The sequence below is a fragment of the Centrocercus urophasianus genome, unplaced genomic scaffold (assembly GCF_019232065.1).
Source record: "Centrocercus urophasianus isolate 14NV4802_14NV808 unplaced genomic scaffold, USGS_Curo_1.0 seq_10, whole genome shotgun sequence".
Classification (NCBI taxonomy): domain Eukaryota; kingdom Metazoa; phylum Chordata; class Aves; order Galliformes; family Phasianidae; genus Centrocercus; species Centrocercus urophasianus.
Window position 1 is genome coordinate 26,504,384 of NW_024884142.1, and position 72,089 is coordinate 26,576,472.

The 72,089-nt window shown below is 37.6% G+C and overlaps 1 protein-coding gene across 5 annotated transcripts; it reads right to left on the minus strand.

Moving 5' to 3' along the window:
- Positions 1-3,380: 3,380 nt before the first annotated feature.
- On the minus strand, positions 3,381-59,408 carry IBTK (inhibitor of Bruton tyrosine kinase). Of its 5 annotated transcripts, none has more exons than XM_042813065.1 (30): positions 59,239-59,408; positions 53,021-53,093; positions 52,422-52,549; positions 48,254-48,350; positions 46,724-46,848; positions 44,435-44,545; positions 43,393-43,563; positions 42,065-42,182; positions 40,321-40,501; positions 39,235-39,358; positions 37,291-37,468; positions 36,369-36,546; positions 34,955-35,551; positions 34,025-34,111; positions 33,006-33,088; positions 32,871-32,908; positions 31,043-31,139; positions 30,621-30,722; positions 29,666-29,783; positions 28,039-28,099; positions 27,103-27,230; positions 24,787-24,899; positions 24,059-24,207; positions 23,408-23,571; positions 21,549-21,641; positions 20,120-20,278; positions 15,679-15,831; positions 7,525-7,593; positions 7,295-7,427; positions 3,381-4,769 (listed from the first exon to the last, which is right to left on the minus strand). In XM_042813065.1, exons 4-30 carry the CDS (start codon positions 48,291-48,293, stop codon positions 4,644-4,646), a joined length of 3,696 nt encoding a protein of 1,231 aa, XP_042668999.1. In that variant the 5' UTR covers positions 48,294-48,350; positions 52,422-52,549; positions 53,021-53,093; positions 59,239-59,408; the 3' UTR covers positions 3,381-4,643. The 5 variants fall into 5 exon arrangements, with proteins under 5 accessions (XP_042668999.1, XP_042668975.1, XP_042668982.1 ...); XM_042813041.1 differs by having other exon boundaries at positions 52,422-52,770; XM_042813048.1 differs by having other exon boundaries at positions 36,369-36,543; positions 52,422-53,093.
- Positions 59,409-72,089: the final 12,681 nt, after the last annotated feature.

Here is a 72,089-nt window from a genome sequence, read left to right on the forward strand (position 1 = left end):
AATCTTCATTGACTGTAACAGGAGCTCAGCCAACAAGCACCTACTCCAAGCCCTAATTTCAGCTTCCAGCTGAAATCTACGTACATGACTCCCTTCTAAGAAGAACTCACGGCCCAATATACTGGCCTGCCCCAACCCTTAGGGAGGTGTGCTGCCTCCCTGAGGCCTGGTCAGGGATATCTGTACTTTATAATAAAACAGAGATGTCTGCATTTCTGTCACACAAATTAAGAGGAAACAAAACACATTTTAAGCAACATCTTAACAAAGTTAGGTATATTTTTGAAAGGTGACCAAATGACCACGCTCGATCTGTCAAAAGTTTTAGCTCCAGTTAACCCTTATCTGAAGTCCTCACAAAATTTTGCTCCAATTCTTTCCTCATTTTTTTAAACTGACAAGAAGGAAAAAATAAAAGACAAGCAATGTTAACAAAATAGCATTCAGTATGTGCTTCTAGAGGGGGATGGGAAGAAAAATCAGGAGTCTTTACTGGAAGAATGAAGATAGCGAACCTGAGAAATGGCTTAATCTCCATGAGATTCTGGCTTTTTCACACCTAACCCAAAACAAGGTCTTTGAAGCTCCTGGAGCTGAAACAGTAGGGCAACACAAGTCCCTGAAGGTATCCAGGAGCTGGTTGGTTTTTTTTTTGTTTTGTGTGTGCGTGTCTTAGAATACAGTACAGTGCAGAAAACCATTGCATGGAAAGCAAGAACTTTTTTAGTTAGCCTGTCTGATGCTTATCTCCTACACAAGAAAAATCTCACACAAGCCATCTGAGGCACCCCCTGACCTCAGGGAACTGCTTTGCTGTATTGTTACTAAAAACATTTTCATACAGAACATACTATTACAGTCATGCAAATTTGTTGGTCTTCTACAGTTAAGTACTTCCAAAGTTAAATACCTAAAATAACATTCCAAGAATAAAACCAGGAGTGTAAGTATTCCAGGCTAGGTTAACCTAGAAAGCAGGTAATGAGTAAGAAAAAAAGAAACAAAACAAAGTTTCAAGTTTGAGTCTAAAAACTTGAATGTATCTTCAGATCCTTCCCATAACGTTCCTCCAAGAACATTCATAGAAATACTTACTATATTGCTCCCACTGGGTTTAGAAATTAGCAGACATATGACTAATCTCAATGAAGTTTCAGGTTTCATAGTACTAGTCAGTGGTCACAAAGATTTCTGTATTCAAGCAAGCTCTGCTGGGTTCCTCCCCTCTGAGCATTTTTGAGGTTTGTCACAGCTATAACCTCAACAAGGGACACTCACCTTTTGGTACCTCATCCACATGTCACCAGGGTGAAGGGCACTGTGCTTTGTAGATGAAATAATTCAATTAACAGGCTCTTTAATGGAGTTCTACAGATTTGTGGCGGATTACAATGCATGGTATCCAATCTGAGACCATTTGATACCTTTGTAAACCAGTTTCCTGCTACCGCAAAGGTCGTCTTAATGCTAGCACGTCAACCTTGCTCATTCTCTGATGTTATCATAAAAGTTACATGCTTAGAGGCAACGTTGCTTCATTTTAAAATCAATCTTTTACCTTCGTATTCTGAAGATGATCTAATAATCCGGTAGCTGTTCTGACTTAAATCGTGTACATCAGAATAAGCATCTCTTTCAGCAACAAATAAGTTCATATTGTTAAGCAGCTGAAGAACGCTACTCTAATACTGGAATAGACAGTGAACTTTTTCAGCTGAGCACTGTTGAGAGAACATGAAGTTTCTCTATTCCAACTATTTAAAATGAGGGAGAAAGAACAGCCATTTAAACTTCAGAACTTTAAAGGCATAGCATTACTTCCCTGTAGCACAAAACTTCGCTGAAGCCTTTGTAAATAAATTTTGACATTTTATTTATCTTTCAATTCTTTCGAAAGTATCTGATGTTTGAGAGATAAATAATGGAAGAGAAAAGAAAAAAGTGCTTATGTGCAAAAATCTGTTGCGAAGTTTTGATTTTGAAATATATTTCAGTATGAGGAAAGACTAAAAGAGTGGAGATTGTTCAGTCAGGAGAAGAGAAGGTTCAGGGTTAATAAAGTGTACAAATAGTCAAACGGGCAAAGGGGAAGAAAATAGAGACAGACTTCTCAGTTGAGCCGGTTTGGGCTGGACAGGTTGGACCAGGTAATCTTCAGAGGTTTACTTCAGTCTCAATGATGACGCAGTTAAGACTGACATGACATTAATCTCAGGAAGTGATACTGTTTTAGATCAAAGCAAAGTATGTAACTGAAGAAAATTTCAAGTCCTACCACTTCCATCAAAAAGATATTTACATCTGTTGAAACAACTGCCTTGTTCTGCATTTTTGTTCGGGCTGTCATGTATGCAAAAGCACATACAGTGAGTTAGAAAATCCCGTTTCTGTTTCTAGAACTTTGACAGATTTAACTAAATTCCAGGCATTTTACACTCTTCAATTCAAAGTTTTGACGAAATAAAAATAGAAACTAAGCTTACTCAGCCTAGAATCAGTGACAAAGAATAAACAAACTACTGCAATAAACCCAGGCTTTAAAAGCAGTCAAGCTCATCAGCATGTGGGAACAGGAATTCTCTGATAACAACTTAAGAATGACATTTAAAACCACATATCCTAAACAATTTTGAATGAAAGAATTGAAGTGCATATAAGCAACATCCAAGTGATTTAACAAATGGGGTTCAGACTTGGAAAAGCCTAGTGCTTTTATAGCTGTTTATCAAAATACATAAGCTTTCTTTCAATCTCAAAGGATTGATGCAGCAGACTAAGGCCCTGCGCATTGAATCGTACAAAGCACTTTGCAGAATCATAGAAAGGCCTGGGTTGAAAAGGACCACAACAATGATCAAGTTTCAAACCCCCTGCTATGTGCAGGGTTGCCAACCAGCAGACCAGGCTGCCCAGAGCCACGTCCAGCCTGGCCTTGAATGCCTCCAGGGATGGGGCATCCACAACCTCCTTGGGCAACCTGTTCCAGTGCATCACCACCATCTATGTGAAAAACTTCCTCCTAATATCTAACCTAAACCTGCCCTGTCTCAGTTTAAAACCACTCCCCCTTGTCCTATCACTATCCATCTTCGTAAACAGTCATTCCTCCTCCTGTTTATACATTCCTTTCAAATACTGGAAGGCCACAATGAGGTCTCCTTGGAGCCTTCTCCAAAGATAATTTCACTTAATGAAATTATCAGTATATTGAAAGAATCACCAGTAGAATTTAAAATATAATTAAAATCCACATCTTCTTTTTTCCTGTGTAGCTCCAAAATGGCTACAGTTTTTTCATACATAGCACAAGTACTTTCGTATTACTCTGTACTTACCTAAAGTATTGATTTTATCTGAACAGCATGTAAAAGTATACTAACTTTGGGTAAATCAAGGTTTTATGGTTTATTGCATTTGTTTACAACTTTTGTGGAGGATTTTTTTGGTGTAGCTTAACCTGAAACCATTAGACATATCTACACAGCGTTTTTTCAAGACTCAACTCTTATCACACAGTGATCAATTCTCTACATTCATCATCTGCAGCTCTCTCAATTCCAGTTTTCCAGAGTTTGTGAGTATTGACACTATTGAAAAAGTAGAAGTTCAAACACACCTATGCAAACAGACAAACTAAACAGAATATTGTAGATAAGGCTATCCTTTTTTCTTTTCTTTTACATACATATACAAATTTTTTAAACCAGGCACAGAGAACTTCAGGAAACACAATACTGAAAGCCACCTATGATAATCTTTGCAAGGTTAGGCATTTACAAATTCCACAAAATCAAGCATTCATCCTTGTAGCTCTAGCTTTAACAATGAATGTACAGATCTTGCATTTCCTCACCACTTCAAGTGAATCGTACCTTAAACACAGTGGTTTTAAAACTGTACCATATTTACCAGAATAAGACTACAGATGAGCTAATTAAGTGCCACCATGTTGTATTCAACTGTGTACTTCACTTCACAATGGAGCTGACTGCTCAAAGGCCAGTCTCACAACAGTGAAAAGAACATGCATAACCAAACTGATAGCAGGCAATGGTTGGGCACTTAGGTACAGCACAGAGGTTCATTGTGGAGCATGACAGTAAGACGTACTGGTCACAGCAGTCAGAAAACCAGCACATACTTACACTAGTTAAGGAAAACTGCATTATCAAACTGTACTTTTACATCAAGTTCAAGCACGAACTTTTTGCTATACTCCAATTTGCCAGAAAGCTCTGAAGAACGTAACCCCCCAAATAAACTTTAAAGATGTATAATTCTGCACAATCAATTCCACATTAAATCACAAAATAAGCACTCGCTTTTCAGCCACCTGTAAGTTCAACAAAATACCTTCAATATTTAAATTAGCAAACGCATTTCCAATCTACAGCTTCATGTGACACTACTAATTAAACAGGACTTGTTGAAGAAATTCTCTCAAACCATATATACAAAACATGTTGTTGGTGAAAGACACAGTGAACAAATTACTTCCATTATTTTTACCAAATACCTACTGATTATGTGCAATTTTTAATGCTGATGTTAAAAGTTACATGATTTATGTTTTACCAGTCTCATTCTGATTGTAATGAGGATTTCAGAAGTGCATGTATAATATGTGCTGTTAACAGTACGAATTAGTGCTTGTTCCACATAGGTGTGGCCATAGGTCCCTGTGGAGCCCTTTCAACAGTCACAAATTCTTCAGGGTTGTCAAAAGCTTCATAGTGGATTAACAAATCTTGAATAGCACACTCCTCAATCTGGAACAAAAAAAGAACATGTATTTCAGTATTAGACTGGCATATACGCCACAAATAGTTATGAACAGGCTGTGGTGGCCCTGAGTATGTCTGCTATAGACCTCATCAGCAAGTAGTAGTAGCTGAGGTCTCCTTCAAACCACTGAAGGAAGCGTCACGCTTGCAGACTCTGGCCCTCATCAGAGACCCTGATATCTGCTGGAAGGGCAACGCAGAAGGGCACAAGTGCTCCAGAAGTTTTGCTCTGGTGACTTCCTCACACAGATGATCAAGAAACTGACAAAGGGAGACACTGTCAGATGTCAAGGATGATAAGGTCAAGGGCAGCTTTGGCCACTCTGACCTTGAGATCTTGCACCATCTCATGAGAGGGGAACAAGACGTATCAGAATCACAACCCCAGACCTTCGGAAGAACAGATTATGATTTGTTCAGGGATCTGCTTGGAAATTTCAGAGAACGTGGTCCTTGAAAGAAAAGGGATCCAGAAGACCTGCTTGATTTTAAGATCAGTGCTTCCAAGCTTAGTAACAGTCCGGTGACCAGGAAGTCTAACAAATATGGCAGGAGGCCTGCATGGATAACAAAAAGCTCTTTACAAAACTCTAACACAAGAAGGAAGTGCATATAAGGTGGAAGCCAAGACAGATGACCCAGAAGAAAAATACAACCATTGTCTAAGCATGCAGGAACAGAATTAGTAAAGTCAGAGCCCAGCCAGAGTTGAATCCTGCAAGTGACATGAAAGGCAGTAAAAAAGTTGCAAAAAGAATACTAGAGAAAATGTAAGCTCATAGCTGAAAGAGAAAGGAGATGGACAAGGCTGAGGAACAATTAGTCTTCTTCATTTTCATCTGCAGTAGTAAGACCAGCTTTCAGTAATCCCTGGCCCCTGAGACCAGAGGGAAAGTCTGGGGAGAAAAAAAAAAAAGATCTACCCTCAGCAGAGGATAACAAAGTTAGGAAACATTTTAATAAACTAGACCTACATATACCTATGACACTGACGGAATGAACTCATACTTTTAAAGATTGTTATGGCAGCTGGCCAGTCAAGGCCACTGTAAAAAATACTTTGAAAGATCATGGTGGTAGAAGGAGATTCCTGAGGACTAGAAGGAAGCAAAAATGTCATCTTCAAGAGGACCAAGAAGAAGCATCTGGGAACTAATTGCCAGTCACCTTCACCTTTATCCCCGGAGACATGATAAAACAAATCTTCCTGGAGGTTATTTCTAAATGCATGCAGGACAGGAAGGCTACCTGGTAGCATACACATTACAAGGGAGAAATCATGTCTAATGAACCCAACAGCGTGCTCATCATAGAAGGGTGGCTTGGTGGACGAAGAGAAAGTGGTGGACATTGTTTACTTCTTCAAGTCTTTCAACATTGTCTCCCACATCCTCACAGACAAATTGAAGCATGGACTTGATGAATTTAAGTAAAATGCACTGAAAACTACCTGAATTGGTAGTCTTAGACAATTATGAACTATGTCCCAAAGAACATGTTAGTGCACAACTGCTAGTATTAATACCAAGATCAAGACAAGGGTCAGTACTGCTTAGCATCTACATTAATGACCTGTGTAATATGACATAACACACCCTCAGCAAGGTTGTAGATGACAAAATCAGGGGGAGTGGTTGGCACACTAGTGAGTTGTGCTGCCATTCTGAAGGTATTCAGCATGCCTGGGGCGTTATCTGAGAGGAATCCCATCAAGTTCACGAAAGGAAAATGTAAAGTCCTGCTTATAAGAAGAGTGAAGCACAAGAATATACACCAGCCAAGTGTATGGAAAGTAGCTTGGCAGAAAAGGACTTGGGGTCCTGGTAGGCAAGTTGACTCTAAGTCACCAATGTGCTCTTGCATCAGAGTCCCTCTATTAGGGACAGCACTGTCAGAAGATTGAGAGAGATGATTCTTCCCCTCTACTGGCGAGAAACATCTAGAGTTTTGGGCCCAGTTATGACTCCGCAGTATTACAAGAGAGAGGGTCCAGTGAAAAGACACAAAAAGGATTAAAAGCCTGAAGTCACTGATGTGCAAGGAGAAGCTAAGAGAGCTGCAGCTGCTTAGCAAGGAAAAGATTCAGGGACATCTTATCAATATGTATGAACAGCTGATCAGAGAAAGTAAAAGCAGCAACAGAACAAGAGGCAATGAACAGAGACTGAAATACAGAAAATTTCATTTCAACATAAAAATCTTTTTTTCACTGTGGGTGGTTGGACACTGAAACAGGCTTTCCAAAAAGGCCTCTGTTAGTCTAGACTATTTACAGATTCCAACCTCAACTATTTTGTGATTCTGAAAATCTATCAGCCATGGATTCAATAGTCAATCTAACATAGATCTACCTTATCAAACTGCAAGATGTTATTATTAAATGATATTTAACTCCATTTTACAAGTGATGCTAAGTATAATGATACATAATTAACACTAAAAACTGATCTCTAAACAGCCAGTGGAAACTCCAGGTGATAATACCCAGCTGCAGAAACTTAGCACTTTACCTGGATCAAAGCCAAGGGTTTTTCTCTGCTCCTAATAAGAGCAGCTTCTTGCTGGCGCTCTTCCTCTACAATAGATGCAAACATGACAGGTGCCATGACAGGAGAGTTAGTTGGTGGTGCTGCCAACCAAGGACTGCAAAAAAGCAGAAGACATTATGAGGCAACATCGAAAACAAGGTCAGCATGACAGAGAGAAAATAAATTCTGGAATTTAAGTGAGTCAAACTTACTTATGGCTCTCCAGCTGAGGAGAATCCAAAACGTGGCCTTCTGGACCTGGGCTACTTCGAGCCACACATCTGGAAAAAGGAAAGAAAGGGGGGTGGAAGTCACTAACAATGGATTTTACTTAATCGTAATTGATCACAAATTCAAAGTAGCTAATTACAAATTTGTACCCCCCCCCCTCCTCCCCCCCAGAGGTTAGGCATTATAAAGTAATCCTGAGTTTGTCTTTAAATGTGATACTGTAACATGAGGAGACACTGATACTCCTTTCTGAACGCCAGAACTTACTGCATTTTCAGTTGGAGCACTAACTGGCATTTCCTAACATTCGAGCATTTGAAGAAAAGCACTTAAAAAATAACATATATATATAGATAGATAGATAGAGATAGATATATTTAAACCTGTAAAAATCAAGTTATGCACTGACAACATGCACTGTAAATGTGTTTGGAGTTCACATGGAAAGAGCACGGCTTCAAGACAGAAAAATCTTCCATTCATATTAAATATTCTATGTAAAAAGAGCCAGTACAGTACTACAATAGCACTAGCAAATTATTTCCTCAAGTATAAGCCTGGAAAACATGGACTTCCAGTGTATGTTCTGCAACCACCTCATATTCATACAAGCAGCATGTAACTAGAATTAACTGGATCAGAAAAAAATCCTGAAATAACAATAAAGAATTGCCAAGAAGGAAGACATTTTATTCCATTCTACAATGTTAACCTGTCTACAAAAATAAGCCAGAATAGGTATATTCTACACCTTAAGACACAGTGTATTTGACAAAATAATCCTACATCAGTAAGATGAGAGAGACCTACTTTTGTTATTTTATCTCTCTCTTTGGCAACTTCTGCAATTTCCACAACTCTAAAAAAGTTTTATAACATACTATGAAATGCTAACAGACTTTTTTGAATTATTCTATGGCATTGAAAAAATTCTAATGGTGTTGGTATTTCAATAAATCAGTCTCAATTTTCTTTATGGCTTTGGTAATCCTCTGTAAGTGGCCACAAACTCTTGGAAAGGGAGAAACATCTACAGAAAGCTATCTAATAAGAGAATTCCAGTAACTACTAAGTTCCCTGCCTGGAATTTTTTCCCCACTACACAACTCCAAGGACAACAAGAACCATGATTCGTACTGCTAAGCAATGAAGGCAAGATCTCAAAAAACCTGAAAGGAACAACCATTACCAAAAACAACATTTCTGTGAACCATGCCCAGCTTTCTGTCACAAAACATAATCTTGTCCACCAAACAGCCATCTATACAAAGAACAAACAAATGTTAACATCTGCCAAGGCATAACAGTGGACTTTCAAAATAAGCTCTCTGCAGTGTCACTCCCATGAATCAAGCCCAGTAGATTCACCTTCTGCCAGCTCATAATGCTTTTCTGTTTCCACTGGAAAAATACACTTCATATGAGTCAAGATGAGACTTTGCCTCCATTTTAAGTAATGGTGATCATATCAGACACTAACAAGAAAGTCAGTGCAACAACGTATGGAGAAAAAGCCAAGAAGGTAGGTTCTTTCCAAATTGGCTGTTTCTGGGTAACCTTTATTCCAGAACTGACCCATGAATCAACAGCTCCATGACAAGAGTGATCAAATCTGCTTTACCATTCTCCACACTGATCATCCATCCATAGGGCTGCCAGTTTCCTTTCACTTAACATTACTAATTTGCAGTGCTTTTTCCATGAGGATCAAAGAATACTCGAGGAAAAAGGGTAGAAAAAAAGTTGGTTTTTTGTTTGTTTGTTTTTAATCTTTGGTCAGAAAAAAAAAAAGAAAAAAAAAAGGCAGCTTAGAAATTCCTGCTTTACTGAACAAAAGTATCAGGTCATAACGGGTAAGTATGATAAATACAGAAATTCTGTAAGGAGCTAAGCACCACAAAACTTTTTTTTTTTTTTAATGAATTTCCCATACCTCTCATTCCTAGCTTACTCATATTGCAGCCACGTTATTCACAATTTTAGAGAGTAAGTTAGCTAAAAGAAATACCATCATAAGTTAATGTTAATGGATGTAATAAGCAGTGATGCTTAAACTAACAAACAAAATTAGGAAATTCTATTAACTTCTTAAAGAATAAACAGCATGACTGTGGTACAAAGCAAAGGGCAAGAAAATTCAGTACAAATAAAAAGGCTGAAGGGCAACTAGTTAAGCTAAGAATTTTTCAGCTTGAAAAGAAAAAGTAGAATCCAAGGTGTATTGATCATGACAATCAATCAGAAGTACATTACTGGAAAAAAAAATAATAATAAAAGAATGTTGAGCAACTTGGTTCAATTTGGAACAACCAATTCTGTCACCATATACCACACTGGATGAAGCTTATTTTGAAGACCTTTCATTTTCATCTGTTACATTCAAGAAAGATGAATCTAAATTTTCATGCATGCAGAGAAGAACAATTTCTCATGACACCTAGAGAAAGCTAAACATTATACCCATCTTCAGGAAGAACATGGGGAACCTGTCTGATCAGTGTCACTTCAAACCTTATAAAGGTTGTGGAACAAATCCTTCTCTAAGTCATTTCTGGATTTATCAACTACCGGCAAATTTATTCTGAACAACATAACTACCTTCTAGGATAGGATGACTGGCTCTGCAGACAAACAGAGAGCAAAGAAGATCACTTTATTTGCCTTTCACTCGCCAAGTCTTTATACTCAGCCTGCACATACAGTGTATCCTTACAATCAGTCTGAAAAGCATGGACAAGGTACACAGACTACAAGATGGATGGTTCTGGATGAACTGTATAAAGCTCAACTGGAAACCAACTACCAGTGATGGTCCTTAAGAACTGATATAATATTTAATGTATTCACCAATTATTTGGTGGTCAGATGAAGTGTACTCTCAGCAGGGTCACAGATAGATGGGGACAGGCTGGGAGTGCACATGCTGGATGCTGGGTTGCCATTCAGAAGGACCTCAAGAAGCTGGAAGAATGGGAAAACAAGGCAAATGTGAAGTCACATATTTGAAGGAAAGTATCCACAGGCAGCAGCACGGGACAGAGGATAACTGGCTAGAAGGCAGCCTTGCAGAAAAGGACTCATGTAGTCCTGGTAGGCAGTAAGTCTAAAATGAATCAGTATGTGTCCTTGCAGCAAAGGCCAAAAGCATACTAGTCTGTACTAGCAAAAGCACAGCCATACAGTCAAAAGAAATTACTCTTCCCTTCTGTGTTGTATTTATAAGACTACATACAGAGTATATTGTATTTGTGCCCCTCAATACAAGAAGGATGTTGGCATGCTGGAAGACATCCTTTATAGGGCCACCAAAACTAGGGACAAGTGACAGAAAGAGCTGAAAACAACTGTATGCTTGCAAAGAGGAAGTTTCATTGTTGCCTTTAACTATATAACTGGAAGTTTGAAAAAAGATGCAGTAACCATGTGCTTAGTGGTGCACATGGAGTAAGAAGTGATAGGCACAAACTGCTAAATGGGAAATCCCAGTTAGATATAGAAAAAAAATCTACCGTAAAGATGATCAGACCCTTGAACGTGTTGCCTAGAAAGGCTGAGGTATCTAAACCCTTGGAAATACCACAAGTCAATTGGGCCAGGCCCTGAGCAACATGATCTAGCCAGAGCTATGTTGAACAGGAGGCCAGCTGACAGCATCTAAATTATTCTACAGTTTCAACAACGGCATCACTTCTGTCGGAAGCCTAGATAAACCAGCTTCCAGTCTTTATTTCAGATAGTGAAGACCATAAGAGAATAAAAAACAGGAAAGAATCAGAAAAGGAAGGACAGACAACAGGAAAAGGCATCAGTTTTCTGCTTGCTGGTTCATTTAACTAAGAGCATGTCTGTACATCTTAGTGAATGCCTTTATTCTGACGTCACTTCTCTACTTCAGCTCTTTCTTCATCTCCTCTTGCAATGCTCACCTAACTGCACATTTGACAATAACCTGCACCCCTCCACACATTTGAAAGAAACTCTCTCCTCCTCACCCACAATCCAAAGAGCTTACAGCACCACTAGAAACTAATCCAAATAGACTGTTTCATTTAACCAACCTGTTTGAGTATAGACAAAAAGATTGTTTTCCAGAGCAAGAAGAAAAAACAAAAAAATAGTACACTCACAGGCTTTCCCTAACTGCAATGAACAGTTCCAGTGTCACAGCACACTCTAGCGTTCAAAAGACAAGTTTAAGTACCTGTGTCATCTACCTCAATTTAAGTGAGGCTTTAAAATGTAGGAAACAACACTTATCTTGAACCTGCTTGTGCATATGTATATTTGTGTTTCTTGCTAGCAAGATATTTATTCCAGATGCTAAATCAATTGCAGATATTTCAACATGCTATTCCTCAGCAGGCATCAAAATAAATAGGAGAAATAGAACAGAGGGGAAATGAGAAACAAAGATATACAGAAAAATGGGAGAAAAAAAGCCTAAAAAACACAGAACTTGGAAAGATAGAAGTCTAGAAAATTAAAGACTGATGTAGAGAAGTAAGTGCATGGAAACAAACAAGCCAAATATAATCAGTTCTGAACTAGACTGATTAACTCAGTTGGCTGAACTTGCCATGACTCCTGCCCAGACACTGTGATGTCCTAGCACTTCCCAATGTTTCTTGAGAATTTCTTCATTTGAAGCCAGTTCAGGTCTACTGCCTCAAAGATCTGATAACTGCTCTATGAAAAAAAACGCTGGTCTCCTGCAGAACCTCTTGGGTTTTGCTGTGCCATCTGACTCATGTACTAGCTATTAGCTCAGTATTAGCCATGCCAAAACCAGGCCTTTCCCATGCAAAGCCAGAGAGATGCATTTCCACTAAGGCTCTTTACTGCTCCCTAGAGTAATGCAATAAAGACAATCTGGGCAGCCACAAAAAGAGTCAAGTCACGTCAGGCCTATGTTTTTAGCTTGAACTGTGAGCTATACACACACAGCTGTGCAGCGTAACTCCCAAGACTAAGTTGTCCCTGGAAACAATGCAGCCACATCCACTTGGCTCAGCATTTGAGCTGATGTGCTTCTGGACCCAATCCTGTTCACATCTCCACATTCATGACATTTTTCATCTGCAGAAACTGGAAGATGACAATGTATGGAAGCATGTTTATGCACCCCTTCCAATGTGGAAAAAAAAAAAAAAAAAAAAAAAAAAAATTCCCATTTTATCCAAAAGAAAAAAAGAAAGCTGACATAGTAGTTGTGCAAGTTTCTTCAGTGTCCCATCAGTAGGCCTGACATTCGGAGACAAGGATTGCTTACGCTTTATGAACATTCAATTTCCTTTCCTTAAAAAGGAAGAGGAACGAGTGTGGACAATGAATCTTTACTGAAACAGCTCTTGATGTCTGCTGGCAAAAGTCAGAAACTGCTGTGACAAAAGCTGTCAGTCAAAGAATAAAACTAGCTCAAAGTAGAAACCTTAATCCTAACTCCAGGTAGATGAACCTTGATTCTTTATACCTAACAGAAAGAAATCAGCATCTTTAGAGACAGTTCAAAACAACCTGAAATAGCTCTGGAAGTGCCCTTTTTTTCCTGACTGATGATAGACAATCTAGTCATGTAGCCTCCCACTAGTTTAATATATCATTTTCAGGCAGCTAACATATTATGCCTGGAATCAGCTCAAAGAATCCAGTTCAGAGCCTGCAGACAGGCCAGACTGAACAGACTAGACAGAGCAAAGCAAAAGGAAATTAAGTGACTTTATGAAGATCAGAGACCACGTGACAAAACTAGTAAAAGCATCCAGTGCATGTTCCTCTGTCACCAGCCCATACTCTCTCTCATGTGATCAAAAGTTTTGCTATTTTGCTAGAAATGAGATTAATAATACCTGTTATGTCTGCACATGTGTAATTGCATCTCCACTCACCACAGCTGCCTCAGCTTTATTTCTGTTGCTGAAGGATACTTCTGTTACACTTGCCAAATCCCTCTTCTCTCCTGTAACATCATTTCCCACACATATTTCTTTAATTCTCCATTCTTTTTTGCTGTGTAACTACCAATATGGCACATACTACTTCCGTTACAGAGAATCATCACTTTCTGTACAATTGAACAACCTAGAGGGAGGCCCAACAGAACCACCTTCTCCTTCTTGAACAGCCAATTTTTGGAGTGGGACAGAACAGAGTTTCTTTTAAAATTAAAAAAAAAAAAAAAGAAAAAAGGGAGAGAGTTAAAATGTGTACCTGGGACCAGCATGCACCAAAAGGCTCTGCAAACTCTTCTCCCTTTAGTCAAGTTGTCGGTGACACAGTTAATTTGTAAGAAAGAGCCATGAGAAGGTGCAGGGGGACTGCCCCTCCTCATTGATTCTAATCCTGACTTTTAGATCATAGAATCATAGAATGGCGTGGGTTGAAAAGGACCACAATGGTCATCTAGTTTCATATCTGCTGCTACGTGCATGGTCGTCAACCACTGGACCAGGCTGCCCAGAGCCACATCCAGCCTGGCCTTGAATGCCTCCAGGGATGGGGCATCCACAGCCTCCTTGGGCAGCCTGTTCCAGTGCATCACCACCATCTATGAGAAAAACTTCCTCCTAATATCTAACCCAAACCTCCCCTGTCTCAGTTTAAAACCATTCCCCCTTGTCCTATCACTATCCATCTTCATAAACAGCTGTCCCCCCTCTCCCGTTTATATGCTCAAGTACTGGAAAGCCACAATGAGGTCTCCCCAGAGCCTTCTCTTTTCCAAGCTAAAGAAGCCCAGCTCCCTCAACCTTTCCTCACAGGGGAGGTGCTCCAGCACTCTATCACCTTAGTTGGCCCTTCTGTGGACCCGCTCCAAGAGCTCCATGTCCTTCCTGTACTGGGGCCCCCAGCCTGGACACAGCACTACAGATGGGCCTCACAAGAGCTGAGTAGAGGGAGACAATCACCTCCCTCTCCCTGCTGGCCACCCCTTTTTTAATGCAGCCCTGAACACAGCTGGCCTTCTGAGCTGCATCTGAGCTCATTGCTCTCTCACCCTTACAATTTGTCTGCAGTCACTGACTGTGGCTCATGCTGGTCGGTCACCAGCAGAGAGCCTGCCGTGCTCACCTCACTCTGGCGCAGTGGGAGTGTGCCCTGCCAGCCTTGCTGCCACCTGACCCCACCAGTATGATAGAGCATTCAGACTTTGTGTCTTCTAGATGGCAGGTAGGAAAGTCAGTAAGAATTTCAAGCCCTCTGTTTCTTAAATATATTTTAAATGCCTAGTCTTTAAAACTACTGATGATAGAGCAAAGAGATGCATGTAGATGACAACTTGGTCCTAAATACTTTCAGAAATTAGGCTGAAATTTATTTCCTCTCAGCTTAGTAATTCTAATTCCAACACACAGATTTTACTGGAGATAGCAGAATGCAGGGACAAAACAGTTCAACAGAAGAACAATGTACATCTAGTTATTATACAGCAATTCACACAGACTTCAAAACAGGTCATTTTTGTCCCTAGAATTATAGTACCTCACTAGTTATAATATACAAACATATTTCAATATATACATAATAATAATAATAATACTAATATTAATAATAATAATAATATACAATAATAATAATAATAATAATAATAATATACAAACAATATTTCAGCAAGCCTTTTAGATTGTTTAGGTGAAATTTTTCATGGAGCGAATCAGCTTGTAAAACAACTCAGATTAGGGAATGCTCTTTGTTTGAATCAATGGATTTCATTCACCCACTGGTTACAGAAAAATACTCTTAAGCAAAACTCATTCATGCCATATCTGAATCCTAGAAGATACTTTCTAACTTATGCAGAAATTAGATGTTTTCTATGTTTATACATATGTATATACATACAGATACACAAGCATTTTGTTAGTAGTCAGAAGTGTTTGTGTTCATGTGTGCATATATATATGCCCACATATACAAATACTTCAAACTATAAACATGATATTAGCAGTGGCATTATATTCCTTAAGTCTACTTTACTTCCTATTCGTAATAGTATTCCATTCATGAAATCCTATTGATATTAAAACACCATTAGAAGAATACTTTAAGGACTTAAAAAGGAAAAAAAGGCAATTTCATCCTTCCTGGTTCTGGCATACAAATTATTATTCACGATTAGGAAAAGACTGCTCTCCTACCTTGTAGTGCTTTGGACTGGTGAATCCTCAGCTCCTTTACATACAGCTCTCTTGGTAGCAGTACCAGGCAAATTATTTGCACTCATGTATTTTTCTTCCTCCATTACAAGATCACGGAATGATTTCGGCAAAGCAGAATGCAATGAAGATGACCTTTTGAATAAAGAAGCAATTAAAAACATAGATATATACACATATAAATCCCCTTTACACCTCATCCCTTCAAATACATTACTTTGATACAAAAAGGTAAACACCAGATACATTTCAGACTTTGACAGAAATTGACAGACAGCTGCTAAGCAGAACCAAAACAGTGAATGAGTCACTTGTAGCTACTTGAGGTTCTGAAAATCCCCTAATCCACAGTGAAATTCACAAAACTGATATGCTTGGTTTTCTTTTACTTGCTTAAGTATAATGTACACTGGTACTGAACTAGAGCCTGCATATTACCTTTCAAAAACAAAACAGAATGAAAATATATCAATTTAGAATAATAAATGGTGTGAACATTTTCCGATACAAAAACCTTCATTTACAGAAATCAAGGTAGTTGCCCCTCACATTCCTGCCCATCGTAACTTTAGATTTAATTCTCCATAAATTTACCTACATTTAACTTTACTAACCATCTATTTACAGTATGCCAAATATTAGAAATACATGCTAAATAACAGTTCTGTTTGTCATCCACTCAGAAGGTAACAGATCAATTATAAAAACTACTGAAGTAGAATAAGCTACCTATACAATGTTTACTAACTGCACAGCTACCACAAGGAGAGGTGCATTTGAAGTCAAAGACGCCCAAACTGCATCAGTGCAGTATAAAAATTAAAAAGTATTAGGGAAATGAAATGTTACAACAAAAGTATCTGAATGCTATATAATCTGAATCATACACTAGAATACCCAGCATTAAGGGCTTTTTTTTTTTTTTTTTTTTTTTTTTTGTATGTTTTTCTTACTGCTTGAGCAGCGCTGTAGGCACATAAAGCAGAATGGAAACCACTAGATGGAACTTGGAGTCATTCTATGCTTCCTCCATTCCAACCATCAGCTGACTTAACAGAACCATGGAAATTGTTTTACCAGAACTTCCCCAAGCTTCTTACACTAAGCAGGCAAACAGCTCTCTTGGGATCTGCCATGACAGAAGCCTCCTGCTGCTAACAGTTTGAATAACCTATCTGTCTTCATGAAAATTCTGTACTGAAATCAGATTCACCAGCAACCCAGAACCAAAACATAAATAAACCCACACCATCAACAACAACAACAAAAACCAATGCAATCTTGCCATTCTTAAAGACTGATCCTATTCAAAACAACAGGAATAGCATAAAATGGTTTAGCTTAAACCATTACAAATTTTCTTAAGAGTAACAACTCTCAGCTTGCCTAACACTGTCATACTTACTTAATATGTAACATTATGTATAATTTAAACATTATACATTAAAAAAATGAAAGAGGAGGAAGTTGTTCTAATCTGTAACTGCAAAATATCCAAGTGTCAAGTTCCAAAACAGCTGTTGGTGTTTCACAATAAGCTAAAATATCAACAAACTGAATACCTAAACATTTAAAAAAACACATCATATATATGAATTCTCAAGAAAGGCTTTAAATTTATACTTCCATTCTTGAAAAGCCATAGGCTCTCTGGAGTTTAGGAAACAAAAACAAAACACAACAAAAACAAAAAGCCCTACCACTCATGATCAAAGTCTGGAGAACTAATAAAGTCAATACATACCAAATACCTAGCTTCTCATACCTCATACTCTCCAAGTATTACTTTTTGTTTGCTTGTCTCGTTTTTATTTGTTTTTTTTTTTCTTCCTCCCTTATTTCCACCATTCTTCACAGGAGGTAGCACTGCTTCAGACCACTCCCCAGCTATGAAACTGGAGGATGCTCTTGGTGGAAAAGTTGGGCATGGTGTACAATATACTGTGCATTAGTCAACCAAGAGTCGGAAGGTCCCTCACCCTTCTGGCAAGTGTTCTCACTGCACATCCAAGATGAATATCATTTCATTGGAACGCAAGTTCTATAGCTTGGACTGTACTGCATGCATGGAAACCTCCATCTATTGCCAGAAGCACTCTTAACAGTCTTTTGTGAATGTACAGACTAGATCTTTGCAAATACGATATTAGGAGTAACACTCTTCTATTTTACATAGAAAAACTGCTTTGAACAACTGATGGCTTGCCTTCTAAAGCTTAAAATCTCTTCAACAAAAGCTCTTTTACAGAAGCTGGGCATAATTTAAAATATTTATTTACCTCCCACTTTTCTAGAATTCTAGAGCTAATGGCAGTTTCCAGATCAGCAGCCAGAACATTGCTGAGGAACATACAGAATCGTGCACAGTGACCACACAAGCAACAGCCTGGATTCCATCCTCCTGATGGAACCTCTGGCACTTCCACTTAAGATTGTGTAACACAGTAAAGCTCAGCCACTTTCAAGAACTGTTTAATGAAAAGCTCAAGAATACAATATATTTTCTAGACAGACTTATCCAAGTATACTCAAAAAAAAATAAAAAATAAAAAAATAAAAATCAGTCTATATTTGCTTTTTAACTGTAAGGAAAAGTTCACAGGTATTTGGTAGCTTAAAAATAAATAACACCCAATAGGTAAAGAATTAGCCGTAACAGAATAGATCTATAGTCTGAATAGTCAGCACAGCCTAACGAGATGCCCAACTAAGGAAATCACACTCCTTTATCAGCTTCTCTTACTATCTTATTTTCTGTATTCAGAAGAAAATAGTCTAGAGGCATCTATCAACATGATTAAGTTAATCAGCACAAATATGTCTAATGAGTCATCTATCTTATACCACAAATTAGGACTCAAGGAACAAAAAACACTTCTGAAGATATTCAGATAACTAGATTAACTCTTCAAAACATCCTCGAAAACCTACTTCAGGTTTTGTTGTATCTATCAGTTGTGTACGAAGGAGAGAACAGAAATACAGACAACCAAATAGATACCATTCTGTGTTATCTCACAGCCCCTTTCCTTGGCACCCAAAATATTGTAAAGCTTTATGCTTCATTTTGTTTATGCAACAAAAATTAAAAGTGACTGATGATATTTAAGACGACTTGTTGAAACTGCCCTTGAAACACCTACAGCAGCAATCACTAACGTTAGAGCAAGCCATGGCAAGGGATGTTTGGTGAAGTTCCTTTGAGGACTTCAGGCAAGAGCCAGCGATATAGAGGAAAGGTCCCTGCCCTTGCTGGATGCATGAGGAGAAGAACTGACTCATGCAGATCCCAGTCCATATAATTAACAGCCACACTGATCTCATACATCAGCATGGATGTCCCCAATGCCATCCACCAGGTGGTGTGCAAGTGGATGACTTTCCTTCCGTACCAACCGCTGATGGGTATAAAGGCAGTGGGTTTGTAAGGACACACAAAGTGGTACGTAAATGAGCATGAGTGACCTGTGTGCACTGTCACTGCAGATGTTAGGTTATACATTGTTTACTCATAATTATAATGTTCGCAGTAAGATTAAAACCAGTGGCTAAATTATTGCCATAGCGACATACCCCTGTAACTATATGTTGGACACAAGAAGTACACAGAGTATAATTTCTTTCTAATAATCAACTCATGATAAATAGATGCCTACAAAGATTTCTTGCCCCTGCTTTCATAAATCCTTGGTGGAATCCTAGCCATCATAGATATTTATTCTTTAAGTGAATAAATATAATAAATTCACATGGCTCATTGCTATTTGCTCAGTTGTGCTTCTAAGATTTCACCCTGTACCAACTCAAACTGTGAAAAAGAAATTTAAATGAGGCAAGTTGCAATCTTTCAGTGCTGTAAACCCAGATTATAAATAATTGTTTTATTTGATACAGTGATATTTACTTAAACATTTTAATTTTGTGAAATCTGCACTAAATATCATTTTAAAAACATTACACTCCAAAAGAATCCTTAACACTAGTATTCATCACTTACCCTATAACAAAACCATTTTAGCTCTTCCCTCCAGGAAGGGCTTTTTTTTTTTTTTCTTTCTGACAAAGAAAAGCAGCATTCCTAATGGTTATCAATAATCTCCTCCTGACTGTTCCAAACATCGTGTTCTACCTTCTTTTTCTATATATCACTTGGATACCACCTGCAAATACCACATCACACACAAGCAAAAGCCAGAGGGGACAGTGCCTACTGACTTACCTGTAGTAGAACTTCAAACAACAGCTAAGCTGCAACCACTGCATGCCCCCATCCCCTATGGGCTTACTACCAAATATAGATACAAACATCATTATTCTTTTTAATGAGCAGAAGCTAGGTCACTTACGGAAGTAATTGCTTCTAAGAAATTATTTAAGGAAAAAACATCCAAAACTGAGAAGTGATTTTTAAAATGTAACATACCATGCATTTCCTAGCTTCACAACTTTTGTAGGTGTGGGTGGTATGGTTATTAGTGGAGTAGGCTCTGTGCTGGTAGTTACTGACCCACTATCCTTTGCTGCCAGTGCAATCAGTTTCCTTTGCTTCTGAGACAGCTTAATTCCATGAGAAGCCATTCTGCTGTGAATTGATATTGCAAAGAGACATGTGAGATCAGAGTCCTTTCAGATGACTTGCCTTTAACCCTGCACACTAAACAGACAGATATTCCTTTCTTAGACCAAAATACTATTTTAAATGCAGTGATTATGGGCCAAGGGTGGGCTGGGTGGCTGGGGAGCAAAAAGAAGGATCAAAAAGAATCAAGTGACAGAAAGAAACTGTCCCTTATTGATTCCTACAAATGAAAATATGCAGAGTATAAAAAAGTTTCTAAGAGAAGTCTACCACCTTTTTTTTTTTTAAAGAGACTATATGAAACTTGCTTCCTGAAGCCAAAAATATTCTTGCCTGAAGATGTATACAACAAAATATAGTCATTATTTTCTATTTAGTGATTTGTTTTTTAAGCTATTTTGATTCCTCATTCTCAGCTATTTGGTTTACAGCTTCACAATCTACCTGAAGAACAACCCTTTACAAAGAAAATAAAACAAACAAGCCAAATTTTTTCTTCAAATTTACCGTAAGCATTTATTACTAACTAAACAACATATTTCTCTCTTATGAAATACAGAAATTGATCAAAGCACTCCAGGACTATTTTCCTGGCTCTCTTTTACAAGAACATTACACTGTAAAGGTGCTGAAGTTCTGCTGAAGTTATCTCCAGTTCTCTTCCGTATGTCACCACTTAATAAGCATCTGCTTTAATTCACTGCCTCCTAAGAATGTCTATTTCTTTCACTATATTTTAGAGGTAATTTTCAAAGCAAGGACCACCCTTGCTTCTGACTGAGCAAGAATTATGAATATCAACTATGAATATCAGGTGTCAGGGGAGGTCAGAGAATATAAGACAAGAAACAAACTTCAGAATTGAGTATACTATGGTCAAGAAGTAATTTCTTAAGCTATAGACAAGCAAGAATTAATTCTTTTTGGTTGAAAATAATGCAGTTCAGAAAGCAGACCAATTATTTAACATACTAGTTTCTAGTGTGCTAGACATGCTTTTGCAGTAGTTGACTAAAGAAGACTACAGTAAAATAAAGGGAAAAATTTTGAATTCCTGAAGAAAAAGCACTATAATGAAGTAAACAAAGTTGCTCAAGAACAAACATGACATCTTTTCTCCTGTTCCTTTTCAAGTATGAAATGCCAGAACCACTGAGTAAATTCATAATGGCCTGATCACACTTTCCTTTTATAAGTTTTGTTGAATTTTTGCTGTTTTTTTGTTTTTTTTTTTTTTTTTTGTTTTTTTGTGTTTGTTTTTTTTTTTACTAACCTTGAATTTGTCTTTGGCATAGTTCCACATTTCTGCATATTTTCTTCTATTTCCATGATAGTTCTTAGATCCATAGCAGGAGGGCTGGCAGGGCTAAATAAAAAATAACAAGTTACCTCCCGAGGCACTCATTTTCACTTACATTCCATACTTCCAACCTTCTCTGAAACTCTCTAGATCATACATAAGATCAGTAATGGGATGCATAATTTATGTCTGTTTGCTCCATTATGGCAAACGACAAATACGACGTTTATGACAAAAATATATTCATATATTCAATATGTATTCATGAATATATATCTATTTAAGAAGAATATGCTATGAAAAAAATGTGAACTACGATTGCTTAAAAAAAAAAAAAAAAAAAAAAAAAAAAATCAGATATCTATATCCAGGATTCTTATTTAGTAGTGAACTATCCATTTTTTAAGTATTAGAAAGGCACTGCTCACAGTTCTTTCACGAAGACCGAATTAATCTTTCTTTCAAGAGCCTGTTTAACACTAGTTCACACTGCAATGAAATTTGAAAGCTCTCCCCAAACACCAGCAACATTCTCAAACATTAGAAATCAGTTTCCTTTTTGTAAATGATCTTTTTTTTAACTTCTGTAGAAAATAAGGCAAATTAAATTTTAGAAATGCCTGGATTTACGTAAAACTATAAATTAAAACCTGGGCATTTGAAGACATATATAAACAAAGAAAAAAAACATATATAAACAAACCTAGTGTTACAACTAGGTTACAAAGACAAACTGAAATTAGATGTAAGCAGTACTTTGTCATTCCCTACAGAAAACCAGATGAAATAGACTAAGTAGTGAATAAATCAGTGTGAATTCACACCAATACCTGTCATCACTGCTTTTCAATAGTACTTCAATCAAATGTACTACTAATCTTTAAAACACTATACAACAGTGCTGCCTGATTATTATTATTTTTTTTTTATATCATGTGCTAGCATTACTAGAAAAAGCAAAGAAAAAGTATAAGGAAAATCCATAAAGGTACTGGGGTATTACAACAAACACCTGTGGTTTTGTTTGTTCCTTTTCACTGTAATCTTCTAAAAAACGTTCTGTAAGAATTGTAAGATGACAGATGAAGGTAGAACTTCCTTCAACCACGTCTAAAGACCAAAAAGTCTTTGCACAAATATGTGGGAAGACAAAACAGTCTTAATGGATTCTGCTGTCTAAACTACACATTTCAGAGCTGGGACTTCTAAATTCTATAAATTAACTGTATTCACAAAGCACATCAGCCACAAAGCCATAGAGGATAAGAAAACTCTGGAAAACTATCACCGTGTGATTCCTTAAGAACTTGACTTCTTCTCCATTCAACTTTTACTGGCAATGAGGCAAGACAAATCTTCAGATTATTATGGTACTATTATTCTGCTTTCACATGCAAATACTGCTACAGATAAAAACTAATAGGCAATTATTACTGCATCAGTTAAAGCTGCAGTGCTGATTTTTCATAATCCACTGTAATCTAAAAGAATGGCTTAAAAATGTCAAAGCACAATGGTGCTTCCAATGGCTTCAAGCATCATCTGATTCCACAGAAAACTTTATAAAAGGACAATAAAAGCTGGCCTCTAAAAAAGGCAGCAGAAGTCCAGACTGATAGCACTTAAAAAAAAGAAAAGCATCTATCAATAGCATCTCAAAGAATAATTTTTAAAAGAACTAATTCAATAAAATTAACAAAATTTTTAATTAGTGAGTCAAATGTGAGAAGCAGTGAACTCTGAAGTCTGAACAGAATGTTACTGGCACTCACTACCACATGAGGAAGAAATAATGACTGTAAGCTAGGTAGGCACCACAATATTTACTCCACCTGAAGCTGCTTGCTACCCAATTGGGAGAGGTTGCAGAGCTGGTTTTGGTACTGGGAATGGACTGTGGAACAGACTGTGTCAGTGCTGACAATCCCTTGTTTGACTTCATCTCCTTGTTCTGCTGAGAGGCTTTCATAACCAGACTGCATGCTTTATCTTTCATCTGGAAATAAATAAATACATACATACATAAAAATAAAACACAAAGCCAGAAAACTCTGTATAAATATTTTTATGTTCTTCCCCGCAGAAGAAAAAATACAAGGCTATAAGCAACTTGGATGACATGCATATGACAAAAAAAATTTAAAAAAACACTTTAAAAAATGCTATAAAAACAGGCAAAATATTAGTGAATCTCTGCTCAGTTTTATTTGTATCTTCTTTTTTTTTTTTAATTCATACTTCACTCTGAATGATCTAAGTCCAAATATGTATCTTGATAATAGAAAATTTACTCCAAGATGTTCGTTTCTAAAGCTGTAAGGCAGAATTATTTCAAAATTATACTTTGCCTGTTATACCAAAGTCTCTCAATTTTAAGGACAACAGTTTCTCCAAACTGTCCAAAACACTCCAAAAATACAAACTGTCATTTGATGGATTAGATAAATAACAAAAAAAAGTTGCTAGAAACAAAGAGATCCAACCTCAGTCCTCTCTGGATGAAAAACTTTTGTGAAGTCAGGGGACTGCAAGTCTCTAGGGCTACTCACTCCTGCGTAACTACCTTCTGAGTCAGATGTTAGGAGTTCTGGAAGCGATTCTACTGAGTTGGTTTTATCCAGTTTTATGGAGCCTACAAAATAAGAACAGAGTAAAACTAATATATCATCAAAGCAGGACTAATTTTTTTTTATAAACCAAAGCAAAAATTAACCTCATATTATAGGTATAAAATAACCAGATTACCTATCCCAGTATATTAGACAAGAATAAGTTCAAGCAGACTTTCTTTAAAAAAATGGGATTGGTATTGTTTCTAGTTTTCTCCTTCTGTCCTGTGACATACATTCTCAGGAAAAATAAAATACACACTTTTCTGTTAAAAAAAAAGTCTTCCTTAATATTTTCAACAAACAGTGAGTAAACTATTTGATATTCCAGAGAAAGGTATGTAAGTAGAAATGTTCCACTATATGGGGTAGTGCCTTTTACAAAAAAAACATGCTTCTACTGAAAGCTTTGGGCACAAGCTTAAGGTGACAACCACTCTTTCAAACAACTCAGTCTTCAGAATTCCCTGCTCAAATTCAGCAGCAATTCAACTTGCAAAATTTTGCAAGTTTTAATTACTGAAGAATAAAAATTGCACTGTATTTCAAATTAACTTTTATGTTCTGTCTTTATAACTGAAAGGAACATCTTTCCCACTGACCTGTAGAGGCTGGACTCTGAATAATGTCGGAGAGATTATATCCACCAGAGCTGTCAGAGCGTTTCCGTGGCTTCTTTTTTGCTTTAGTTTTTGCCCTTTTGAAAAGAGCTTCCCTATTAAAAGCAAAAACAGTACAAGATAGACTAAAGCATCAAGGAAATTGAGTTTCAGAACTATCAGTGTCAAGTTTTTCAGCCGCAGCTGTAGTTACACTTTAAATAGCAATAACTACTCGCACCAACTGTCAATAGCTTGCTTGTTCCTTCTCTGACACTTCACTGCTTACCAAAAACACTTTGTAAGTGTAAGTGGGGTAAGTAACATCACTGCTTCAATAGAGCAAGCATACGGTCATGTTACTAAAACTTCACTTGTTCCTACTACCTGTGATATCAGGGACAGTGGAATCAAAGAGTATCTTTATTTCAACACAACTAATAGAAATTCAGAATCAAGTTAATAACATCTCCAACTTCAGTCCTGCATTAATACTGTAACTTCAAATACATATTTCTTTAGTTTTGCATTCCTATCACAGTCCACACAAAGACTGCAACACTGAATGGCTTGAGGTCTAATACAAGACAGTCTCTCAGTTCCCTTGGCCTACTATTTCTTAACTAAAGTAGCTGACTTTAGTACAATTTTATATTACTAAGTCATCATATCAAATTCATTTTTCCAGTTGTGCAGACTTTACAGTCAATTTCCCCAGTTAAAAAGCTGTACTAAAAAAAAAAAAATAGTAGTGTAAACTTCCTCATCAGAAAAGCAGCATGTTGTTAGCCTGACAAGTCTCCTCAAACCTTATTGGTGTCACTTCCCCACCTTTAGAGAAATGTTGAAAAAAAGAATAACAGAACTCCAGAAAACTACCAAGGCCAAATTACCTGACCAACAGTTGCTTGGATTACGTTTTCTAACAATTCTTAACCATAGGAAATTTGCTTTCTTATTCCCCAGCCAGAAAGCATCCACTATAAACTGACAGATTAAAATCCTTGCACTAAAAGGTTGTTGTTTCTCATGACATACTGATAAGATTAAAAAAAATGCAGATAAAAAGTATTTCTCAGACAGACCAATAGTACAGTAAAAACTGCAAGTTTATCTCCCAGTTTCTAATTCAGTGAAGTTCAATGAACTTCATAGTTGGTTGCATAAATACAGAGGTGCTGTCACATACACACAACACCTAAACATTACTTTCAATGCCCATTTTGCTACCTTTGCTCACATTCTTATAGGAATAGGATGGGATAGTTCTGTTCATAGCTGAAAGAGCCCTATCAGTATTCATTCCAACTGTCCGATTTCTTCAGGGCTAACCCAAAGTTAAAGCACATCAATGATGGTGTTATCCAAATGCCTCATGAAGACTGAGGAGTGTGGGACATCGATTACCTCCATAGGAAGCCTGTCTCAATACTTGATCACCTATATAGTAAAGAAATGCTTCCTGATTCCCAGTCTAACCCTCTTCTGGCACAGCACTAAGCTGTTTCCATTCTGTTATCAGTTCCCAGGAGCAGAGCCCAGCACCCTCCTCTTGCTTCCTGCTTCCCCTCCTCACACAGCTGCAGTGAGCAGTGGGATTGTTTCTCAGCCTTTTCTTCTCTATTTTGAACAATCCAATGTCCTTAGCCTCTCCTCAAAGCACATGCTTTCTAGCCCAATCTACTAGCTTTGTTGCCTCCTTTTGGGCGCTTTCAAGAATCTTCACATATATATACAAGTTGTGTATATGTATATATATATATATATATATATATAATGTATATGCATGCACTATATACACATATACATACACACACACACATATATATATATATATATTTTTTTTTTTGACAGCGTGGAGTCCAGAACCACACACTTATTCAAACTGAGGCTACACCAACACTAAAGGTAGCAGGAGAATCACCTCTTCTGACTGGCTGTGTTGCTTTAATGCATTGTAAATTGCAGTTTGCCACCCCGGCAGCCAGGTGACACTGCTGGCTCATGCTGAGAAGCTGCTGTCACCAGCACTCCTCCCAGGTCCCTTTGGGCTGCGCTGCCCTCCAGCCACTCTTCACCCAGAAGAGAGCATCTCTCTGTGCATCCAGCATTACTCTGTCAGTAAGTTGGAGGTAAAGGGAGGAGTTTTTCACTGCAGCGTACAATACTTCAGGGAACTGAGAGCAGTCCTTGAAATCATCATTTATCCTGCTTTTTAATATTTCAGTTCTGATCCCAAAGAGAACCAGGTACCATTCAAAGGCAAATAAACACTACATATAGCTCACTTAGAAATGTTGATGAAAAACAGATACTTACTGAGAATTCTGTTCTGTATTCGTTTCTTCCCTTATAAAAACAAAGTTCTCTCCCTCTTCAGGCTCAAAACAACTTAAGTCAGGTCCATCTGGATATGGCGTAATTACTCTCCTGACCATAGCAGGAATCTGTAGTTGCAAAAGTTATTACATCATTGCTCTTATATTGTTTGCTAGCAAATATTTAATCTCTCATGAAAGGGTCAAAATGATAGTTATTGAAAATACTTTTACAAATTAAGTAATTAATTATTTAAACAGCTTATAAACTTCAGTTACATTACTAAGTAGGCTAAGGCTAATGGTAGCGACTGTGTTGAAGAATAGTTTTTTGTAGTTGAGAATCTGCTCTACCAACTCATGTTATTGTATTCATTGTGGCTGCTACAGTTTCCACAGAAAAAAACAGGAGGCAGTAGCTTTAGAGTGACCTACATATGCTCCCAGCTGCTTAGAACTACTGACAGAAAATACTTCAGGGTTACACAAACTCACATCCTTTATTCTTTAACTATGTAACAGTGTAAATGTGTTCTTGGTTTTCTCTTTATGCACGGAATTTCAACTTCCACATTATTTTTCTCATTGTTTTTAAGATTTCTTGAGAACACTTCATTTTTCACAGGCAAGTCTCCTTTGCTTTCTTTTCCTTCTAAGTCACAGGTGCACTTTTCCACATATTTTGCTTGTTTTTTTTTCCTTCCACACACAAAAACTGTTAATTAACAAGTACATTTAATATATTAAATGTGCAATTTAACTACTATTAACTATTGTAATAAGAAAATAAGAGCTCAATGGAAGTGGTAATAGCAGGAAATAGGTTCTTTGAGTCAGATGTTCTCCTTTCAGCCTGTCATCTAAAATCCCTGCAGGTATATACATCTTACTTGATCTCATTTTAAACCTAACCTTACACTGAGGTTGTATGACTCACCATTTTCCTGTAATAAACAGAAAGATCCTTCACAACTTCATCGCTTAAGACATCCAGAGTCCTAAAAATAAATAAAATATAAGTCATGTTAACGAAAAAAACAAATGAATGTTCCAAACAAATCTCATTTTGAGGCATGTATAGTCCCAGAAATAGAAGGAAGAAAATGAACTCAAGCCATAAATGAGTTAATGCATTCATTGTAAGGCAGAATTAAAAATATAAACTTTCTAAATAGACCACTTTTACTTAATAATCAGTTCATGACCGTGGCTTTATCTTCTCTATTTCTGCATACTTTCAAGTCTTCCTGACAGGTACCTAACACTCCCAGTCCATGTAAATTCTTCTGTAAAAATCAGCCACAATAACTTTTGACACTTATGCCAAAAAAATAATACAAGATTTTACTCAACTAAATTCTGCCTTATCTGCATGAACAGCTTTCCTTGCACAATGCTGTCATGGCTCATTTTCATCTGTCTCAAGCCTTTCAAATCAGAAGTCTTGCCACCCACTGATGGTACTTTCATTAAAACGGAGATGCACTCTTATTTCTAAGTAAGAATGCTGCATGTCCTTTCTGGGCTTAAAATCCAACAAATCTTAATTAAGAACAACACTGAAAGCAACATTAATACATTTTTACTCTCCTCTGCAAAATCGAAAGTTAAAATGTATATAGATATGAAGATGTGAAGAAGAAAAGTGACACTATCAACAAATTCTTTATCTGTGACACACATAGGACATCTTTTTGACATGGAACTGAAGTGCTGGCTTTCTGAACTGGTTAACGAAGATCTCCAAAAACTCTATTGATAAAAGGCTAGGAAAACAGATAAGAGTGGTGATAGAAATTAATTTATTTATAAGTCTTTGCTAGGAAAGAAGATCAGTGAGCTTGCTCTGAAAACATGTTACCTACTCTGGAAGTAACCCAAAGCCCTGTATGAAAGCAGTGACAGAGAACACCTTTAACCTCACAGGGGTCTAGCTGAATTTTTGTGGAAAGTGAGAGTAAATCATTTGCTCAGCCTTCACTGCAGACAGTTAAAGCATATACACTACCAGAAGGCAGGCCCATCCTTTTCAACATGATCTAGTGAGAGGCAGGGGAGTTGGACACAGACAATTTTGAAGTCCCTTTCAACTCAAGCCATTCTATGACTCACTCTTGGAAGACACACCAGCTATAATTAACCTACTCAACATAAATTCAGATAGCACAGTAAATATTACATGTATAAAAACAACAACAAAAACAAAAAAAACAAACAAACAAAAAAAAAAAAACCCCACACAATTTTATGCATATTTAAAAACAATGAAAAACACTGAACAAGTTCAGGCCTAATGTCAAAGTCCATTAAATTCAAGAAAAGTTTAACCCTTAATTTAAGCTTTTCATGCCAGATGGGAAAACAGTTTTTTGTAGTATGGAACTTGTATAGTATGTACATGTATGCAACTACTTTCTCTCTCCATGTTTGGCAAAAATGATCCTCTCTTTAAGATAGCAGCACTCAGTTGCACTTTAGCTGTTCCTATTACTTCCAACAAATTGGCCTTTCTGGAATATTTGACTTTAACAGTTGTACATAAGCTCATCTGCATCCCTTCTTACCTTGTTTCAAGCAAAGCTGCCATATTGAGTCCTATGAACTGCAGGCAAGATAGTTTTAACTGTTCAGCATTATACATTGCTGAGAACTCCAGCAACTCAGCAGCATTCTTTAAAGTAACTGTGGAGAGAAGACACAACAAACTAGTAACACAGTGCAATCTCATGTAGTCATTTTTAAGACTTACTGCATAGCATTAACTACAGCAAGCTCCACATAACTACACGACAGCACGAATACAAGTGCTCCTTCACAAAAATAGGAAGGTCCTATCTACAGTTACTGCAATTTCAGTTTATTGAAATTCAGCAGATCAAAACAAAGAGGAAAAATAAAGTTAATAATTGCAAGTTTCATAAACAGCATACATGTCTTCTTAAATCTTCAAACCTTTCTATAGCCAGAAGAAAGAAAAACTGGGGGGGAAAAAAATCTAGAAATGACAAGTAAAATTTGTATGCCTACTTTGCATATGAAGCTGAGCAACAGTATACACTGTTTTCTAGAATAGGCAGACCTTTGTATCCATGTAGAAACAGCACTATGTCAAACAAACAACAGAATTACTAGCAGAACTCAGTACAAGGACAGAAATGAAAACACTGAATTATTTTGTCCTATTTTAATAGCAGGAAGTTTGAATTTAATGAACAGAAAACAAATATTGGTAGAAATGAAGGTTTGATGAAATTTTGGTTCATTTTTCTTTTTTATTAAAGAGGAGGCAATGAAGAAAAGCAAGCATAATGAAAGATAGATCATGCTAATCTAGAACCTCACCCTGACTAAAAAAAGTAATTGTAAACAGCTGTGCAGTTAACAGCAGAAGGTAACCAGTGCAAAGGAATGAACAAGTAATTGTGTGCAGAGATACAGAAGAAAAGGCAATAACATTAACATCTAAAAAAAAGTATATTTTAATATCTAAAACACTGTAATAGAAATCGCAGAACTCACGTTTTTCTGCAATGGCTACTTCACATATCTCTTTGAGCCTGGATATAAGAAGTTGGTCTGCTACCACAAGAACATTGCATATGAATTCCACATTTTGAGAATCTGGAAACAAAGCATCACATAAGCACCATGGGCAAACCATATAAGCAACTGTTACACAAGGAATAGCTTACAAAAGAGTGTAAAAAGTGATTTTCTATATTTATTTTCAAGAAGGAGAAGGAAAACTGAGCTCGACAAGCAGGAAAGAGGTACAAAAAAGCATGGGGCAAACAGCCCAGAATCTAAAGTCACGCCAATTTGGATTTTCTAGATGAAGACATAACACAAGCATGCTAACTGTGGAATTACTTTTAAAAATATATCTAAAACTTGCAGGAACTACTGAAAATACAAATGAGCTGAAAATACATTACTGATACCTTTTATTGCAAGTGCTTCATCTGTATACAGGTAATCTACTATTATCTGCAGTATGTCAGAATGTATTGGCATTTCCAGAGCAGAACAAGAGGAAGCCTAAAACGCAAAAGGAAGGGAAATAAAGAAGTTGATTATTTAGACTAAAATAAATAATTAATGCAGTGATTGCATTTAGCAAATTGTTCAAGCTGAGGTTCACGTTTTTAGCATTAAAAATTATTTGAGCATTTGGACAACAGCCATTCAAATTTTAAGAACTGATTGCAGCAGAACAATTAAAGTCTTGCCAAACTTCTGAATAAACAGACATTAAACAGTTCAGTGTTTTTTCAATTTGATGATCTTCCCTAAAAACTGTCCTTAAAAATAATAGTTACAATTGTTTAATAGCAGAGCACTGAACTCCTTTCCTCTCAATATAGAAGGTCTAGTGAAATTACCAGTTCCCATTTAAGAATAAAACTGAATGGTTAATTTAGCCTTTACTATTAATCCCACAGAAAACAGGGTCATCAGCAATCCTTACATTTCAAGAATCATCCTAACCATTAAGGCAAGCATCAACCACTAAAGTAACTGTCATCATTCAAATTTATACAACATCACTGCTTAACTTCTATTTCTTTCAGCTGGCACTGCAGCAAAGCTTGACAGTAAAAGATTGATCTCTGCACAGGCATATTGCCCAACTTAGCTTTAAAATTTCTTATGAAAATTGACATTTTCATATAATATCTAGAGTCCTTGATTCAGAAAATATTTACTTATGAATGTTTTACTTATTAATATTGTACAATTGGGAATTGCATAATTATATAATTGTATAATTATAATTGCAAAATAATAGACTGACAATCTACACATAACAAATATAGCTATGACTAATATAAATGGACACTCCACAATTTAACTTTTGATTTTAATTTTTTTAATTACTCAGCTTTGTGTTTCAGATACATTTTCTTGTGGATGGCTGAGGAAAAGGCAGTAACTCAAAGGATTGGAAAAGTTTTGTTACTTAGCAACAAGAGCTGCCAGTATTTTGCCAAGTTCTTCAATTTACATCTTGCCAAAAAAAGCTATGTGAAGTTGAGACAGCATTTCAGCTTTCAGTCTCTAAAAAACATCAGCTGTTTACATCTTTCCCCTTGTTCATTAAATCATTATCAATTGCACTCAGATGCTGAAACAGACGCATCTAAATGAATTCTCAATGTCAAAAAACATGGAATCACAGAATCATAGAAACATCAAGCTTGAAAAAGATCTCCAAGATCATCCAACATGTAAGATGCTGGTGCACAGCCAGCAAATAGGAGCCGAGATCAACAGGAGATCTATGCCTTTTGAAATAGCAGCTGAGGACCAATTGAAATAGCCTTAACAGTGAAAGTCAAATAGAGATACTACACATTAACTTTTGATTTCACTGTACTTTTCACTCAGTACCTATGAGTACAGCATTTTATTTAAATTTTAAGGTATTTTACAGAAAATAAATGGCAGTACATCCAAAGGCATCAGTATCCTTCAAGAAATGGCCAGCATCAATCCACAAACTAGCTCAAAATAAATCACTGAAATAATAATTTTATCTCCTTTGATATTCAATCTTAGATTTATTATTCTCACACAATACAGAATCTCGGTAGCACAATTATAGAGTAACTAAAAATATTTCTTTTCTTACAAACAGGATCCAGGAATTCAACTTTCTCTCTTCTCCAATATTTAGAGTACATTATATCAGGAAAAACTAAAAAGCTGTCCCTTACTTGCTGTCATAAAAATGTACCACTACACATTTTTGTTTATCAGTAAGCTTACCTCAATCCACGAGCTGCTTAACATGCTGTGAAAATAATCTGTAAAGAAAGGCATTTCAGTTCAAGATCCAATAAAAATCCAGTTAAAAAAGACAAATATTACATATTAAATATGAATGTATATACACACACATACCAAGTCTTGCACAAAGTACACACTTATGACAAGGGAATTCCTTTCCATCTGAAGACTTCAACGTCACATCGCAGAGGTATGAACTACAAGATAGTTAATAAGAGCAAAACTGTGACTGTTCATCAGACCTGTAAGTTGTAGACTCTACAAATGCATGCTTACTTCAGTATGTGAGGACTTACACACTTGAACTTCAATGTAAAACAAACAAATAAAAACCTAATAGAAAAGGCAAGATAATTTCAAGAGAAGTATTTATTGGTCCAAAGTACAGTTTCTCAAAAGGCAGGCACTCTATCTCAGATTTTTCTTTCAAAAAGTCAATTACTGTTTCAAACAGCTGTGACCAAATTAATTATGGCTAATTATAGTCAATCTAAAGATATCTGTGTTATTCATTATTTCCATTAAATTAATAGCTACTAGAAGCTTCAACAAAGCATTTTAAGAGCAAAGGAATGCTAAACCTGTGAATAAATTTACTTTTATGCATCTTAGCTTTGATTACATAGGCAGACTATTCAAGCCTTTGTGTATAGATATCCCAATCAGATCAAAGGAAGAACAGTCAGCCCTCTGATGAAAGTGTAAAGAATTTCTTCTACTGAAAGATATTTCCGATTTTTTCTTCCATTAGAAAAAAATTACACATCTTATTTCCAATCAATGTAGTCCTAATGTAACAGCAAGACTTCCTGCAAGAGGTTTAACTGCTTTTGACCAAACTACCCTCATAATTTCCCCTGGCATTAGCATTCTAGTTAATTTCCTGAACAAATTCATGTACAGTAAAAAGAAGTAACTATATAATGTATGTAACACATCTCAGACTATTAATACATAGATCACTACATGAAGGCCTACAAAGAAAATAAGTATCAGTTACTGTGAAAGGAATAAGCGTACACTAGCAGCTAAAATACAGCTGATAAAACTCAGCCCACACTTAACAGACAATGAGATGTAGAAAAGAAAGAACAAGACAGAAATGTGAAGAAAGCTTAATTGAAAAAGTTTACCATTTTTTCTGATTAAACTTCAGTTTGTTCCCATTCTTCCTGTTGACAACATTAATTTTTCCATTTTCTAACCTGACTCCATCCAATCTGCAAATCATTAACATCAATAACAAATAGTACAATCAGTATAAAGTTCAAACCATTAACAATAAGTTTCAAGATGTAATAGCACTTCAGTCCATTCATCCTATAACACTGAAAAATAATTCCATCTGTCGTGGAAAACCACAAAAGTCCAGTTGCAAAAATACACCTGAAATTCATGCTACACCTTTGGTATATTCTTATTTTTATGAAAGCTGTACTGCTGTACTGAAGGCTGAAGTCCATCATAACAGAATCAAAAATCTAGAAGCTACACGTTCCACTACCAGCCAATTAGTTATCTGAGCAAAGATAGGCTGTGGAAGAGATGCACGTTTCAGCAGAGGCTTTTTAAGTTACGAAGGCTTGTGAATTGGAATAGTACAGACACAGAAGCACTGCTCATAGATTATGAGCAATGTACTTCCAACAGGGAAGTGCTTTATCATGGCAATTTTACCTGGAAAGTTTATTTTTAGCAGTAGATTCACTTATTTTCTGAATAATTTTAGTGTTTGTGAAAAATACACTGAAGACACCTGCTCTGAAGTAGTTCATCTTCACTGAAACAAAAAGATAAATGTGGGGAAAAATGACTAATACAATTCTACATATTCTATTTGCTGATTTCCATCAGTTTTACCATGTAGCATTAAGAGCACATCAGTGTAACAGGCATTTAGACGTTCAGTATAAAGCAACACAAAGTTTTTAAAGCCTTTTTAGTTGAAAAAGGCAGATTTAGCAAACCAAATTGATCTTTCTTCCCTTTTAATAAAAAGCTAACAGCACAAACAAAAACTCTGTGAAGAACTTGCCAGAACAAATTCATTTACTTTCACCTACCTTCCACTTAAATTGCTGAGTCCAAATTTTTTTGCAGCACTCTGCAACGTTTTTATGAGATTAGCTTCTTCACCTACAATTTTGCCTTTTTTAGATTTGTTCTTCTGTTTTTCATTTAAAACTTGCACTTGATTATTTCTGTAAATTTCAAATGCAGACTTCCTATTAACATCTTCATCAAAACTCATTTTGTTCAGGTTAGAAATTAAAGTATCTTGATACTCTTCTGATTTTTCTTTATGTATGATTTTTGGTTTGTAACCATGAGTCAGAAGATCACAAGTATCAGTGTATATGAACTGCAGAAGGTAGGCAAACAGATCTGGATGAACCTTCTCTATTACATACAGATCACATCCAACAGCATCTTCATCTTTACGGTAGACATCTGGAGTTTCTAGCTGACTATCACTGCAAACAAACAGCTTCTTGAAGAAGTCAGAGCGTACAGCCAAGATGTATTTGTGCACAGCGTAAGTTCTGGTGCCAATCTGAAGAGTCACATCATGGATGCTGTCCATTTCATCTGTTTCATCTAAGAGCTTGCCAAAATCCTCTCCAAAACTTGATAGTGACACACTCGGAATTTCATAGAGACTAGAAAAAAATTGCACCCATAAAAAAAAAAAAACAACTTTATTTACAAACTCCATGAAAATTTAAACAGTATGCTTAGTGACAAGGGAAAGGCAGTCTCCTTTTTCCTCTTTCATTGCTTACCTACTCAAAATTTTGTGTTCTGTTTTTTACAGAAAGAGCTAACATTGTGCTACTTATACAATTAAACCACATATGTAAGATCCGTCATATCAAACACATATTGGAATATCAAATACAGCACTTCTGCCTTTATAATTAAGCCCATAATATGTATTTTTTCAAATCTTCATCTCATTTAAAAAACAAAAAAAAAAACAAAAAAAACCCATGAACATTTGCAATATTTCATATCACCATTAAAAGCAATAAAAAAAAAAAGGTGATATTTAGTCCTGTATCAGATATACTGGAAACTATTAAGAGAACATCATTCAGTGGTCTTCTATTCTACACTCAACATTTTTTCCCAAAGATCCACTTTCTACTGTCATTTAAAAGTTGATTGCTGATGACTACTGAGGGAATGAGTTTCTACAGAGTTTACACTCATAGTATATTAAAAAATGTACTGCAAATGCTTGCCTTAAATTCTTCATCTAAAATATCAATGCTACCTATCCTAATTACTCAAGGACACCTCTGCTTATTAATTTGTTGGTAATTAGCTGTGCTATGCAAGTGCTACTGTCTGGCAGTATGGATAACCACATATTTTATGGCTTCCACATGTGTTGAAAAAATAAGCTTTTCTGAAAAGCAGAATAATTTATTATCACATGCACAAACACAGGAAAAATGACAGCTGTTGAAATACCTTGTTTTAGGGTCTGACTGTAAAACAGCAAAATTGCATCCATTAGGATCTGTGCAAATACTAACAGCTCGGTGGACAAAAGCAAGTTTCTGAAGTCGAATTCTTTCATACACGTTGTTTGTATCATAGGAACAAGACATTTCAGTGGAAGCATTTGGAAGGCTTGATACTAGCTCTGCTAAAAACAGACAAAGAAACAAAAAGGTCAAGCTAATTGAAATGCAACTGATTAAAAAAAATGGAAAGATTTAAGACTTCAAGTCCACTGATGCAGTCACTAATAAAGTTTAGATGCTTCAGATTTCAGCTCACTCAGCACCACTCAAACTTTCAAAAGAAACAAACAAACAAACAAACAACAAACACACAGAAGCTCTCATTCATTCCAAAACACTCATGAATGTCGATTAAACATTCACCTAGTCAACATATCAGCAAATCTAGATTCTGAAGTTTCCTAAAAGATACTAAAGCTGCAAAAAGAACATCAATAAGGGGAAAGAACATTGTGCCTATAGATACATACCAGCACCAGGACAAAGAACAAGAAAATGAGATGCACTCGGGAGCTACTGTACAATACATAGAATAAAAGCAGTACAAGCAAGTATATACTTCTCTTTTTGTTCAACCAGCTTTCTATGACTGGTCATTTAATATGTGACAAAATTGCTATGCTGAACATTTGTGCTACTATTGTTCTTCAGAAGTAGTTTTCTTCCTGGAAATCTGTGATGGTTAACCAAAAAGGAAAGAAAACACTACTGGTCAGTGAGCCAACCATTAGCCACAGAAAAAACTTACTACATAATACTGTTAGATCAAGCAGCAGAAAAAAAAAAAAAGAAAAAACAAAAAGTTGTAAAGGTTTAATTAATCTTTTATATTCAAGTACTTAAAAAATTATGAAGTCATTACCAACCTCTCTTCTCTAGCATTTTTCTTCCTTCTTCTAGCCACTTGCCAGTAAAGGCTTCACCATCTTGTGTGACAAACATCATTTCGTTTCTATTCAGAGCAACATCAGACATGAAGACTTGTCGGCCATACACCCAACGACATTGCTTCATGGAATTATTAGATGACTTCCAGCAAAAAATCTGTAATATCAGTAGAAGTACTTTTCAGAGCAATCATTTAAAAGCAGTACTATATTATTTTTAAAAGCAAGAATGTGCCAATTCAAAGTCACATATAGAAGGACATTCTTCTAAATCTTACCCTAAAACATTATAAGCATCTATTAAAAGAACCCACATGCAAAGTGGGGAAAGTTGATACTGAAATCCCTTTGCCCATGATGAGCATTTGCAAAGCTTCTCTGAATATTCAATTATCTTTGTAACTGTCATCTGTAGGGCAGTATTTACTTACATTTCAATTAAGACAGCAAAAGATACTAAAGACAAGTCAAGCAACAAGCCTAATCCAGTTGATTTACAAATTTGTAAACTTGCTGGTTTATGAGCTAGGTCAAATTCAAAACTAGCACATCAAAAACCATAAACCATACCTTGCTAATCACCTGATAAAAATCTTAAGCTTCTTTATACCATCCAAGGGTCTGCAAATGCAGGCCATAACCAAATATAAACATGAGAACATACAACATAAATGTGAACATATATATACATACAGATCTATGCCTTCAGATACATATACACCCACACACATAATATATGGTAAACATTAGAATGATTCCTTCTAAGTCTTCTATTCTCTTGGCTGAAAAAACTACCATCAAACTAGACCAGCAGTTGCAGATCCCATCTCTCAGAGATCTCATCTCTCTCCTTACTCAGTAATTTACAGAGTCTAAAGCACAAATCCCAGTATTTGCCAGTATCCAGAATGAAAAGATATGCAGTGTAGGTTGACACAATTCCACTCATGTAGGAAGATAAGTAGTTTTTTTTAGTGCTAAAGTAACACACCAAAGATGCTGACGAGACACTACCAATACCACATATACTAGAGGATAAACCTCATATGAACAAATACTGAAGTGGAAGTTCATGACCTTTGAAGCAGCTAATGACCTAACAAACAGATAAGATCTGCTCAATCAAATGCAAGGAAAGAAAGGGAAATATCCAACTGCTCCCTATTTTGATACATAGACAGTTATCAACATTCTTTAAGGCAGCGTTTCAATAACAAAACCTTTTTGTAAGCACCACTAGGTGGCACTGAAGGCTAAGGTCTCCCAGTGAGCAGACCTAGTCTAGGAAAGGCTTGCACATATTCCGTAGAAGCCTGTGAACTGCTCCACTGTGAAAGGGGGAGAATAAGCGAATAAATTAATAAAGTCTCCATAATATTGCAAAACTGAGACAACACTATTTACATATAGCTACAAATCCTAAGTTATTCACCAAGTTTAGCTGCAACTTTTCTAAAACTGTTTCTGGAGGGCATAAAAGTGATGAGGGAGGTGAGGTGAAAGATAGAAGAAAAGACAAGAACCACGTATGCCCTAATCACTTCTGTACGCTTAAGTAAAGCAGTTTGAATCTCCAATGAAAAGCTATTAGATGTCCCCAGATTTAAAAATCAACTAGTGTTGATTACTTCGTTAGTTTTCCCATAGCTTTTTTTATTTATTTTAAAAGAACACATCACTAGCAGCACTACACAATGAATTGTATATTCTCTAGGCCTGATTTTGTACTGTCAACTTACGTTTATAGTAAAATAGTAAAATACAGTTATTTATTATTCCAGCACACATTTTACCTTCCTTTCCAGGGTAAGTCCTACTTTGACTTCTTTAACCAGAGGTTCGCCAAGAGAGCATAAGTGGTTTCATTCCTATTATTCAGTAAGCAGTTTGCCATAAGATTGGGATTTTAGAAACATAACTTACCCTTCCAGCTTCATCCAGTGCTAAAATGCAGATCTTCTGACCCCCATTTTCTTTGAGATTCTGGGTGTCTACCTTGTATTCCAAATAGCCCCCATTAACTAAAACTTTTTTAAGGTTCAGCTGTCTGAAAGAACACAAAAGGTTATAGTAGCATTTTTTCCATCATGAACAAACATTGCCTCTAAGATCAAATTATCGTTTAGAGAAGTAGGGAAAGAAAGCATAGTTGAAGTAGTGACTCTGAAAAGCTACTTAAATTTAGTAATCCTCTGCTGGTATAACTAACACAACTGCTAATCTGCTTTGATTAGTAGACTGCATAGATCTATTCTGCTTTTTAAAAAGTTGCAGCATATTCACATTTCCTTTCCATGATTAAAAAAGTAGCTTTGATCTTCAGAATTACATAAATTTCAGTTTCAGCTTTGCAGTTCTCAATCTCCCTCCAATCTAACTGGTTAAAGCAATGCAAGATAACACTTCTCAGTTTCTTAGCGTGAGAAAGGTTATTTAATGATAGAAAACAGAAATAGAAGTATTAATCCCTGAGCTAATTAGTATTGGTAGTATTTGAAGTGTAGCTGAAAAGCTAACTGGAAGCTGCTGAAAAACGTTCATTACCTCTTTTGAAGTGTTCATGAAGACTATCAGAGAGAATGGGATTTATGAATTCAATAATTATTTATGAGCCATAGGCCAGGTCTCTTCAACAAGTTTTACACCCAGGTTTTAGCAGATGGACCAGGTGGTATCACGAGGTCCCTATTCCAACCTAAATTACTCCATGCAGCATGTTATATTCACATGTTCTTTATGAAATTCAGAGCCACACTGACTGACTCAAAAACACAACAAAGTAGAACATCTTCAATGTCTCTACCAAGATGCATTTAAACAAACTGAAATCAGAAAATGTACAAAAAATACCAGTTTCAAAATTTTTAAGCCTGCTGCATGAAATATTTTTTCTTACTTTTTTTTTTTTTTTTAAACATCCTTAGAACGATGAATGGGACTTAGTCCCATTATTAACAAAACAAACGCACAACCTCAAACTTCATAACAAATTAGAAAATTGACACATACTTTGAAGCAATCTTTTTGCACTGATAGTCTGCAAGTAAATAGATATCCCCTCTTTCAGTAACACACACTGTAGCACCATCACTTGCAGACACCAGTGACACAGAAATATCTTTATGATGTAGAGCAGAAACTTGTCGAGGCGCAGTTACACACTTTTCTCCATTAGGATCCAGCAGATAACCTAGAAAATACAACCCATCCCAAAAAAGTATTATTTAACATTCCACACAACTCAATTGAAGAACATATTGCTAACCTACTTTGAAGAACTTTTAGACTCCTTAAGATTTTTAGGTAGTTAGATAATTCACCTTAAAAACTTTAAGACAGGTAACAGATGCACCACACATACTTGTTAGCTTACCACGAACTCCTGAAAATATTCAAGATCTGACATAAAAATAAAAAAAAAAGGCAAATTCTAAAGGGGCAGCTATTAAATAGTATTAGACTAAGCAGCAGCATTGCCTTTCATCTCAAAGAAAGCACTTCTATCTGATTGCATTACAGTTCGTAACACTGGAAGTATTATCACACTTGGATCAACTATTTCTGTCACTGGAAGGTACTAAACAAGCTCAGCACAGAAATCACTATAAGTGCACATAAGCACTAAGGCAGGGAGCAAAGGTGAAACAAAAGTTGGAGCTGTAGATGTAAGGGCTAAGAAAACTTAAAACTTAACTGCTCTGCTGCATTGAGAATTTGTAAAAATGTACCCAGCATAACCTTGCTTTGTGCGCACTTACATCTGCAACACAAAGTCCTGCAATGCTGTCCTAACAGCACAGCACTATGCCCAAACTTCCTATAGAGGCACAAGGTTTATTTTCACAGTTCCCTGCTGACACAACTGTATCTTATAATCCAAGCTACTGTCTCCATATGGTACTGCACTGGGTCTTGTGCGTATTAGAAGAATCTCAACAGCACAAGTAACCACAAAGAAATATGTAAGATAGATAGATGCATACACACACACACACAATAAATATTCATTAGTAAGATGCTTCTCTGACAAAGATATTTTTTTCACATACCTTTACGCTCCTAAACAGGAACACAAAAGTGTATGAACCAAATTTCAGAACTGATGCAGACAAACTGTAAGTAAGTATCAGAGCTAGATAAATTTTGTCTGCATAAAGATACAGAGCCGTCAAATTACAAATCCAAATCACAACTGCAATATACAGTGGTTAAAAAAGACAAATGCAACTGAAGTATCCCATTCATATAATTAACTAGGAAGTTCACTAATTGGTAGAAAGTTTTTATTAGGTTCTCATGTAAGAATAATACTGAATTAAGTAAAGACAATGATAATTTTTAAAAATCTACTTACAGGAAAGATTTCACCTCAAAAAGTTTGTAAGTAAAAAAAAAAATTAGCAGCTTGTTCACAGTGGACAAATGAGATGGTTTACAATTTATTAAAGACACTACCAAGCAAGACTTGAGGTAATTTGCAACACAAACAGTAACATTCTGTATCCTTAACATTTTCAATAGCAGAACCACACAAGAAACACAGAAGCTAAGTCAGATCAGCTCCCATCATCTCAAAGTGTAAACGTTATGAAAAATATTCTTTAAAAAAAAAGCAGGGAGGGACAAAATCATCAGATTGGCAAAAAAAGACAAAGCTTTAACCAGGCTTCTGTTGTAGGAAGCAGATGATAGCTTTAGTACGTGCAACACCTTCTAATGGCTGTGTTTTACTTTTAGAACACTTCTACCTTACCTAGTTGGCCTCCATTCAGCCCCATGGTATACACTGCTTCCTTAGTCCATAGCACTGTATGGAATCTGCCTGCAGCCACTCCAATCACCATTCTACCTTTCAGGTTTTTTGCCTGAACCTAAGCACAAATCCAAAGTACATCTTAATATCAAGCAGCAAAGGGTGAATTTCACATGTACAAACTTCTGACAACATTTAACTTCTGAAGTCATTAAAAGTACAGCACTGGTATCAATCCACATACAGTCTATTAAATCAGGATTATTTCAGAAGTTTGTCAAGTGGACACTTGTGCATTTATGATTAAAAAAAGGCTTTTTTGGTTGTCTTTGTTGTTGCACTATTTAATCAGAACTAGAATCTCCTTAGATGGTCTTCATGTGTAAGATGCAAGGATTGTAAAGCACCTGTGAATGAATGAAAATGAAAAGAAGACTAGAGCGCTGCAAAGTTGTCATTTAAAGTGTTTCAGTTGGTATGCCCTAATCTCCAGACTCTCTGTAGAACAATATACTACTAATTCCAGACTTCACATTTAACTTGATCTTGACCATCAATCACTATATGGAAAATCAAAAGAAATATTGTGGATATACAATTACCATGAAGGGCATCCCATTGTTCTTCAAAACACTATCCTCCTGCACTTTGGCAAATGATTCTTTCCTACTTTAATAACACTGGTAGTACAATTTTATTTTATCTTTTCTTTTTTTATTCCATATGAAACTAATTTTCAGTGATAAAACAGCTCCTATTCCCTTTTAAAAAAAATCAGAATAAGTCATCAATTGAAGACAGAATAACACTCAAGTTGCTGATGCCAACGCCCTCTCCCGAAGCCCCACTAGTTCTTGTTGATTACTTCTTATCCCTGTTTCTATTCTTTCCAAAGCATTACAACTTCAAAATCAAAAGCACTTCCAGCAAAGGGTACAACCATCATATTCTTAGATCCATCATCCAGTGAACCAAAATGTGTCAAGGTCATTAGTCTCCAGTAAAACGTTCCTATTATTATTACTTCATTTCAGTTACAGAACAGTTTGGAGGAAAAAGTTTTTGGAAACTGCAGCTTGTATCATACTTATTGCTACAATCTTTTGTATAGTTCAGGTTACAAACTGAGATGTAAATCAGAACACAAATAAGAATTTGAGATGTACGATAATACCGAGTCAAGATTTTATCTCAATTCAAATTTCATTTCAATGTCCGAAAAAGTTTAAAATTTACTCGTACAATTTTCACTTTTCACTTTCTGTTAAAAGAAAAATTAAAATGAAAATAACAAACACAGCCAAGCTTCTGGTTGATATTGTCCTTACCTGTCTAGGAACACTGCAATTAGCGGGAGGAGGAAGAATACCTAACTGGTGGAAAGTATTTAGACCAAACGTATAAACACATCCATCCTCTGTTAAAACAACTGTATGATCTTTAGCTGCTGCTATCTGGGAGCACTGGTGGCTACTTAAGCCTTCCACAAGTCTTGGAACCTAAGAATAAAAGTGTTGTATTAGCCAATGGCTATACATATAACAGAAATTCATAACAAAATATTGAAACTACAGATGAAAATGTATATGAACAAATTTACCATATCCAATCCAACTAGAAATTAAAAACACATCCTCTGCTATCAGTGCAGACCTGCTCAAAATCAGGGTGGAAACTGTATCTTGAAGACAACTAAACAACTATTAACTGTTAGCTTTTTTGTTTTTCTTAAAAATTATAACGGTTTCTCCCATCCATCCAAATACAGGATCATCTAAAGAAAGTTATAGAGAATAAGGAAGGAGTTCTGTATCTTTGACTCCTTAAGCCCTCTAATGGGAATTCTCCTTTATATGAGTGTCATCCCCATTTCAAACCATGAGGTTCCATACATTCTGCAAGAAAAATCTGACTTCCTAAAATTGTGTTCTTTAAAAAAAAAGCAAACAAGTGCTCAAAAGTGAGCTCTGATCTTCATAATAGCATTCAGAACACAGTATCAAGTTCTACCAGATACTCAATACTAAGAATATTTAACAAAACTGAATACTGGTGCTGTAAATTTAGTGCACACTACCAAGTACACAAGGTAAGATATTTAAGTCTAAACTGTATGGCACTGTCTTTTCAAATTTCATTTCTGTATATTGCAACAACGTTCTGTTCAAATGAACTCACTTAGCAGCTGTGCAAATCTAACACAGAATAATCCTTCCGTCACCTTTCATGATGTTACTTAGCAAGGAAAGGGGAGGTCGTTTGTGTAAAATAAACACCAAAGTGAGTGAATAAGTTTAAAGAGTACACTCACAGGAACTCTAATTCAGTTTTCAGACTTCGTTTGATATTAAAGAAATATAATTAAGTTACCAGGCATGTTTGCTCATCACCATGTCCCAGGCGCCCTCCTTGTCCATGTCCACATGTATAAATTTGACCTTTGTGGGAAAGGAACACCGAGTGGAATTTGCAGAGTACCACCTGAAAGAATGAGGGTGGGAAGAGAATACAGGACAATTTCATTTTCTTGGATAATCTAAGAATGTCTACCAAAACCACCCAGTGGTTCAGCTTTAGTGAAGATTACAATACAGTCAGAATTTGTGAACATGAAACTATACGCTGTGCTGCAACACAGAATCTTCATCCTGAGGATTAAGTAACCTCAGCAAAGAAGAATGCAAATGATCAACATTGTTACTATGAGCAACTTTTTAGTATGTGTTTATGATTATGACGTTTGAATATTAAAATGCAAAATACTAAAATCAAGATAAATTATTACTGAAAAGATAAAAACAGAAAAGAAACATGATTACAGAAATGTGTAACAGCCTAAGCTGTTGGTCCTCTCAATTATATTACAAAAACCACCCTAAAGTTAGTTCAATCAGCCAACAAGAGTTTCTTCTGTTTTCACAGTAACCACCACTAAGAATTTCATAAAGAAAGGGAGAATTCAACTGAAAGTGAAACACTCCTGTCATATCATCTCCCTGACCTTGCTTATACAGCCAAGCTACAGCTCTCTCCATACAGATACAATGATTAAGCAGGTCACAGAATCACAGAACGGCCAGGGTTGGAAGGGACCTCAAAGATCATGAATCTCCAACTCCCCTGCCACACGCAGGGCCACCAAACTCCACATTTAATACCAGACCAAGCTGCACAGGGCCCCATCCAACCTGGCCTTAAACATGTCCAGGGATGGGGCATCCACAACCTCTCTGGGCAGCCTGTTCCAGCACCTCACCACTCTCTCTGTAAAGAATTTCCCCCCAACATCCAACCTAAATCTTCCCTCCCTCAACTTAAAACCATTTCCCCTTGTCCTGCTGTTATCTACCCTTTCAAAGAGTTGATTCCCCTCCTGTTTGTAGGCTCCCTTTAGGTATTGAAATGCTGCAATGAGGTCACCCCGCAGCCTTCTTTTCTCCAGGCTGAACAAACCCAGCTCCCTCAGCCTGTCTTCACAGGGGAGGTGCTCCAGTCCCCTGATCATCTTTGTGCCCCTCCTCTGGACCCTCTCCAACAGCTCTCTGTCCTTCTCGTACTGGGGGCTCCAGACCTGGACAAAGCACTCCAGATGGGGCCTCATAAGAGCAGGGGGGTCAATCACCTCCTTGTCCCTGCTGGCCACCCCAGTCAAAGTACAGAGATCCCAGAAGAGATTAAACTATGGCAGGCCAGTTCAGAAAAGAATTTCTCTGATTTTCTATAATGTACAGGTACAAGACAACAGGATTTGCGCATGCTTCTAGTTATTTCACTTCTTCACCAGCATGGTAAACCTCTTTGAAAGCTAAAATCTAAATGAGGCAAAAGTTACAATACATCTCATCATGAAAATGTGAGTAAGATACCAATATAACAGCAGACACACTACCAAATCAAATCCCAATTAACACAGAACACTTGCTTTAAGTTTAATATGTACATTAACTTACTTCAATAGTTTTATTAAAGTATGTTCAAGCAACGGCCTCATAGGCTAGCAAAGATTGTTTCAAGAATAAAAATACTGTCTCAGAATTGCTGAAGGAAAATGCAGCACAGATGGTTAGCACTGAATGCTAGATCAAGTTTTCATTGCAAACTTTAAATTACCCTTAAAGTGAAGTCACAAGAAGTGAAAAGCAATAAACTACCACTTATGGGAGGCGTGCTCTAACAGCACATGCTGCTTTCAACACAAGAATTTGAAACAAACACTTCATAAAAATTCATTGTCCTACTTCCATTCACTATGGGAGTTTCACAAGAGGTCAGAAACAGAGGAGCACCATGTTTCTGAATTCTTGAATTATCTTCAAGTCATTTAATCAACGTTAATCATCAATAGCAATCAAAAAACATTCTCCTCACTGAAACAAAATTGTGGTTTCATTGCAGGTGATTGGGAGGTAAAGCAGCAAGAAAATAATACAGCAGGCCTTGACTAATATTCCTCAGCTATTCTAAGCTGCTTGCCAGATCAATGGAAACAGTATGCTGAGAAGTAACTGGAAAGAAAAAATAAAAATATACAAATCAAACTCAATATTTTTTTCCACGTCAATTTGCAAAACTTGATTACATTGTTGACTGTTCTTTTCCTCCACAAATCCTTCCACATTTACTAAGGAAGTCTCTCCACATTTACTATTCTCAAAGTACCTGTTTGATATACACGCTGTTACGAGGAAAGAGGTCCACCAATTCAGGATGATGTTTACTCTGTTGACCTCCGTGACCCAACGTAAAATTTATATTGTTTCCCCACGTGTAGACTTCCGTGAGATCTGCAGTGAAAAAAGAATATTGTCTCTGCAGCTTGTAAATACAGCAGTTTCATACACACTGAATTTGAGAACTCCTACAGTTTCTACTAAAAAATTGAAGGGGAAAGCTGTTTTTTCCTCCTTGAACTGAACTTGAAAAACACACATTCTAATGAGGAGGCATGACGTCATAAAAAAAAGCTCTGACAACTATGTATGCAAGACAAGCAACATTACTCACATTTACATTCCCTTTGCTTAAGATGCAAATGCTTCACAGCAGAGTTACTGTAGTTTTCAGAAGAACATTACTACTACTTTAGCTTACATGTTTTTAGTTCTCAAACTAGTAAAGTCTTTTCCAAAAAAGGTTATACACTCTTATGCATGAAAGCCATAAGCACTTTCACTATTCTTTTTCTTATTCTATTCACTATTCTTTATTTACCTGTTTTTTTTAAATAACCTTTTAGTTACACTGATATTTGAACCCTATTTTCTGATGAGTAGGAAACTATAATGTAAATTTGAGCATCTGGTCCAACTACTATAAGGATTAAAGAAGTTTGCCATATTAAAATGTAAAATTCGTACATGAAACTCAGGATTTGCTTGACCAAAACCACTTAAATTGTCTGGAGACAAGATGAAAAGAATAACTTTCACTGTGCAACTCTGCAGACAAGAGTATAAAAAGTATAAAACAGCATTAAAAACGACAAAAAAAAAAGTTGGAAAAACTGTTTCTGTCAAAGAAAACATTGCGTGCTCAGTTATTCACGCTTTTTTTATCTACATGCTCGTCTCCCATTTGGAAATGTATTTAGAGAGACTGTAGCTAACTTACATCAAGTTATTTTAAAGTACAGATTCAAGAATATATTCCCCTACTTTTCACAGAAGATGCAGAAGTGATGTAAATCAGCCTACTGAATTCAAAGACATTGTCTTTGGTAACTTGACAGTGTCTCTGACAGCTTGAACTCATAAAAAGATGCCAGCACATTTGGAAGGCAACACTGGAAGCCACCTACTCCAAGTCCTCCTGCTGAAGAATGATCAGTTAGAGCTTGTTGCCCAAGTCCATGTCCTTTCCAGGTTTCAAATATTTTGTGGAGACTGTCCTTTGAGATCTCTGCGCAACCTATTAAATCACTTGCTTTTGTTCAGTGTTTTTTTGTTTGTTAGTTAGTTCTTTCCTTCAAGCCAGTCATTATTTGTTCATTTTTGGTACATAAATAAACCCTGTGTCTACTGCCAATATTCTGCACCTGTTACCTTATGGACATTAGTGACTCAACATCCTAAGAAACCTGATAATCTATAAGCTTCTAATTGGAAACAGAAAACACTGTCTACAATGGTACATACATTAAGATGTTGAAATTAGATCTCCTTGTAAAATACAATTTAATTTATTTCCTACCAGTTTTCTTGAACACCACATGGACTGGTCTGTCTTTCATCACAAGATCCAAGGCTGATAAGCCTTCTTTATCTTGAATGTACAGACTAACACCATGCTGAAAGAGAAGGAGAGAAGGGGAAAAGAAGGAAAGAAAAATTAAAAATAGCTCCATTGTTTGAAAAAGCCATGTAATCATTTAAGAAACTACATACAACTATAACTGATCTTTGAAATTGAGAAAATATTCCAAACCTTTCTAGTCAGTTGGGAATAAATCTGGGGAAAAAAAAATGCCACTTTAATAGTGTAATTTTGTTCAACTACATTCAATATAGTTCATGTTAACTCATTAACTGGAATTTTATTGTACTGGTTGAGTAATAAAATGTAATCAGAAACACAGAGGAAACTTCAAGGTAAAGCACTATCATCTAGGAAGGGTGAGTATTAATAATAAAAAAAAAAAAAAAGGCATTTGCCAGCTTTGAAGAATATATCTTCTTCTTCTTAAAAAAAAAAAAAAAAAAAAAAAAAAAAAAAAAAAAAAAAACCACTTTTGACAAGCTAGGGAAGTAGGATTAAAAATAAAAACCCACCTACTATGGCTTTGAAAACAAGCAGGGAACAGTAGATCACAGATGCTGAGAAAAAAGACAAGAGAGCACAAATAGCCAGACAAAATAGTAGTGAGGAAGTTTCAAAAGCAAAAAGCATTAATAGGTCACGATTCCTCTTCTCAAAAACTTCTAGGGACAGTGACTCCACCACCTCCCTGGGCAGACTGCTCCAATGCCTCACCACTCCTAAGAAATTTTTCCTAATATCCCACCTGAATCTTCCCCAGCACAAATGCCATTACCTCTTATCACTAATTACACAACAGAAGAGGCAGGCAGATCCCCCCACCTCGTCACAACCTCCCTTGCAGAGAATTCTCTTCTCCAGTCTAAACAATCCAGTTCCCTCAGCCACTCCTCATAAGATTTATGCTCCAGACCCCTCACCAGCTTCATGGCTCTTCTTTGGACATGCTCCAGGGCCCTGATGTCTTTTCAGCAGCGAGAGGGCCAAAAGCCAACAAAGTACTTGAGATGCAGCCTCACCAGTGCCTAGTACAGTTGGGATGATCACCTCCCTGCTCCTGCTGACTACACTATTTCTGACAGTGCAAGGATGCTGTTGGCCTTCACAGCCATCTGGACACACTACTGGCTCATACTCAGCCAGCTGGCAACTAACACCCCCTCACCCTTTTCCTCCATGCAGCTTGCCAGTCCCTCTGCCCCAAATCTATAGCAATGCCTGGGGTTGTTGTGACCCAGCGCTTGGTCTTGCTGAAGTTCATACAACTGGCCTTAGCTTACCAATCCAGACTATTCAGATCCCTCTGAAGGGCCATCCTATCCCTTGGCAGATTGATACTCCCTCTCAGCTACTTGTCATATGCAAATTTACTGAGAGCACACTCGATCCCCTAGTCCAAACCACCAATAAAGATATTGAACAGGACAGGGCCCAGTATCAAACACTCACGACCAGTCACCAGTGGGATTTAGCTCCATTCACCACCACTCTCTGGGCCTGCCCATCCAGCCAGTTCTTTACTCAGCAAGAAGAGTACCTGTCCAAGCCATGGGCAGCCAGTTTCCCCAGGAAAATACTGTGGGAGACAGAATCAAAAGCTTTACTAAAGTCTAGATAGATCACGTTTACAACCTTTCCTTCATCCACTATGGAGATCATCTGCTCATAGAAGATCAAGCTGGTCAAGCAGGACCTGCCTTTCACGAATCCACACTGGCTAAGCCTGATTTCCCAGCTGTCTTGAAAACATGCCACGTAATCACAGTCAAGACAATCTACTTCATGACCTTCCCCAATACTGAGGTCAGGCTGACAGACCCATAATTCCCCAAATCTTCCTTCCAACCTTCCTTGTGGATGAGTGTAGATATTCTGTACATGTACATATATATATATATATATACAGTGCTCTTAATTTTTATTTATTTTTTTTTTAAAAGGTGCTACCGACATCAGTTTTAAGGAATTAAACAGCAACAACTGAAGGGGTCAGAGAGGACCCACAAAAACCACTAAGTCCAACCGCTGGTTCTGCACAGGACCACCTAAAATTCAAATCCCATATCTGAGAGCACTGTTCAAACTCTCCTTGAACTCCAGTAGCTTGGGGCTGTGACCACTGCCCTGGGGAGTCTTCTCCACTCCCCCACCACTCCCTTGGCAAAGAGCCTTCTCCTAATGTCATGACATGATAACAGCTAACACAATATTTTTCCCTCTGGCTGCCTCATAAGTCATCTATAAGCATAACAAGCTACAGCTATCACTGCAGAGTCTGGAGAAGAGGAAGGAATCTGAGGGGAGACCTCACCGCTCTCTACAACTACCTGAAAGAAGGCTGCAGCAAGGTGACAAGTGGTAAGACACAAAGAGAGACTCTCAAGTTGAGCCACAGGAGGCTTAGGTCATATATCAGGAAGAGTACCTTCATGAGAGGGTGGTCAAACATTAAAACTGGCAGCCCAGGAAAGTGGTGGAGTCCCCAGCCCTGAAAGTAACTTAAGAGAGGTGTGGATGATGACTGAGATATCATATAGGAGGAGTAGCCAAGAGATCTAGGATGCTCAACTCAGAGAAAGTTCAGGGGGCAGATCTTATCAACTTACATAAAAAAAATACACAATTGGAGGCAGTGGAAGAGAGTTTTATCAGCAGTATCCAATGACCGGGCATAGCGGCAGTGGGTATAAATTTAAACAAAAGAAATTCTATTTGAACATATAAACACGTTTATTGAACTAGTATTAAAACATTGCAACACATATGTTTGGACTAGACAATTGCTCCAAGGTTCCCTTCTAGCTCAGCTATTTCATAACTGTGTTCCATAATCCCTTCCTGTCATTGCTGTAAAACCTTAAGAACACGTGCTTTTAATAACACTGCATAGCAGAGAGAGTTCAGTTAAGAAACTAGAAGTTAGAGCACTGTCCATGACTCATTTTTTCTTTTAAGAGGCATATCAACAGAGCCACCTATCATAAAAACCTCACATAGTCATGCAACTGATAAAAAAGTTAAATACCTTTGGGAAAAACACTAAAGGCCTCCTGTAAGCAAATATCAAAGATACAGACACATACAAACACTAGAGGATTCAATACCTTTTCAAACATCACATATGCAGTTACCAGTTTTACAGAGAAAAGAACCACCCACAGTTCCCATAAAAACATTTACTTTCAGAAAGCTTAAAGAAAACCTCCTCACTACATAGGGGTACAATACATGAAACATGTATTTATCAGTTATCACATTTTCAAGAATTAAGAACTTCTGGACCCTCAACCTTTTTGTTTAAACTGCTTCTTGAAAGCAGAGAGTTTAATGCTTACAAATTGCTAGTCACTGCAATATTAAACTGAACTTAAACTGAACTTAAAATGGAAAAGTCTCTGTCTTAAAATTTGCTTTAAGTCATCCTGAACCACAAATGTTTATTTTCTTACATGGCTAATAGGAGCCTGAACATCTCAATCAAATGTAGATCTTCCTGTTGTCATACTTTGAACTGGAGAAACAGAGGGAGAAGGAAGTAAAAATAAAAAACAACTTGTTAAGAGGTGGGGAAGAAACAGCAATAACACGGAAGGAACAAAGGGAAATGAGTGGTTAAAAAGCCCTGGTTAAAATATAAATGAAATGACAATAAGTTTAATAAAACACTGCATTATTTTGAATTGCCTCTCTCTCAAACATAAGCTTGGGTGGATCTTATATTTCGTGTTCTCTAAAAAGTACTAATTGGCATAATAGACTGAAGAGTCTATTTTTGCAGTATCTTTTCTCTAACATCATGTTCATTCTATACTCTTAAGATCCTAAGCCTGATACTGTTAACACACTGTTCCCAGTCTTTCAGGGAAGTCCACAACTGCCTGAGGATCCTTACTCAGTGCTGATTTCTTAGTGGGCAAAGACAGACTTCTTTTAGAAATAAAAAGACAAATTTCAAGTAAGTCAGTGCTCTATGCTCTAAATGTAATACTAAGATAACCTTCAAGAGGCTTTCAGCCAAGTTTAAAAAACATTCACTTTCCAGTGACTGATACAACTCTAAAACTTACAGATATCAAGAAAAACTGCAGTTGCAAATACTCACCTTAAGTAGTGACAAAACACAATCAATGTATCCATAAAATATACTTCTGTGCAAAGCTGTCCATCCAGACTCTTTATCTTTTGCCAATAGATCCACTCCTTTGGTCTCAACCAACCAGTCCAGCACACCTTTTTTGCCACAGGATGAAGCAAGATGTAGAACATTTCTACCAAAGGCATCCTTTATAGTTGCAGCATTGTAGCAGTAAGAAGAAAGAAAGGCTTTGATCTGGCCTTCACTTCCTCTGGTTACTACAGAAATAACATCCAAAGCATGCTGTAGAGATCGACACTTAGAAGTGCAGTCTGGCATGAGAGAATTCATCTTCACTTCGGAAGCTGCTCCTCTCCTTAAGGGGAACAACCATTAAGAATATCAAGGCACTCAACTCAGTATACAACACAGTGCCTTCACAGATTTGTAATTCCAAAGATGCAAATCCAGTTTTATTGAGCTGCCATCAGAAATCTTTGTAATGTTATATTTGGCACTTGATCCAAATAAATACTTAAAAATATATATATTTTAAGAAGTCTTATTTCACCATCATATATAACAAATATTGTTGTCCATAGAAAATTCTGAAGTGAACTGACTACCTTACGTGTGGAGAGGGGGATTCCCCCTCCACACTCCTTTATTCTTCTAAAACTCCATAATTGCAAGGGAGACCTGAAAAAAGGACAAAACAGAAAAGATTAATCAATAAAAAAAAACCTTTCTCCCATCAGCTACACAAAGTTAAAACATACTAAAACTTACAAGTGCAGGAGCAAAGTAGGAAGAGTTAACTGACTTGTCTAATGCCATTTGAGCTCAGTCAGGCATTTAGCCAGTCTAAAAACCCATGAATCCCTTCCCCACCCCATGCTTGGAATGTAATGCCTCCCCTTCTTTGACATAGATCTTTGAGGCTACATGATGAACAAGAAAAAAAAAAGTAATCTAAACAACAACTTCTTTTCCCAGCCACCTCAGGACCTCAATAGTTTATTATCAGGAAGCAAGGACTGAACTGAAGGACTGCTGAGAAAACAAGTAACCAAAACAAAAGAAACCCAAGCAGATGTTGAAATACATCTTGGCTCTGCCAGTCTTGCCCAGGAGGAGGAGAAGGACCACCACAGTTTCCCTCTGCCACTGCAATAAAGGATTAAGCTCTAGGCCTCCATCTTCCTACTAAGTCTCTTCTGCACAATGAACAGCAAGGTTCCCTTCCACCACTTCCAGAGCTGCTGACAAATGTGAGGAAGGACAGCAAGATGGGCAAGAAAGAAAAGCAACTTGTACACACAAATGAATTCAGATTGCTGACTGCCTGCAAGGCAAAGGTGTAAAGCTCCTGGAACAAGCAGGAAGCTTATAAGTGTTTAAAAGAAGTCAGGCAACAATATAATGAAAGATGGATAAATAAAACATAACTCTCAGGAAAAATAATAATCTGTTCCCTTCCCAGCTCAGCAATCAATATAAACCTAACCACACTCACACCAAACTCCTTGCTCTCCCTTTTAAAAGCATGCTGCCATCGTTTTTCAGGTACCCAACACACAACCATATTTTAGTATGTCACAATCTGCAAGGATTTGTCATAGGAAAATTACTTTGGCTGGAAAAGAAAACAGAAATCCCATTCCACCTATTTCAAGAATTATCAACCGTTGCCATAAGGTTTAGAGCAAACACTAGTAATGGAAGTAATGGAATCTAAACTTTCAACAGGAAGTAAACAAACGCACAACTCTAATCCAAAAATATTAACTGAAACATATTATGAAAAAACCTCTGACAGTTATTATTCTCCCTCATTCAGGAAAGATTAAATACTTGGAATGGAAATCTACAGACTACAGTTATGCATTATGTACTTTCCAATCAATTTCAAAGATAAGGGAAAAAATAGTTTTTATTCGCTATAATTGAGTCCCTCATCCCTGTCCATGAGTAACATTAGAAATATCTAACATTATAGTCCAAACGTGACCACAATCATTTAGCTTACATTTGCCATAGTGAGTTTATGTCTTCCAACCAGCATACAAACCTCTGCAATAACACAAAGTTTAACCCATACCTTTTTGGACTTCTCTTTCTATCTTCTTTAAATCCTTATACTAAGAAGAGAGCCAACATCACAGATTTGAAAGGAAGCTTTAGTTTCAAGTACATGGCCTGACGCTGTTCCAAGGAATCAAGGCATGACAGGTAGCTGCTACTGGCAGCCCAGATACCCAGGGCATCAAACTCTTCTAAATGGTAACTATTCTAAAATATATAGGGGTATCTATAGGGAAAACTATCAGTACTCTAAATAGGTGATAAAACCATGCTGTGGAGTAGTATGAATTTTACTTTATGCTTTGTGCAGCACATCTTTAATAGCATTAATTTTTAAGACACTGCTATTAGTGCTAACAAGAAAGAAAAATAAAATCAACAAGCACAGAGAAAAAATATGCAGAGAAGTCACAAATAAAACTCACTAATTTGTCACGTAAGCTGATAGGAAGTGGCACTGCCACTCGAGGAAGCAGCCCTGCCGTGCCCCATGGCATACCATCCATCCCTTGGGCTGACACTCATCTGTTTACAACACTGAATTGCATGGGTAAATGATTCAGAAGGAAGAAGAAACTTGTACAAAAAAAAAAAAAACACTACACCATGAGAAACACTACAATAAATGAACCCACAAATAAGAAAAAAGTTATTATTATATTGTATTATAATATTATATATTACTTATTAAAGTACCTGAGCTCTAGCCTAAGAGTCCAAATATCAAAATACAGTCCTGACTACCACACAGTAATTCCATTATGATGATACTGCAACTATGTGAATTATTTCTTTATAAGTCACCCTAACCCAGCCCTCCTTACTATAACATACAACAACAGATACTACATTAGGACACTGACATGTGCACCTTAAGTTTTGAGACAGAAAGCTGCTGTTCAAGTTTACAACCCTCTTCAACAAAGACTGAAACATCAATAACACAGTCATGCTATTACAACACCTGAAATGAGTTAATAATCATATCTGACTGTTTTTACATATGAAGTAGGTCCTTAAGTGAAATCTTAAAACTTTAAAATTGTGATGTTCGTGTTTATGTGATAACACTGTAAGTGGTGTTAAAAATGCTTAATTCTAGTACATGAAGTCCCAGTTGAATCAGCAGCACCAAAAGGAAGCCTGAAGCATGAAGACCATCAGCATTTTTTTAAACCTGGAACTTCAGTGGCTAGAATATATGTTGCCTTTGGTTATGCGTTTGCTTTTTATTTGCAGCTATTTCTGTAGAGTTCTCATCACTAACTATACTCAGAACAATAGTCTTTTCCTAATGCTGTAATTACCGAAAGACAAAAAGGTAAATAACGTTATCAGCCTTTGAACATTTTTGTTATGGAATGGGTTAGAGTTCAAATTAACCAACATGCTTATAGTCCACTCAGCTATAACCCTAACCCTACAACCCTCCCACTCAGCTCTTCCCCAGAGAGGGCAAAGCAGCACCACACCACAGCTGTCAAACCTCCTGGACAGCACTTTCACCCAATCACTTCAGCGCTCCTCCAGCATGGTCTCAAAAGAGACCTACTGCTACAACTCCTTCCCTACACCAAAGCATTAGCAGCTCATTTTCAGAAAGTCCTGTTCATCCTTATATGCCACTAGAAGGACTCTAAAGCAGAGTATCTACCCTCCCAATGAACAAGAACATACGGTTATCTGACCTCCCACTACATATAAGGTCTCTGGCCAGAGAGGAGCCATCAGACCTTAAGGAATCAGAACTCCTACAGCTGGAAAAGTTGCAGTCACTTGTACTTGTCCCAAATTTGTTTCTTAAAAGTGATCTCTACGAATTCCAAAAACGTGCCACTTTATTAAGAAGTCTAAGAACACAGTTGAAACACCTCTCTTGAGAATGAAACTAAGATTATGCACATCAGAGGGCAGTTAGATGAAATCTTGAGATTCCATTCAGTCTTTGCGTATAACAAACAAAGCAGAGAGAAACAATCTCCCATTTGGGAGTTCTAGAAATCTTGCAGGGTATCAAAGCTGCTTACAGGGGTCCTCTGGTAGGTCAGCAGTCTTTTAGTCCAAAGGTTCTGTTTAGCTCTTTTGTTATCCAAGATGCTTCCCAGAATAAACAAGTATATACTATATGATCAATTAAGTTCTGGCAACAAGAAATCTCGTAACAATTATGTAGAAACAGCAGAAATGCTAGTAAAGAGACAGACCTTACTGCAAGTGTTTCTCAGTTGCTGTCTTTCAGTTGCCAAATGCACCAGTGGCACAGCATACACAGTAAAGTTTCTGCGATGCCTAGAACACCAGCAGCAAACACAGAGAGATCACAAGCTAATGGACAAAGGAAAATTCCAGACTGCTCACTTCCACTTCTGTCAGACCACATTCTCAACCAACACATTCCTGAATTTCCTTCTTTTTTCACAGTTTGTTTGTTCCTGCCTTAAAAGTACAGGGGTGCTGATAGAAGAGAAGGGTAACAAATCCTATCATATGCTGGATGCCAGAAACAGACATTGAAGCTGCCAACCTGGGAGGCACACATTTAATACTAGAATTCACACGGTCGTTCAGATTCTTCCTGAGAAAAGCCTACCCTCAGTATTGTACCAATCAAAATCTGACTAATATAGATGTGAACATCACACTAAGGCAGCAGACAGTAACTGCAGTTGTGTTTTTCTGGTCCTAAGAGCACAGGAGACAACGATCCTGGCACAGAAATGAAAGAGAAAACTAGCAGCAGTGATGAGAATTCACTGCTACTTTTGGACAGATCACTGGTTTAGCATCTCCCATGCACAATGCATTACAGTAACTGAATTGATAACTTAGCAACACTGATTAGAAACCCTGCTTCTAGCTGTTTTAGTATTGTCATGGTTTTATGATTTTTGGTTATCAGTATTCCACATCATAACATCACGTAGTGCACTGGGATTTAATGCTCCAGGTACAGATACCTGTCCCAGAAGAGAATATATTTCTCAGTATCTTATTTGATCATTAAATTAGTATAACCTCCCCTCATCTCACTCACTGTTTTGAAAGGATTTATTTAAGTGGTGTTGATTCATTCCTAAATTTCAACTATATACTAGGATATACTCAGTGAAAAAATTACCAAATATTTGGCTCTCCTACAATTAAAGTAGGAGTTTCTATTTTGCATTAAAAAAAAAAAAGAAGTCCAAAGTTTTCTCATCAACCCTAATAATCTTTTTTTTTAACAGTGTAAATAATGTGGCTTTAAAGACACAAAATCGATTTACTTTTCCATTTGACTGTAAGTTGCTAGAAGCTTACATGAAGATTAGCAACAAGCAATGTCATACACTGCAATGAGGCAAATCCAGCCTTATAAGGGCATTGTGAGTTCTTAAAGATATCCTGGATGTTTGTGAGGCTTTTTTTGTTTTCATTTTTGAACAAGCATGCTGACATTCAACAATGTTCTCCAAGGTCCATTCAGACTCGTCTCCTAATATCACGAAAAATGTGTAACCATAACAACATGGTAATCCTGAAAATATTTGTCCCCAAACCAAACTTTACAGAAGACTACTTAATTATTAAGCTAATGAAAATTAAAAATAACCCAGTTTTAGTTCCATAAGCCATAGATTTTGTTTGCTAACACATCGCTAATTTTCCAGACTTTTCTGTTGACTGAAGACAGCTTCCACTAATAAATACTAAAGTAGTTTAGACTACCAAACTGGAGCTAAATGGTAATATAATAGAGGTAGCACTGACACTAAACAGTGTAGCCTCAAGAATGCATTATGAGAAGCCACTGAACACAAATGAACTCCTAGATAAATATCACCAAACACACCTTTCAGCTACAAGCAGCACATTGACCAAGCCTTTAAAGAATAACAAGATCATCATTTCCTATTCATGAAATTACATATCCATAGAGTGTTTAACCTATTCAGTAACTCTCTGCACATTTTAACCCCTAGAACAACATTATCTTCCCCGTACCTGGAAGAGTTCAAGGCCAGGTTGGATGGGGCCCAGGGCAGCCTGTTCTAGTATTGAATGGGGAGGTTGGTGGCCCTGCAGAGGAGCTGGAGATTCATGACCCTTGAAGTCCCTTCCAACCCTGGCCATTGTGTGTGTGATCACAGTGTGAAGCAGTAACAGAGAAGTACAGTGCATACAGTTATGCGCGTTTCCACCACATACTGGGATCCTGCTCTGGATGTGCAGCTTATCTCTCTCACAACGAAAGAGCAATGTAGAGAAAACGCTTCTTAGAATTTCCTGTACTTAAAACTATGTCAGATAAATACATCAAGTCTTGGGAAGGGCTGACTTTACTGAAAGAACTAAGACCTCGGGAAAAGCGTTGTTAAGAGCACCCATCCGGGTGTCTTCCTATTTATTTCTGTAAACCACAAGTCGCGGTCAGCCTCCATGCAGACCGACAGCTCCACTGACCACGTCAGCAAAGGGAGGGCCGGGTGCCAAAGATGGGGCAGCTGGCCCTAGCAGGGCGGCACGGAAATATCCTCCCTAGCCAACGACGCGATGCCAGCACCCCGGTGCTGCTGCTCGGAGGCAGAACCGCTGCCGGCACCGCCACGGGGTGAGCTAACAGCAAGCAGGCCCGGGAACCTCCAGCTTGGGAAAGCAGAAGCTGCTGCCGGCGCCCGGGGCTGCCTCCCGTTACCGTATGCTCTACCCCTTCAGCCGCCGCCCTCCCCCCAGCCCGGCTCCCTCCGGACACATCAGCAGGTTGCGGCCCGCCCCTCACCAGTCGCTAGATGAATGGGCTCGGACGGACAGGGCAGGACGCGCGCTGGGCACCGCAAGGGCTCATCCTCAGTGAAAATAGAACGAAAGCGAGGCCAGGCCGCAACAGCTACCGCTGCACCTGAAGCAGCGGCAGCGGCGACAAGCCTGCGCCAGCAGAGCAGGGCACAGGGACACCGCACCCCCGAAGAAGCAAGCAGTCGATTGGCCGCGGCGCCGCCGCACATCGGGTGCCGATTGGTTGCGACCGTCGGCCAGCCTCCTCCCTTCACGGCAGAGCTCAGATTGCACGACACGCCGAGGAGGGGGGCGGGAGGAGTGGGAGGGGGCGGGGCCTCCTGGGCGGTACGGGAGTTGAATCAAAATGGCGGCCACGGGTGGTGGGTGGGTGTGGTGTACGTAGCGTTGTGAGCGAGCAGGTGGTGTGCGGAGAAGGAGCAGGTGGGAGGGAAAACTACCGAGTTCCAGTCAGGTTTCACAAGGAAACGAAAATTGTGGCCACAGAGCAGGAAGCGCTGGCTGCAGTGGCAGGGCAGCACCTCGCTGCAAGACTCAAACAGCAGTCACTCAGTAATCAGCCCTCAGACCTTCAGAAAGCAATGAAGTGGGAGAAAGCACCAAAGGGCTTGATTGACACACATTGCCTTAAGTCGGTGTAACTTTCGCCCTGACACAGCAAGCACTCGGCGTGGTACGGTTTGACTTTTGTGAGGCATTGCACCTCGCAAGCTTGGTTTATGCGCAAGGGCTTGAAAAATTCTCATCCAAAGAGATTACCCATATCTCAGGTGCCTGAAGTAAGCTCCACAAGGTCTCGACTCAGTACTACAGTTTAATGTATTGGATGATATCATAAGAAGGACACATTACAGATTACTCTGAAAGAGGATGAAGGTTACACTTCAGGGTGGGAAGCTAGGAACCAAAATAGGCGATACCTAACTCAAAACACAGAGTAAAAAAAGAGAAGAAAAAATCACATCATTGCAAGAACACTTGCAAAATAGAAAGGGAACACAGGCTTTATTAATAAAGACAGGCTTTAATTAATAATGTGTATTTATTCAAAGCCACAATTTTATCCCAGAAGTGGTGCAAGCATTAAGGAGTTTAAAACAACCTGGCTATTTTTTAATCTCAAAAAAATCTGATGTTGAAAAAGATATGTATGTAATTAGCAGCAGCAGTTTAATTTGGGGAAAATAAAAAGAGCAGAAGTTTTATGTTGGTGAATCACAGGCATTTTTATCCATGTCATCTAATCAAGTTAATGTGAACTCTACAGTCTGCTTTCTGTATTTCACTGTACCAAAGGTTTGGTTTTTCCAGCAGTCAGTCCCCTTGGTAACTAACCTTGCATGCTGTGTGAAATTTATTGATGTGTTATTTTCCTACTGGTAGCTTTTTTGTACTTCAATCATGAGCATGTTTCAGAGGTGGCCTTGCTACAAGTATGCTGCCAGCTGGCCTGTGAACAGTAATGACTATCTGGGGAGATAAGGAGGTCCAAACACAGCTGAATTCAGCCATAAACAGTGCTTTGTTGTACAATAATGAATTCGAGCTAATAGCTGAGGCAGGCATCCTTTGGAGAGGTAAACAGCACAGTGGAGAGATCAAGAGCCTTAAAGGAGAAGAAGGTCCAAGACAACAATAATGGATTCTATATGAGAAAAATAATTTTTAATACACTGGGTCCTTTCTCCTTCATACTGCTCAGAGTACAACTGTGAAGAATACGACCTGATACACTGTGCTGGATCAGACAAAACTTTGACAATAAACAACAGTCTTTTAGCAAGTTCATTTGTTTTAAGAAAAACAGGATATTAACTACTTTATTTATTGTTTATTGTTGAGGTTTTTCTAATTGCTCCCAGCACATAGGCCAGTAATGGAAATTCCTGCTATTTTGTGTCAGTTCTTCAAAAGCAGCCAACTAGTGAATGCTGTTCATAGACTGAGGATGATACAGTTTGATTTGCAGAGAGATACTGAGGTGATAAGGTAACTAGTTATAAAACAGATTAAATAGAACCTGTTTAATGGTTTTCTTATTTATCAAGACACTAAAGTGTCTTTTCTAAATGGATGGTGCAACAGCCAGATTTGTGAATACTTGAAGCATGTAGTAGGTGCCTGACTGTTCAAAACTATTTTTTTTTCTCTTGTCTGTGGCAGAAAGGTCTGAATAACCACAAATCAACATGTAATTGTTATAGGAAAAAATGTGTCTCTGACCACTGTGATCTTTCATAGCAGTTTTAGACTTGCAGTCAAAAATCCCTCAAATAAATAAATAAATAGGCAACACTTTGAAAGGTTCTTCAAGAATTTGAGGAGGAATGTCAATTTTGAGATGGTCAATTAACTTATAGAGGGTTTTTTGTGTGTGTGTTAGTATGCATCTCAGTTCACTGACAGTTGAGGGAGTTATAGGTTGACTGTACTCCAAATGTGTATGTTTGCTTAAGGCTAGGGAAGATTAAACTGCAAGGTGGACATTACCCCATTAAGCATAACTCTAGCAAGCTACAAATCCTTTCCACTCTTCCAGAGAAGTCAGAAATACTAACAAAGTTATGTTGTTTGTCTACTGCCCCAAGCTTAAGGCTGATGGAATAGTTAGGAGAGAAGGTATTAAGTCACAGTAAGGAAAAAGTGTGTTTTGTACTTTGGGCTATCATTGTAACAATCTCATAACAGATTCTGAATGTTGAAAAAAGATGACGATTACTTTTATCAGCCAACAATCTAGAAGTTCAGTCTATATAAAAAAGGAAATAATTTCTCTTTTTCCTTTTGAGCTACAGTTAAGTGTCTAGTGATGGATTTCTGCATTCACATTTCTATTTTTATGCCTCAGCTGGCCTAATTATTACCAGTGTCCTCTGGAGTCTTTAGCAACAATTCTTATTGGCAGCAGTAATACTCTCTGCTGAAGAAAAAAATTAATCAACTCCAGGCTCATCTTCTTCTTATACTACATAAATTCCTCATGATCTTTCCATTTTATGAACTTAAAAAGAGCAGAACAGTATGAAATATTTGAAAATTCATATTTGAGAGATAACAGTAGAAGACAAGACCTCTTAGCAGGGAAGATTTTTGCTTTGCCAAGCGAGAAAACAAACTACTTATTTATCAGACAGCCACACACTTAAGTTTGTTTTTTTTTTTTTTTTATATACCACTAATGTATCTCTACATTTATAAAGTATATATACATATATCTTGCAATAAGAAACCCTATCAAGAAACTCAGACAGGTATACTAAATTCCATAATTCCACCTGAGAAAAGTATGCAGAAGTCTGAGGATAAAATAGAATTGAAAGGAGGATGGAAACATATGGACCACTTCCTGAGGTCTCATCTGACTACTTCAGAGTTCTCGTGAAAGTAAAGCAGAAAAATGAAGATGCACCTGAGCAACAAGAGCTTTCATTCAACAAGTTTAAGCAAAGCAGATTCTTCATCTGGCAAGGCTGGGAACTTCTATGTAGCTATCGCACATCAGATACTCTGACATCGTTAAGATCTCCAGTTTGTCTAATTAAACTGGGAGAGCACTCCTGATATTCAAAGTCTATTTTCTCTTACTATGCTAATCCACAGACCCAGAGTTAGTTACAAGCCATACAAGCTGTATGCAGCAACAAAGCACTGCCCATAGCTTTGTATGGAATTGCAGTGATTGTACAGACAATAAAGTCTCCACAGCTAGCATGCACCTTTGTACTTACCTTGCAGTGCCATCTACAGTCTGAAAACTCTTCTGGCACTCAGATGACATCACAGATACCGTTTGCTTAGTAGCTCAAAGCATTAGCAGAGTAATTTTGCAGTAAAAACTGAAGAGCTTGTTGAGTGTCTAAAGATTTCAGACAGTTTTCTTGAGCTAATTTCAGCCATGCCAGTGACTCACTGAGTGTTGTGAGTCACTCCCAGCACGGTCCGTCTCCATGCAGAATCAGAGATAATAGCCTCCCCAGATAGGACTCTTCAAAACAGGAATTTGTTACCTGCTTTAAATTGTCCCTTGTATGAGCCTGTGTCTGTCACCATTGCAGAATAGGGTGGATTATGATTTTGGTTGTCTAAATTGTGTTGAAACCTAAATAAAAAAGATAAAATTACAAATGAAGATGCAAGTGAAACTACGAAAGGCACATGTGGAATTTCTGTTTCTAGAAATTTTGAAACAAAACTATGCCAAACCAGAAGGGGGACCGACCATAAAAATTTAAAGGTTTGGTTTTCCTCTCAAGTAATTCCAGCATACACTGCTATCATCTAAACCCACTTCAAAAAGATTGTACAGATCTAAATTACATTCTTGACAATAATCAGGAAATACATAAAATGTTTAAAAAATTGTTTGCAGTTTTGATTAAGGACTTTAACTTTGATTCTAGCAGTTTTGAATCATCTTTCTGACTTTCTGCTGAGGATTCCAGCTGCAAAACTCAAGCAGCAGCCTATCTTTGAACTGCCATTTTGCAGTGCATGATCACAGAATCACAGCCACAGTTACTGACAGGTTACAAGTATTTTTCCATTAAAAAAAAAAAATGTACATTGTTTCATATACCACTTAGAGTCCATTGGAAATAAAATCAGGTGAAGTGGTTGATTAGTAGTCATTATGGAAATGATCATTTGCTTAATTTATTCTGGGTTTACAAATTTGATGCATAATTTTTGATCAATTTCATACATTATGCTGATTTGTAAGCTTCAATAAAGTCACTCCAAGTCAATAAACTTGTTTCTGGTCATTTAATTTTTTGCTTCCAAGTACAAAGACTGTATTTCTGCCTCCTCTGCTAGCATTGGTTGGTGCAGTGTGAATGCCTAGTTATCATACTATCAGTGGAAGGGTGTTTTAGTAGAACTATAAGTCTTAAGACTGTAAATGTTTGTGAAACACTGTGGATTGAATAACCCTAATGGCTTTAAACCAGAAGAGGGTAGACTTAAACTAGATGTTAGGAAGAAATTCTTTACTGTGAAGGAGCTGAGGCACTGGAACAGATTTCCCTGTGAGGTTGTAGATGGTTCCTCCATGGAGGCATTCAAGGCCAGGCTGGATGTGGCTTTGAGCAACCTGGTCTAGAGGGAGGTGCCCCTGCCTATCCAAGCAAGGGCTTGGAACTAGATGATCATAAAGGCCCTTTCCAACCCAAACCCTTCTATGATTCCATGAATACAGCAACACTGTTCTTGAGCCTCAGATTAATACCTACAAAAAAAAGGAAGTCTAAGAAGTACAATTGCTGCATATCTCGCCACGCTCAAGTTGTATCACATTTTCATAAATATATTCCCCTTGAGAATCAAGCCAGTTCCTATAGTCACATTCACTCTGAACTGTGCAGTGCTGCTGGGCAGCCATGTGTGCTGCCTACAGGAACACTTTTCTTCTGACCAAGAGGCAGTTATACTGTGATGACAAATAAACATTGTTGACAAATACATTCATGATTGGTAGGATGGATTTTTGCAGTCTGGTGGATGCACTAGAGCATGGTAGCATAAACATAAGCAAAGTGAGGCTACACAGAAACCAGAAAAAAATGCCACTTTTGTCACGTTTTTTCTTACAATTTTTGAAATACCCTGCTACCAGCTACAGTAACACAGACAACATCCTCCAGCAAAATTCCCATTTCCAACAAAAAACAAATATTTTTTTTTAAAAAAAATTATTTTACACTTCCTACAGCAGACTATCTTAAAGAAAATTTCTTTCTTGAAAAATGGCAGTCTCCCTTCATAGTTTCATTACACAGAAGTTTGACCACTAGATGCCACTGCTGAAACATGTTTGCTTTCCTCGTCCTCTGGTCACTGAGGAAAACCAAATTTAAAAGAAAAAAGATATTTTTATTAGTAGCTGTTTGAAAAGCCTTAAGAATAAGGCATAATTCAAAATGTAATCATGTATACTAAATTTTCTGGTGAATGTGTATAGTTTCATAAAGTACAATCAGGGAAAATTATCTTCTAACTTCTATTTAGCTGTTTTAAATAGTTGTGGTAACTAGAGCCAAAGTGAGTACGTTCCATCTATTCATATTTGTTTCAACCAATTCAAACATTACAGATTCAAAGATAGGGAGAGAAAGTAACATGCGATTTCTATTTAATTGGCCAGGAAAATGTTTGTCATATTAGTTCTTCCCCAGTTTTTGGAAAGTCCACTTGCTGGGGAAGGCATGCTTTCCTCACTTGTGAGAAACTCCCATTCCTTCTCAGATGATGGAAATCTGATACCCAACAGCCAGGGCAAAAAGAAAGGAGCCCAGCAGATGGACAATTCTTCTCCCTTCTTTTCCTAACACAGAAGAAAATACAATTCTCTCATTACCCTGCTGGTATCATGCAGAGTAGGAGGACCCACCCCATCCAGATACTTCATGGAGACTAGAGCAAATTTGCAATTCTATTTCTAGATCCTGGAAATTGAAGACGTCCCTTAGTCATGTAGAGATCTCCTTCTGAATCAGAATGTGTAAACACAGTCCCACTTTCATTTGGTCTAGTGGTTATCTGAAAAGCTATCCTTGTGCTAAGTGTTACTCAGCTCTCGACAAGCTACACTGCAGACAGCGGGACCATTTGCTGTCTTGGAATGTCTGGCAGAGCAGGGAGGCTGACCTGAAGTGCAGATTGAAAAAAACAGGGACAGTGTGCTGCAATTCTGATGCCATTCTATGCAAACATAGCTCTGTTTTCCTTTGGCATCACTTGGAATAGAAGTTAAAGGACTTGTGCTCCGAATCTCTCAGTGGCAATTTAGTGAATGTTCGGTACTTCAAAAACTGAAATAGAAAGCGAGTTATTTCAAAAAAGATGCTAAAAATGCAGATATTGATTTGTTCTTCATTTTTAAAAGTCTGCTTTTTAAGAAGACTTTCAAGTACATCTGTGTATTCCCTACCTGTATCCTTTCCCAACTGTTGCTGCTTAAGTCCATAGCCAGCAGTACACTGCTTCCAGAACAAGTGACTGTTACATCTTGAAGAACAGTTTAGCCAGCTTGCTGCTTTTTAAAAACCTTAAGAATGGGATTACAGACAGGATCAAATTCAGATTTTTACAAAGAAGTACTTGCTCACTAGAGTGTAGTGTAACTACATCCCAAAGTAAATGTGAATTTCAGGAAAACTCTCCTATTTTGTCCTCAATCAGACCAAATCTCTCAAACTTAATTAGCACAACAGCGCAAACTACAGCACAGCCGTGGAAATAACAACCTGGGGCAGAGAATAAGATGGAGAGGCAGGGATTTTGTAGGACAGCTCCGAAACAAAATAAAGATAGGCTAAAGCACCACACAGCTCACAGCACCTTTTGGCACTCTTCCTGTCACCAGTGACACTGGAATATTAACATAATGCCAGCCAGACCACAAGTGGATGTTTCAGCAGAGGCATGTAACCCCAGGAGAAAATACTTCAAAGTCACCATGGTGGCCAGGGAGCTTCAAGTCAAATCCCCATTTTGGCCTCTCTGCATAGTGACAGTGCCAATAGGATAGAAGCCACTAAGAATACAGGCAAAAGAGCATAGGAAATGATTAGTAAAGAAAGGTTCCCAGGTGAAAGAGTTTGTTTTTAAAACAAAAGACCAGATGCAACTCCCAGCTGTAACTGCTGGGTATCAGTTCACTCACCCACATGGCTTTAAGAAAACCTCAGGGAGCTCCTGCTGCTCCTGCTCCATGGCCCCACTGTGTCCTAATGATTGCTTTATCTCAAGGAGGGGGCTGGGCACAGTGGAAAGTGTTATTTTAGCCCCTTCTTTTCTCTCCTAATTTTCAATTCTCTGAGCATTCTCATTTGTTTGCCAGGCAGTCTTCCTTGCTCTCTCAGCTCTATTTTTGTAGAGAATAATATGAAGGAAGAAATAAGTATCATTTTTCATGCCAAACCTCATTAAGTAAATTTGGTTCATTTCATCTCCCTCCACAGGAAAAAAAATAAGTAGAAAAGAAAAGGAAAAGTATAACTCGGGAGTCAGTTTTTCCCCCCACTTCAGTAGCACCATAATGAGCTGACCTGTGAGAAATTATTTTTGTCTACCTTAGTGAAGTGTTCTCAGCAATGTCTCATCTCAGCATTGTCTTATGTCTTGGCTCAGCTACATAGCAGCACAACAAAACCTTTATTATGCTCTTACCAGTGCATGCACATTTTATACTAAGTGGCATTATGTTACCCTTCCACCAAAGCACATAGAAATAAGACTGGGGCAAAAGATATCCAAACGATGTATTTGGAGCTCAGAGTTGCACTAACAAATTTTCAAGTAATTCATGTTGCAGAGCTGTGAAATGGATGAGACACTATGAGATTTTTGTAATAAATAGGCTCAAATAAATGGAGCTTCATGATAAGATAGTGCGTGGTGATTCACTGGCTACTTTGTAGGATACTGATGTTACAAGCTCTCCTTAGGGTCCTCTTCTTTCTGCATCCTGCTTTTCTATGACCTCCAGCCTGGGAGGATTACTGACAGCTTTTTTTGCAGCTCCTCCCAACAAAGGGCCCTGCATTGCCAGTGCAGGCAATATCCTCGCACAACTGCATTCTGCTTTGACATCACACATAGCCCAATACCAAAGCAGGCATGACTTTATACAAGGACAGCCTGAAGGAGAGGAAAATAACAGGAATTATAAATGTTGCTTCTTCTGAAGAGTAGGAAGCAAACTCTCCACTCTCTTACAGAGTTCTCCCCTTAGTGGCTAGTAAATCTCAGATCTGGGACTCAGCTGCTCCTCACATAAAAATGGCATATGCTGCTGAGCCTTCAGATGCCTCAGCACCTACTAATATTTTAAATTCACAAAAAGTCATGTCCAGATGGTATAAGACTTAGTTTCTCTCTCACTCAGGGGTTTGATTATGTCCTGTCTTGCTCTTTATATTGCTCGTACTGCTTGTACCTACTAATTTATACCTCTGTAAAACATTGCCATTTGGGTAAGGTGACACTGTACACATACCCATAAGTGACTGCATGGGAAACAAAGTAGGAGAAAATTAGATCTTTCATTCCAATCTGTCCTGCAGGAGAAAAAGAGGAAAACAATCTAGAGAAAAGGAGAATAGGAATTGCCAGCCAACTAAGACAGTGTGGCAGATAAACAAAACTATTATTCTTTCATCAGTCAAGGAAGCAGAAAAAAAAAAAAGCAACAAGAAAAAAAAAAAATGCACCCAGGCACTTCTATTATGACTGCTTCTCAGAGACCCCCAAACACATGTACTTCACAAGGAAAATCCATGCAACCCCTTTGAGGAGTTTTCTTCCTGAAAGCTTACGAACCACTGTGATCCCACTACCTTCAGAGTGCTAGGTCACAGCACTGATTCGTCCCACCACAAGCTCATATGGTATTAATAAATCTCTATATATGGCCAGCAGGCACAGCAATGCCTATTCTAATACAGCTGAAACATTAGGCATCCACCTAATACACCTGAAAAACTGCTAAAGAGCTAAATACTTCTCAAAGCACGAGGAAGAACTGCAAGATGAATGCCAAAAAGGTTTGTGCTTCTGAGCAAGGAGCTGGATTGCTGGCAGCTGCCCACAAGGCTTGCACAGAAGGAGAGGAAAAGGAGCTGCTGCTGAGAAAAGCTCTGGTCTGAGACTCTGTCAGAAGCCTAACTGGTCTTTCGCACAAGCTTGTAACTCTCATCTTACATCAAAATGTAAGATAAACCGCATTTACAAATACGTTAATTGCTGTGAAACATTAATACTTCAGACACATGTTATATTATCTAGGGGCTGCTCTTTATGATAAGAGAAAGAAAGCACTGGACATCCCCAGAATGCTCTCTGCATTACCATGAGAGCTTTTTAACAGCTGAAGAGCTTCTTCATAAATGTGTGGCGTATCAGAGAGGCATGGAAGTTGTAGACACATTCAGAACTAAGTAGTGCTATCTAGTGAACAGCTTTAATCAGGCTCCTAAGTGCAGAAGTGGAAGGCAGAAATTTGCAAGGAACAAAGATGGTTAAATGAGCTCAGCATCAGCCTGGCTCTACTTGTGTGGAAATCAGCATCCCACCTCCCAAAGGAACATAGCAGGGCATAGAGTTTGGAAGCAGCACCTGTAGTCCTTTCTTACTCATTGCCCCTTCTCCTAAAGTAAGGCTGTGTTGGTAGGTGAGAAGTAAGCACTGTTTTCCCCTAAGGACTTGGACATCTGTTTCTCTTACACTGAGTAACAGACAAGTTAGACATTTCATTGAGATAAAGGCCTGAACTTTCTGTCTCTGTATAGATGGTGTCCAGTATGGCATGCACTTCCATTCACGGAATGTAGTTTCAGTTTCTAGCATGTGGAGATACTTGAAATCTAAATCAAGCAACTTTTGTAACTTTAAATTCAATTTGACCTAGTAGAGTCTTTCCATTTCTGTAATTAAGTCTATCATAACTGTAATAAGGGCTAAGTCTGATACTGGAAAGATACTGTAGCTAAAAAGAACATAATTGCCTCATTAAAAGTGAAAAGTATTCAAAAGGTATCAACTTTTCAATAAGAAGAAGCAGGTGAGTAAGACATTAAGCTCTCAAAATAAATCTGTTCCTTATTTTCAAAATATTGTGCTTATACAAAGAACACCTTGTAAGCAAAATATATACTCTATCATTTGCATTTAACATTGTACCTGAAGAAATTTCCTTCCATTACAACAAAAAACTTTTTTTCCCCCCATTTTGCTGCACATAATACACCTCTGGAATGTTAGTGAAGAAATATTTACTGCAGAGAGGCAACTATGTAGTGGCTGAGACTACGGGTTAAGATACCCACAAGCAAAAGCTTGTTACAGATCTCGTTTTTTTCTATGCAGGATGTATGTACCTACGGATTCCATTCTCCTTTACATGAGAAGCTTTGTTGTAATTGAAAAATATAAATGAGCCTATGTAAGTATAAGACAGGTTAGTTTCCCTAAACCTGAAGTGTTTTATTACTGCAGTTAAAAAAAGCCAACCACTCAAATACTGCTGTGGTTTTACCCAGCAGGTGGCTGAGCACCACGGTCACTCAGAACTCATGGGCTGAGATAAAATGATTTATTAAGACAGAGAAAAGGAAAAGATGTTTAGTAATATACATATCCATATATGAGTGTACAAAACAAGTGATGCACAAGTAATTTGTGCACCACCCCGACCAATACCCAGCTAGCCCCTGTGCAGCAGCAGAGAACCAGATAAACTCCCACCCCCTTCAAAACTCCATCTGCATGATGTCACATAGTATGAAATATCCCTTTGGCCAATTTAAGTCACCATCCTAATTCTGTTTCCTCCCAGCTCCTTGGGCCCTTCACTACAAATGGCCTTGGCTCTGTACAACACTCCTTAGCAGCAACATGTAAACATGGTTGTGCTATCAACATTGTTTTTCTCCTAGGAAATAAAATCATAGCATCATAGATATCCTGAAGAAAACTATTTCATCCCAGCTGAAACTAAAACAGATACAAAAAGTCAATTGTAGGCTCAACAAACTAAAACTACTCCTGTCAAAATCCACTGGAAATCTTTGCTTAAAGAGTTTCTGCTTCAGCAAACATAATGCAAACACACAAAAAAAGGCTTGTTCAAATCTACAACTTTGAGATAATGTTATATTTTTCAATTAGTTGGATGAGAAGTGTCTTCTTCACCCACCTGAAGACCTATACCATACATTATGAAGATTTACCTAGACCTAAGTAGCTCCATTTCAATCTGAAGCACATTTGATCTTTTAGCACACAGTATTACTTCCTACAGATTATTTTATTTTCAGATTAAATAATTCAAGCGCTTTTTTCCCCTCCCAAAGATGCTATTAAAAAGTAATTCCAAGATGCATTCTGGCCATTCATTAAGAAAAGCATTGCCTGAATAACAAATAAACCCTCTTAAAGACTACATCCACAAGGTAACACACGAGATTTATTAAGTGTTGCCCAAATTATAACTATTTCTTCCTTCATTATAGGCTGAATAGTAAAATTTCGGCAGTAACAAGAAATGCTAATTCCATTTTTTCCCTATTCCTAAGAGAGATACTTCGATATTAAAGGTAGCACATTCAATTCTTAAGTAGTGCTATTCTACTCATTGGGAATCTGCAGCCAGTATTATCTGACTTGTAGAGTCACTGACTGAGTATTGGGGATGAAAGCACCTCTGTAACAAACAAACAAACAAAAAACAACCCTCACCTGCCTCCAAAGATCTAGGATCACAAGGAAAACACCACAAAGGAGAGATCTCCAACCAGAAATCCTTCCCCAGTGACAGTCAGCCCTTAAATGAGGCCTAAGAGAGGTGCAGCCAGGCTTCACCCCTTCTGGTCTCACAGCTGAATTGCCTTCACCTGTGCTCCCAGGGCTGACCAAGTCCTTTCTCCAGGTGCTCAATCAGTTGTTCAGGACATGACTCAACAGTTGCCATACAATGTGAGAAGAGTTAATCTTTTCTTCAGGAAGCAGAAAAATGGGAAATAACATCGTGATTGTCCTAGATTTCATGTTCCATATCTTCGCCAGTAAATGGCAACTATAAAACATGGGAATTTTTTTTTTTTTTTGTCTGAATTGAAAAACTATTTAATTGCAAGCGTGAAAAGTAATTGTGTAATTAGATGAAAACGTCTACACGGAGCTTCTGCTCCTATTTAAAACATCTGCAGTGTCACATTACTTGTGGCATTCATGACTTCTGTGTTGTCTGTCTCACTGTTAAGATGCCAGTTAAAGTCTTTCTTGAAAGATCAACATATGCCTTCCTTCTCTGCTTACACAGACTCATTTTCTACA

Coding starts and splice junctions, on each gene's coding strand:
- IBTK (XM_042813041.1), bottom strand. CDS start 52,745: ATGAATTCTCTCATGCCAGACTGCACTTCTAAGTGTCGATCTCTACAG. Junction 23,572..24,058: donor TTCATCCAGAGAGGACTGAG/GTTGGATCTCTT, acceptor ATTTATTTCCAG/ATGAAAGATAAAGCATGCAG. Junction 7,594..15,678: donor CCAGTCCAAAGCACTACAAG/GTAGGAGAGCAG, acceptor TCCTTTTTCCAG/ATGTGTGGCTCGAAGTAGCC.